General features: G+C 41.9%; 1 protein-coding gene across 2 annotated transcripts; it reads left to right on the forward strand.

Moving 5' to 3' along the window:
- The first annotated feature begins 14,896 nt into the window (after positions 1–14,896).
- On the forward strand, positions 14,897–43,403 carry YWHAZ (tyrosine 3-monooxygenase/tryptophan 5-monooxygenase activation protein zeta). 2 transcript variants are annotated; one of them, XM_037133358.2, is made up of 6 exons: positions 14,897–15,143; positions 17,918–18,222; positions 37,257–37,380; positions 39,532–39,695; positions 39,774–39,869; positions 42,291–43,403. In XM_037133358.2, the coding sequence occupies exons 2-6, from the start codon at positions 17,929–17,931 to the stop codon at positions 42,348–42,350; spliced, it is 738 nt and encodes a 245-aa protein (XP_036989253.1). In that variant the 5' UTR covers positions 14,897–15,143; positions 17,918–17,928; the 3' UTR covers positions 42,351–43,403. The 2 variants fall into 2 exon arrangements, with proteins under 2 accessions (XP_036989253.1, XP_036989254.1); XM_037133359.2 differs by lacking the exon at positions 14,897–15,143 and adding an exon at positions 15,393–15,613.
- Positions 43,404–72,089: the final 28,686 nt, after the last annotated feature.

Consider the following 72,089-nt stretch of genomic DNA (forward strand, 5'->3'; position numbering starts at 1 on the left):
CACAGAGTTCACTACAATATCACCCACACCCAGAACACAGCCCAGGACAGAGCAGGGCACTGTCGTAGACAGTTGTCACAATGGCTTCCGGTGATTTATACCTTCCAGTGTGCAGTCCCCTCTGACACTGAGAAGAGCTGCCCTGTATAACCAATAAATACTGCAGAAGTAACCATGTGTGACATCCACAATTACTGGATAAAACAAGTGGTTTTTGCTTGGCTCTTTCTTGGATCACCTGCTGGGATGAAAGCTATACTGTGGGGACATTCATGCAGCCTGTGGAAAGTTCCATGTAGCAAGGAATTGAGGTCTTTGGCCAACAGCCTGCATCAACTTACCAGCCTTGTGGGAGGCAAGCACCACCTCCAGCCCCGGTCAAGCTTTCAGATGACTACATCTCAGCTGACATCTGGACTGCAGCCTCCTAAAAGACCTTGAACCAGAGACACCCAGCTGAAGAAGCACTTTCAAATTTCTGACCCACAGAAACTGTCAAGCTATTCACGTTTGTTGTGATTTTACACTGCTAACTTTTGAAGTAATTTGTACACAGCAATATTTAACAAGTACCAGCATTCAGTAGATATTTGTTCAATGAATGAGTGAGTGAACTGGATTAAGAGCAATAGAAAACACAACCTCACACCCTCGGCTCTAAGCTGATCGGGATGCAAGTGCCTGTTTCTCTTCTCATCTCTCTTCTCTAGGTTTTAGCTGAAGCTCATGATCCTAGAGCAGGGTTCTCGACCTTGGCACTGTTATTATTTGGCGCCAGGTAATTTTTTGCTGGGGGGGGGGGGCGGGGCAGTCCTGTTCTTTGCTGTAGGATGTTTAGCTGAATCCCTAGTTTCCACCCACTAGACGCCAGTGGCCATTCCTCCCTCCACTGCAGTTGTCACAACTAAAATTGCCACCAGACATTGCCAAGTGTGCCCTGGGGAACACAGTTACCCCCACTCAAGAACCACTGCTCCAAAGTTATAACTGAAGAGCGATTAGAAGACATACTCACAATACTAGTTGGGTTTTGAGCTGGTACAAAATGTTATAATATTTCAAAAATATTTGATTGACAAAAATTCAATCAACACATAATGTATTCTTTCAAAACAGTACTTAAACAAAGGACACGTAAACAAACGACCTTTTCTTATAAGTAAATGGCTCAATTAATATATTTTGTCACTGTGTGGAAAAAAAAAACATCACCCTGATCAACAGAAGTTCAAACTTTAGATTTATTTGACTTATTTTAGAAAAGGATTTGTTTATTTATTATTTTAGAAAGGGGGGAAGGAAGGAAGACAAGGAGAGAAACATTGATATGAGAGAGAAACATCAATTGGCTGCCTCATCAGGGACTGAACCAGCAACCCAGGCATGTGCCCTGGCTGGGAATTGAACTGGTGACCTTTCTCTTTATGGGACAATGCCCAACCAACTGAGCCACGCCTGAGCCATACCAGTCACGGTTCAACCTTTAGATTTATCTATCTATCTATCTATCTATCTATCTATCTATCTATCTATCTATCTATCTATCTATCATCTATCATCTATCATCTATCTATTTTTAAACAAATCTTTTTTTAAAGGCTTTATTTATTCATTATTAGACAGAGGGGAAGAGAGGGAGAAAGTAAGGTAGAGAAACATCAGTGTATGATTTCTTCTCACATGCTCCCTTCTGTGGACCTGGCCCACAAACCAGGCATGTGCCCTGACTGGGAATCAAACCGGCAACCCTTCAGTTCGCAGGCTGGTGCTCAATCCACTGAGCCACACCAGCCAGGGCCTCAGTCTTTAGATTTAAATAAAATATCAAGAAGGTGATTTCTCCAGAGTCTCCCTTTAAAAGAAGAACAAAAGTTACTCTATAATAGATCAGTCCAAGAAACGAATCTTTTTAGCCCTGGCTGGTGTGGCTCAGTGAATTGAGCACTGGCCTGTGAACCAAGGGGTTGCTGGTTTGATTCCCAGTTGGGGCACATGCCTGGGTTGTGGGCCAGGTCCCCAGTGGGGGACACTTGAGAGGCAAGCACATATTGATGGTTTTTTTTTCTCCCTCCTTTCCCCTCTGTCTAAAATAAATAAATAAATAAATAAGTAAAATCTTAAAAAAAATACAAGTCTTTTAAAAACATGCAATTTCCCATTCCCTATAACCTTGAAGCTTTCTCAAGAGAGCCATGTGGCCTGCTTGCTTATTTTGTTCAGGTATCTGCTTAACTATCCCATCAGAAAAGCCTTCCAGAACCAACCTTTAAAAATATCACCCTTCCCGATCAGGCTCTCCTTATACTGAGCAGCAACCGTCAGATACACTGTATATTCTGTTTTTCCTTGTTGTCTGCCTCTGCACCACTAAAATGTCAGTTCCAGAGGGCAGGGATTTTGTTTTATTCTCTGCTGTCTTGTCTCCCTGCCCTGAGAGTGGTGCCTTGCACTAGGTAGATGTTAATAAATATTTGTTGAATGAACACATGAATGGAAGTGGTGGGTGATGGCCAAGGAGGGGTCAAGTGCTTGGGGTGGGGTGTCACACTCAAAAGGTTTTCACACCGAGTCTCATTTACCTTTAGCTACAACTGGCTGGATTGTTGTTATTGTTTGCAAAAACATAAAAAGACAGATTGTTTTGGCCACATTCTTCATTTTGAAAACCTCTTAGCTTCTTTTAAGTCTTGCTACTGCATTTCTTCAGTTTTTTTCCCAGTATTTCCGGTCGTATATAAGCAAAAAAAAAAAAAGCAAAGCTACCACTGTGTTCTCTACAATTATAAAGAGCAGTCATGTCAAGCATATTATATCTACTTACCTTCATTGCTGCTTCTGAGGAAAGTGAAGTATAAATTCAAATTTTGCAAATCAGAGTTTAAATGCATCATGAAGACATTCTAAGATGATCTTGTGGTTAACATTTTTATTAGAAAAATAAAAGAATCCTTCTGCAAAGCAAGTAATTATCCCTCAGTTATTGTGATTTATAATAATAAATACATAGTTGGTCTTCCTCCCATTTTTGGCATAAAACTCCTAAAACCTTTGGAATTTCCTAAGTGATCAGAGTGACCAAGGTGTCTTCGTTATGTTAATGAGGTGACTTTTGGAAAGCACCTAAGGATGGGGGCTGGTTGCCAAGAGAAACAACCATGTAATTAGAAAGTTGGAACTTTTCGTCCCACCCCGGAGTGGAGAGGGGTTGGAGGTTGACTCAACCACCAATGGCCAATGATTTAATCCATATGCCTACGCAACGAGGTTTCCATGAAAACCCTGAAGGAAGGGTTTCAGAGAGCCTCTGGGTCGATGGACACGTGGAGATCTGAGGAGCGGCACACCTGGAACGGGTATGGAAGCTCTCTGCACCCTTTCCCCCATACCCTGCTCTACGCCTATCTTTTACCTGGCTATTGCTGAGTTATATCCTTTTATAATAAAGCAGTATCTAGTACGTAAAACGTCTCTCCATCTATAGTGAGAAGCACAGGTGACAACCCGGGCTTGCAATGGAAGTCTGAAGTGTGTGTCAGAGGGGAGAGGGGACAGTTTTGCAGGGCTTCATCCTTAACCAGTGGGATCTGATGCTATCTCTGTGTGGATAGTATCTGAACTGAATTAAATTGTAGGACCCCCAGCGGGTGTCAGGGTATTGCTTGGTGGTGTGTGGGGGCAACCTGCACACATTGGAATAGGGTAAAGAAGTGTAGTGCCTCACTCTATTCTGGCCTATCCTTATCCGATCCAAGCTGAACACAGTCGTCACATCTAGCTTCACAAGTGACTTTGTTACGGGTGGAAGTGGGGTTCTTGTGGTGTGTTAAGGGAAAGAATTTCCTGAGACCTGAACAGGAGGATGCGGCTTTGTGGGATGATTTATTGATGATGTACAATTAAGGAGGTTCTCCTCCTGACTTCCAAATGTCCCATTTTCATCCGTCTTGCCATGGAAAAAGTCCAATCTTGTCTCCAGGAGGGCCAGGGTGAAGGCCACTGCCCAGAGTTCGTGTTCCATATTAAAGTCCAGTCCAGTCCAGTATCTGGCTAGCTTAGCGTATGATCACAGCTGTCGTCATTGCTATGCTTTGGGATTCAGGCTCCCTCCCTCCTGGAGGCCATGGCTGTGAAGGCCATGTGGCCACAAAGAGAACAGGTATGTGCACCGTTCAAGTGCAGGTCATGAGCAAGCGAGAGAGAATTTTTTTTCCCCCTGGGGTTATAACCAGGAACTTGGGTTTGGGATGGACCAGGTACTCTCTCAAAATGACCAACTTCCCAAGCTTTTTTGGGCTTTGAATAGGTTTACACTCCCTACTTAGACTGACAAGCCTCTTTCCTTCAGTACCTCCCCCTGGGACCCCCGACAACTAGGTACAGGAGAGGTGAAGGGAGGACTATTAATCCCCTTGGCTGAGCACCGCTGTAATCCTATGGGTTGTGAAGCTACCAGACTAGCAAGCAGGCTTATATTTCCCTGTTTATTAACTTCAATATCTAAGTTCTCTTTTGCTCCCCTTCTCAATATCTAGCTAAACACTGACAGTAACAACTTGATTAAAAATACAAAGAGCAGCCCTGGCTGGTATGGCTCAGTGATTGAGTGCTGGCCTGCAAATCAAAGGGTCGCTGGTTCGATTCCCAGTCTAGGGCACATGCCTGGGTTGCAGGCCAGGTTCCCAGTAAGGGGCAGCAAGAGGCAACTGCACATTGATGTTTATCTCCCTTTTTTTCTCCCTCCCTTCTACTCTCTAAAATAAAAATAAATAAATAAAATCTTTAAAAAATACAAAAAGCAGGCTGCAATCACAAAGGTTGTAAAATACATCTGCCCATTCACTGCATTTGAACTCTGTTGGGCACGATACATGCATGCCATGGTGGAGAAGGGGGACAAAGATGGATAAACAAATAAATGAATAAATGAGTGAAAGAACAAGACAGTAGGACGGCTTTATGGCAGAGCGGAAGCAGAAGTTCATTGCACAAGTCACTTCATCCTTTTGGAATTCAATACAAGGGAGCAAAATGATGCAGAAAATAATAACTTTAGTTGACTTTGGGTAGCCTGATAGTTTTTTGGAATGTCATAAAAGTGCAGCAGACTAATTAGCCTGACATTTAAAATTAAGAGATGTGACAGCTCTTGCTGTGGGAAAAATAATTATGGGAGGTGAAGAAGCAAGCTAAATATGCCCAAGGTTTACTGAAATTGCCCAAACCAAGAATAAAAGGACAGTTCTTTGAGATTCAGGGTCCAGCTTATCTTTACTCAGTTTTACAAAGAAGAAATAACCACCAGCACTGTCATCTTGACATTCAAAGGACAGGCTCTTTAAAGAATGAACATACCCAGGTCATCTGTGGTAACTGGATTTCCTGCAAGGATATTGGGTAGCAAAGGACACATTGCCTCTTCAGGCAGCAACAGGGATTCTAGGTCCCATTGCTCTCTGGGCAGCTCAGTGCAGCAGAAGAGAAAAATAACAATAGCTCAGTGTCCTTTAGGATATAGCCTGAGCACATGCTTTAATATCTCCTGTGGATTTAATGTTTGAGTCTTCCAAAACGGGAGTACTGAGTTGGTTTGTCCCTGTTCAAAATGGCACAGTGTTACATCAAGCCCTCTGTGTATGGCTGCCTGGGGCTGTGGGGATCCCCTGGCCCCTCCTGTCAGCTGCAGCCAAGGAGCATGGTTGGCCACTCAACATGGAGGGCACAAGCCATGGCAACTTGCACAGGAAATAATTAGCCTATTGGAAGTCAGCTGTGGGTCTTGAGTCTGTCTCCTGAATCAAGTAAAATATTTCAAAAATGGCAATGTCCTACTTATTGTCAGTATTTATGTATAACTGGACTATTTAGGGTACTGTTCTTTTCCTTTTATTTCCCACCTCATTTCATCACTAACCAAAGCTATACCGGGGTCCTTTGCAAAGATATGAACACAAAGAATATTTACTCAGTTTTTCTTAATAAAATATTTCTGGGTTTAAATAAATACTGAGAATGTGTTTATCAGTAAATTTTATTTATTCATGTTATTCATAAGTAGCAGTATTAGTAATCTCTAAAATGCTATTCTCTTCTTTTAAAAAATCCATTTATTTATTCATTATTCTTCCATCAACCAGTCTCTACCAATTAGCTACAAAGAAGGGGCTAATATACTTGTCTTTCCCACCAAAATATGGCTTTACTGTGCTCCAGAAGTATCTTTTTTTGTTTCCATCCTTCCATCTTTATATGTGGTATATAAACAGCTATTCAATAGACCTCTGCTCAAGAATTAATGAAAGAATAAATGTGGTCTGTCTAGAACCCAGATCCACTGATGGTGATGTTTTCCTAAAGACAATAAAAACCATACATGGTGATGTTGAACATTTCACTGACATTCCTGAATCCCTGGTCCTGATATGATTTATTTGATCTTCTAGAAAGGCCCTTGAGATGTTTCAGTGAAGAACAAAAGGGTATCATACCCAAGGAATTGTCATAGAATGTGCTGTCCATTCTCTGTCTCTGTATAGCAGACATTAGGTGCTTTTCCTACACTTAGCGTCCCCTTCACCATAGGTTAAATGCAACCCACACTGACCTCTGACTCTCAACACTGTCCAATAAAACAATTAAGTCTTTTTTGTCAGCCACTCAGGGTTAATTGTTCTTTCTAAAGCTTGAACTTTGTACTGTTTCTAATTTCTCATATCTACACTCTCATATCTACAGATGCTGGCTACCTGATATATTTTATCTATGCCACTTGTGTGCATAAGCTACTTTGAGCTACACTGCATGGACAGGAAAGTCACAAAAGGAAAGTGACCTCATCTTATAAGTTGCTTAGAAAGATCTTTTGACAAATGGTGGTTTAGTGTAACAGTTCAACACATGTGTCCTTCCCTTCTATTGGTCATTTGCCAATTGAAAATATTCCTACAGTTGTTATTTTCTTAATTGTCCAAGCTTGAACCCTACTGACTATATTAGCTTGACTGAAAAATCAATGTTTAACAAAGAAGTGAGGCATTAACTGTATGAAAGTTAATCATGTCAAAACACACATCTGACTTACCCAGAATAACTATCTCGTCCTATGGAGTGGGTTTGGTTTCAATTTCCTATCACATTGCTGAAATATTGAAATATTCCAGAGATTCCTGAGGATTTCATGGCTAAAAATGTGTGTGAACTCTTCCTAAAAGTAAGTTCAAGTAGAGAGCAATTGTGGCTGAGGAAGGACAAAGAAAACTGGAATACAGAGATTCTGCTCCTAAGTCCAGGAAAAGTTTTATATTGGGTTCCAGGAAAACTGCCAGAAATCCACATTGCCCTTAATTCCTTTTCCAGAGGCCTGTTTTGCTAGGGGGGAATTTTTAAAAATGTCTTCAGATACATATGCATTCTTATTGTATTTTAAACCCTTAATTAATTCCAAATGTTCCTTTTGCTTATTTGTGGGTACTCATGACTGAAACACAGGCCAGAAAGGGACAGATTCTTCATCTGACCTTTCCACTCCCTTGCCTCTAATCACTTTTGAATTGTAAATGATGTACTTTTGAAACTGTGAGCTCCCAGCCGCCTTTATCTGCCTCGAGCCACTGTCATGTGGTAGCCAGTTCCACTGAATGAGCAGACACAGTAGTACCCCTGCACCTCACTTTTCTTTGTGCATATAAGTATTTCTCATATGAAATGATTCCTAAATTCAGACAATTTTTGTCTGAATTTCTGGTATTATAAGCCAGAACCTTCATCTCTGTGCCACTAATCTCAATTTTAACTTCTGTTGACCTTCAACAAACAGTCGAATATTTTTTTCTAGCAAAATGGGTTTATTCAGGAGCAACAAAGAACTGCAATTCAGGACGCGTGGTCTAATGGCAAATCCGAGCAATCGTGGAGTAACAAAGGAGGGAAAGGCTCTTTTATGAACTTGGGAGGGGCTCTTGTAAAGGAAGAGTCCATTGGAGGAAACAGACAGTTCAAGGTATAACGACTTCTCATTGGCTGAGTTATGGCCGTCGCCCACAAGCTAAGCTGGTACTGGGCAAGGAGGAATCTTTTCTTCCTCCAGCTGAGGTAGTAAAGCAGTATCATTTCCTGTGGGAGATGCAAGATATGTCTCTTCCTGTCCTGGTCGGGAGTGTGTGTCCAGTGATGCTGAGAGGTAAGAGCTTGAGAGTTCTCTCTTCTAGCCTCCCAAATCAATTAAATTAGGTTTCCATTCATTAATTTTCACACTTTCAAAAGCTATTTTAAGGCTTAACACCAAATTAGAGTCTTTACCTTTGCTTACAGAATGTAAAAATACAATACATTAAAATAAAATGGGTTAAGAAAATGAGAAGACAGGCTACAGACTGGGAGCAAATATTTTCATAAGTCACATCTGATAAAGGACTGTTAACCAAACATATACAAACAACTATAAAAACTCAACAATGAGAAACAAACAACCAGATTAACGTCTTTGTCTCTACGTTAAGAGACACTTCACCAGAGAAGATACCAAGAGAAGATGGCAAGCACATGAAGAGATGCTTCATATCATGTCATCAGGGAAATACAAACTCAAACAACAAAGAGATTCCTATTACCTACACACCTATTAGAATGGCCAAAATCCAGAACACTACCAACACCAAATGCCAGCGAGGATATGAAGCAACAGGAAGTCTTAAAGTGCACAATGGTACAGTTACTGTGGAAGACAATTGGGCAGTTTCTTACAAAAGTAAACATAGTCTTAACATACAATCAAGCAATCTCGCTCCTTGGATTTACCAAAGGAGTTGAAAACCTATCACACAAAAAAAATCTCACACAAATGTTTATCGCAGCCAAAACCTGGAATTGCCAAAACCTGGAAGCAACTGGAATGTCCTTTAGTAGGTAAATGGATAAATGAACTGTGATATATCCAGATAATAAATATTATTCAGCACTAAAAAGAAATGGAAAATCATGGAGAAAAATCATAAAAAATATGGAGGAACCTCAGATGCACATTACTAAGTAAAAGAAGCCAATGTGAAAAGGCTACATACTGAATGATTTCAACTATGTGACTTTCTGGAAAAGGCAAAATGATGGAGAGGGTAAAAAGATCAGTGGTGCCACAGGCTCAGCGGGGAGAGACAAAGAGTGGGACAGAAGATGTTTAGAGCAGTGAATCTACTCTGTACAATGGTGGACATATGTTATCACATATTTGTTCAAACCCATGGAATGTACGACACCAACAGTAAAACCCAATGTACACTTTGGACTTTGGGTGATAATGATTTGTGAAAGTATTTTAATAAAATGTACCAGTCAATTTTTTAAAAATACTTTGAACAGTTTTAACATATATATCACTCTAGTGGTAGATTTTTGAAATAGGGGAGGGTGTGCATGAATGGGGTTAAGTAGGGGCAAGAGGTATGTAGAAATTTCCGTCTTCTCCTTAATTTTGCTGTGAACCTTAAACTACTCTAAAAAAGAAATACTATGCATATATATGTATAGAACTTATAAGTAGAATTCATATATAGAGAACTACCAGAGACTCAAAGGTTAAGACATTAAAATGGTGCCAAACTAAGATTCCTGTTACAACCTTTCTCATCTTCCCATTGTAATGAGTTTTTGAAAAATAAGGATCAACCACTTGCAAGAAAAATTTCCACTGAGTATAATGCAGAGGTTAAACCAAGAAATGTATCACAAACATTTTGGCCTCTGAGAAAGAGCAAAGTTGGTAAAAATAAGCTGAACTTTCAAAGTGTTATTCGATCAAATCTACAAATCCCAGAAGGCCAACAGGAAGTACAGAGGACCAGAGAGCCAGGGGTGGCTGGCTACAAAATACGATTGCTAGGCCTGGAATAAGAAGCCACAGATAAAGCAGTATGTGGAAGCATGCTGACAACCGCATGGTGTTCAAGTTTGTAGTTTTTTTTCCATTTATCACAGCTTATTCAAGATGAACCACAGAGAGCCTCTGCTTCTTGACAACATAAATTCTCTTCATAGCAGGCACCTGGACAATAGGTCAGGGCAAGCTCTGGTCATGGAGGCTGCCCAGCAGGCGATAGATGTAAATGTCTGCTGGATTCCAGAATTGAGGCGAGGCACCGTGCACTTGAACACTCCCAAATCTTTAGACATATCATTTTTCAAGAGGATGGTAGAGAAGCAGAGGAAATTTCATCTGTCAGTTGGCCAACTCTGAGATTGGAAGGAACTTACTTCACTGACATGCAATAGGAAAATTATCACTACCAGAGCATAAGATCTGCCAAAATTTCTATAGTACAAGGAAACAAAATACTATTTGAAGACTCCAAGGAAGAGCATATATTTGAAGATGCTTCGCTACAGGAAAAGAAAGCATTAGAAAATGTCTGTTGGGTACTCAAAAGCATGTGAGGAGATCTGGTTATCTATCAAACAGTGACCCATAAGTTAAGAATGTAAAGAAACTACAAAATTTCACTGTGGAGGCCAGAAAACAAAATTGAGTCGCTGATAATCAAATCAGTAACTTACAGGATGAGTGTGAGTTTTTTCAGGGAGTCTTCCTCACTTGTTCATGGACAGTTACTGCTCACAGGTCACATTTCCCAAAACACAATTCTCTCACCTTCATTAGCTCTTACTTCACTGTGCTGCTCTGTAACTGCATTTGGTGTCTGTCTCTGCCCTTACAATGTGGGCTCCTCCAGGCAGGGACCATGACCTACACAGGTGTTTACATCCCTCCCAGCAGCATAATCTGGCCAGTGGGCCCTCATTAAGGGCTTCATAAATGTACAAAATGGGAGTTCTCAGTCAGTTGGGCTTTCATGTTGGTTTACGTTTTTGTTTTTTCAATCAACATGCAGAGAACCCAGTCTGTGACCAAAGTATCATAGAACATAGACTAGAGTCTGGGGTGTGGGAACAGAGTTGGAAGATATGGACTGAAAACAAAAAATTGTTTTGGTTTTTTTAGAAAAACAAGGTAAAGTAGTAGGCAAAGGAATAAAGATGGCATCCAGTAAATAGCACATTTTAAAAGTGAATTTAAATTTTAGAAATAAGTGAGGGAAAAAATTATTTTCCTAAGGTCATTCTAGAAGTCAACAGATTAACTAAGAGATTTTAAACTGCCTTTTATCACAAGATCAGATTTCCTTTTCTTTCTCGCTTTTTTTTTCTCTCATTTTCTTCCTAAAAAAAAAAATCTTTACCACACATTGGACTTGCCAGTGATGTCTACAGACATCACAGTGCTTGGTGTCACAACAGATAAACTCTAAATCTCAGTGACAAAAATAGAAGTTATCCCTCAATAAAGTCTAAAATGATTGGGACTGGCTGGCATGGACTTTCAGGGGCTTGGGCTCCTCTTCTTTATGGGCCTACCTCCTGGAAAGCCTTGGAATTCTCTCCATTCAGCTGGCAGGTAGAGTTCCATTCAGGGACCACATAGAGGTACAGAGAGGTTTTTATGGACCAGGACCATAAGTGGGGCACATCATTTTATTATATCCCAGCAGTGTAGCGCTCAGTCACATAATCACGCCTAATTGAGAGGGAGACTAGATGATAGAATCTAGCTGTAGCTCTGATAGAGAAAAAATGGCTTTGGTGAATACTAGCCTGCCTCTACCACAAAGTCCAAATTGTTCCGACAACAGATCATCATGACCCATGACACCATGCACAGCCCTCTTACTTTCTCAGTTAATCCTTGCAATAATCTGATGGAATTGGCTGTTAGGGTAGTATGTTCAATTTAGTAACCTATAGCTCTGAATAACAGTCTAGGATATGTACCTCATTCTGACTCCAAAAGTCATATGTACCATGCTGCATTCTTCATTTACATCAGGAAGTCTAAGGGAGATTATAACCTGACTGCATTGTGATTAAACTTAAATGATCATGTAACTGCACATCATCAGTAGATTCCATTCTCTGTGTTTTTCCAATTAAAATGACGGGCTTACGCCAATTCACCAAAACACACTCCCATTTTAATGTATAGCATAGATCTGAGGTCATCCTGGCAGTCCCTAGCATAGGCATGGAGTGATATGCACTGTCTCATCATTTATATCTGATTAGTGCTAACAGACCAACACAAATTTACATTTTCAGAGTGAACATTTTTATACCTCACACTTTTAAAATACATTTTATCATTACATTAAAAAAGTAGACATTCAATATGTTTATAAGTGAATAACAGCTAATTTGTAAATTGTCATATCTATAAATATGTAATATGTAGGTATATATATATACCTACATATTACATATGTAATATACCTACATATTACATATTTATAGATATGACAATAAAGTAATACGTATATATATTACTTCATTTAATTCTCAATATCACTTAATGAATTGAGTGTTTTTATTACCAGAATTTTATTGATGTGGAAATGAAGGCACAGGTTAAGCAACTTGACTGAGGCACAAGAGATGAACGATGAAGAAAATAAAACAGGGCAGCCTACTAGTCTAAGTCTCCTGTAATTTTCCCACAGTTCAAGTTTACATGTTTTATTTTGTGTTTTGCCATTATCCTTGTCATATATTATTCCTACTCTTCAAAATACTTACCACTTGGCATTCTCTATTTTTACTTCTCAGCAACCCCATTCACTGCACCTTTACTCCATGAACGTGTTCATTTGAATATGTAAAATCTAATAAAAATTAGGTTTTACATCATTTGAGTATGTAAAACCTTTAAAAAATGCATTTTTTAACTTGTTTCATTTTAAAAAGTGCCTTGCTATGCAAAGCACAAAGCAAAAAATGCAACTTAGCTGTTTCTTAAGGTAAATCCACAACTTCCGGGGAGAAATCCTTTCATTTCCTCTAAAACAAAAAGGATCTATACACATATTTGAGGTCCTGAAGGAACATCAATTTCAGTTTTAAGACATATTTAACGTAATATCTTCTGTCAAATTTTTGGTGCCTAGCATAAAACTGGAGACTTTAGAAAGCTTTTGAAATATTAGTCATTAAAATGACTCACTTTCTAAAAGAAATTACTTGGGAGTCAAAGAAGGATGACTTTACTATCTCAGAAATTAAACGCTGATTAATTTGTTCATCCATTCAGTCCACTATGAATGCACTGATGCGGAAACTTGGGGGGGGGATGAAAAACACTGAAATTGAAATGACCACTAAAAATGTTCTTCCTCGTTTACTTTGCTACCTAAATGCCAGTTGGAACGTCAGACAAAATGTAATTTGTAGAACAGCCTTGTGGCACATTGTATCCATCAAACAAAATCGACGAGGTGCTAGAAGACACATTTTGTGTCTGCTGGTGATAAAAATCCTCGGCAGAGCTTGCTAAACTCTCTTGTGAGGCATCTTTGTCAGTTGTGCCTAAAGCAGGCCCCTAGTAGGTACTCAGAAAACATGTGTTGTTGAATAAATCAGTGAGGCCAAGATGGAGTTTACTCAAAGGTAGTAGGAGTTTTGCATTCTCTCATTGCTCACGATAAGCTCTTAACGACTTTTGCAACTGGTTTTGCAGGTCATCCAAGCCACTGACCTTTCCTTAGCTCTAATACAATTAGAAGAAGGAGCAGAGACATTTTACACTGTGAATGTAGCTCTTTGAACTTCCCTAAGTAGCCTGGGTGGAGGCCCCACCGTTTTAGGTTGGCAGGTTTGTAAGGCACCAGCAATATCCGCCCTTCTACCCGCCCCGCCCGCCGCTTCCTGGATCTTGGTCCCTGTCCTCGCCCGAGGATCTTTCCCCGCCCCCCACCCGCCCCGCCCGAGGGCTGGGTCAGCAGGAGCCCTGGGAACTACCACTTGTCTCAAACTTTGTTTCCAGAAGAAAATAGGTACTGATCTGTATATTTTAAATCACTACAGCATAAGGTCTTCAAGTGAATGTCTTATTTGAGTATTAAAATTTAAATTACGATAAATGAGCTAGTACAAAAGACCTCCATGATCGCCCCAAACCCTCCATGTGAGGTGGTCTTTTGCACTCAGAAGTTGTAGGGTTTCTGAAAGCAGCCGCATCTCCTTCCAGACCTCACCTCCCGTAACCTCCGTCCGCTCTATGGAGGCACCTCACCCCCACTTCACGCCCACCCATTGTCCCTTCGCAGCTGTCAATGCGCGCAGATCCCGAACTGCAGATTGGAAAACCTTCCCGTCACTCAGTTCACACTCAGACCGGACGCTACACTCCCTATTCCCTGCCTTTCAAGGTCTAAGACAGCGTTCCCGGAGTCAGCAGGTAAAGCCGAAGCAGCGGAAGGGAGGAAAGGAGCGCGGAAGGAAGGGAGGGAGAAAGGAAGGGAGGGGCCCGCTGGGTGCCGAGTGGGTGGGCGGAGCGGCGGCCTGGGGGGCGCGCTACGTAACCCCGCGGGGCCAGACCGCGCCCTGTCCCTACATCGCCCCCCGCCCCGTCCTGCTCACAATGCCTAAACCACGGAGCCACTCTTGTAATCCAGCCCCCTGACATCCTTGGGGACAGTTGCCGCTGCGAAGCACCGAGGGAGGGGCCGGGTGGGCCGCGGCGATGGGGTGGAGGGGTATGTGAAAGGTCCCGGATGTTGCTGAACTAGAGCCCCTTCGAAAGGGAGTAACTGGCGCAGGCGCAGGCTCGCAAGGCAAGCTAAGGTGGGGGTGGGGAGGGATTTTCTCTCTGGTTTAGACCGAGTTGCTGAAGCTGGAGGGGAAGACTTGGGATGTAGTGGTGTGGAGAGGAAAAAAAGGAGCTTCCTGCCTAGGTGCACTTGGGAGTAGAGAAGTTGGAGGCTGAGCAGGTCGGGAAGGAGGATTGATGGCGGGAGGGGACACGCGCGCTCCACTGCTCGCCCTCTAGCGCGGGCGGACGGGACGCGCGCGCTAGGGAGCGGCGGTTGTGCTGGCCCCCAGAGCTGTGGGCACCAATCAACGGTTGCCATAGCAGCGTTTGACGTCACCGTGCGTGTGGTGCCCCTGCTGCCGGGGCTGGTGATTGGAGGAAACCCCGTGTCTGCGGAGCGTCTGTAGCCTGTGAGCAGTAAGATCGAGAGACAGAGTCTCAGCCTCGCCGCCACTGCTGCCGCCGCCGCCCAGAGACTACTGAGCCCCGGTCGCTCCGCCGCCACCCACTCGGGACACAGGTAAGAAACCCGGCCGCCGCCGCCTCGCTCCACTCTTTCCTGTTCCAGACCAGTCTAATGAAAGCGTGGGGACCACCCCCGCTCCACGTCCCTTCAGCCTCGCTCGCCCGGCGGTAGCGGCGCTAGGCTGAGGCGGAGTCTCCGCAAGCGGAGACGGGCGGCGGCTTTCCTTCCGCTGGACTCGGGCGGGCGGCTCGCGCCTGCCTCGGGCTACTTGCTTCCGGATCGGCGCCTTAGCCCGGATAAGCGCCCGTTCCTGGCTCCCCTCCCCGGGGGTGGAAGAGGCGGCCGCACGAGAGATCCCCGGGGACCTGCTCGTCGCCTGTTCTCGGGGTGGCTGAGGCACCACGGTCCGAGATCCGTTCCAGTCGTCGCTCCCGTGCCCCCAGAGTCCCTTCCCTCTCCCCACCTCGCTCCCGTTTTCCGCCCGAGATAGTGACTCGGCGGCTGCGGGCATTGCAGTGGCGCAGGTGAGGCCGCCCCCTCCCCGCGGCTCTCCCTACCCCCCGCCCGTTCCTCGCCTCTGCGCCCAGCGCTGCGGCTGCGGCGGCACCCAGCGCCACCCCCAGCTCGGGCGGCGGCGCAGCGGGAGGGCCGGGCTTGAGGACCGGGTCCTTAGCGGAGGCCCGCCCGGGGGCGCCCGCCAGGTAGACTAGGGCGAGGCAGCGCTTCGCGCGGTAGGGGGAGGAGGTCACCTGAGACGGCCGAATTTCCTTGATTCCGCGGGGAAGGGGGGCTCGAATATTCTGGGGTGGGGGAGGGGGCTCCGAGCCCAGGTGGGCTAGAAGAGATGGGCTAGGCTATAATAGGGCCGCGTATCTCGCTCGCTTACTGGAGCGAGCTAAACTGAAGGGTCCCTGCGCTCTGTTTCAGGGTGCGTATCCTGCTCTGCGGGCCCGGGAAGCCTGAGTTTAACAGCCGGTGGTGGCCCGGCTGGCCAGGGTGTGGCTCTTGTCCCCTCCCCCACCTGCTGCAGCTGTCGGGCCGATACAGACTAAAGGAGCACCCGGGGTGTCGGGTGGCGGAGGGGACGCCGGTGGGACAGTGGGGTGTGTCTAGCGCCCGGCGGGCCTCGGTGCTGCTTCTGTGGGCGGTGTTGGCCTCGCGGGCCTCTTTGCCCCCGGGGCAGGCGGCGGCTCCCCGGTACCCCAACTCGGGCGGGGGCGCGCTGCTCCTCCCTCCAGCTCTGGTGAGGGAAAATTAACACTCGGCAGAAGGTTGGGCTCCTTGACACAGATCCGCCATGACAAAGGGAGAGTCGGGGACTTACGCTGAGGCACAAGCTTGGGCGGAGCCAAGCAGTGGGGGTTGCAGATAGCGCGGACCCAAGGATTTGCGCTTTTAAGCCTGGTCGGCCGGTTTTTGGTTCACTCACCCACGTCTTAACGTCGGTTAAGGGTTAAGTGGGTGCGGCGAGGTCTTGGAGGACTAGTTATTATGTGAGAAACCCAATCCACTTCCCCTTGCAGTCTAGGGGTTGGGGAGAAAAACCTTTATACTAGTTTCAGATGATTCCGTATTAGAAGCAACATTAATCTGAGAGCATTTTCTGAGTTCTGGGGGGGCGGAATTTGTTAGTTTCGAGAAGTGGGGGTGGGGAATTACTCGGTCACAAATTTTAAATAGTTTTAGCACTGAAACACTGCCTTGTACTCAACGTAACTGATTACTTGTTTAAATACTGGGATCTGTTCCGGTTTTTCTTTTTAAGTTTTGTGGGATTTCCCTGGGAAGATAAATGATACAGTGTTGGTGAATCAATTTCCACAGTGACAGTGCTTCCTCTGTTCACCTTTAATTAGTGTACTTCAGACAGTATAGTTTTATTTAAAGTCGTTTCTTATGTGGGGTCTCTGTATGTTTTAGTATCTGTGTTTTACCACTTTTCAATTAATTTTGACTTCTAGAAACAATTCTGTGTTTATCGGAAGCACTGGTGACACTGACAGCACTTAATGTATAAATTTAGTGCTCACGGATGGTAAGAGTTGAAGTTCCAGGACTCGGGTAAATTTTGTTAAGCGGGTGTGTATATAACAAGATACAGCTAAATGAGGCCTTAGGGTCAGTTAGCGATTTTTGGTGGTGGTTTCGTATTCAGAATATCTTTAAAACAAGACATTTGGTCATTCTTTCCAGAAAATTATTCTGTGATCAGCTGGGAAATGTTACAGTGATCCGTGGATTTGGAGTGGGGGTAATAGCAACTAAAACTTAAAACACTCCTGAAAAAAGTAGGTTTTATGAAAGTAAAAAGACATGAATTACACATTAAACTGACATGAGTCATGATTCTGGAAGTATGATAGAAATGCATTGTTCTTCGTAGGCAGTGTTTTTACTAAAGAAAAGCTGCTTAATTTTTGATTACGTGGTGGTATTGGAAACTGGAGTTGAAATTTTGGCCAAGTAAGATAAGGGTTAGTTTTTAAGGTGGCCTTTGTGCTTTGACTACATGTGAAATTAGGATGTTCTGAACAAAGAAAAGGTAATGTTTAAATTTTGCTAAACTGATGTTAATGGCTTTAAATTTTAGCCTTTCAAAGCTGATGTGCTTTTTTCCTTTGTTCTGATAAATTATGTGTGAGGTTGCATTAAATTCCTCCTGTGAAGAATGTTCCATAGGCAGCCAGTCTTCCCTGTTGGGTTTGAGGTGTTAAATACAGCATTTTAATTTTTTAACAGAAGGTATAATTTTGAGTCTGTTTGTTTTGGTGAGAAAACTATCTAAATACTTCTTTTTTGTTGTTGTTTTGTTTTGTTTTTTCCTGCAGAACATCCAGTCATGGATAAAAATGAGCTGGTGCAGAAGGCCAAGCTGGCTGAGCAGGCTGAGCGATATGATGACATGGCAGCCTGCATGAAGTCTGTAACTGAGCAAGGAGCCGAATTATCCAATGAGGAGAGGAATCTCCTCTCAGTTGCTTATAAAAATGTTGTAGGAGCCCGTAGGTCATCTTGGAGGGTCGTCTCGAGTATTGAGCAAAAGACAGAAGGTGCTGAGAAGAAACAGCAGATGGCTCGGGAATACAGAGAGAAGATTGAGACTGAGCTAAGAGATATCTGCAATGATGTCCTGGTGAGAATCCCAACATTCATTTTAGCCTCGCTGTACTGTAGGGTTCTTATAATGAAATCAGTTTCGATACTGTTGTTTTTTTACCTTTGGTTTTTCTTTTTGTTTTAAACTTTGTTCTAAATCAGTCCCGAGCGACTATAAAATAGACTGTAGTGATGTTTTTGTGTACTGATTGAAAAGATTAGTAGTGTTGCCATTTCAGTTAGTGGTTGGCGTATTTGTGGAGTTAATTTTTTTTTAATGTACATATGTGGATATAGTAACTTTACATATCTTGGTTTTATGTAAAAGGTATAATAGGAGACTCTTTGTAGACATAGTACCTATCCTTCCCTGGGTTAGCCACTGTAATGATAATGTAATGAGTCAGTCATGCGCAAAGCACTGGCATCATCAGTTACTCTGGCCTCCTCTCAAGTTTTAAGTGTTCGAAGTTAACTTTGTACACAGTATTCACAATAAAGGTTATGAGTAACTCAAGCTTGATTATCCAGGTTTAGTCAAAGTATTTTAGGTATTCAGTATCTACTCTGTTGACCCACTGCTTCTCATAAAGCCTTAAAGAATTAAACAGAACCTTTTTTTTTTTTAGCAAGTGATGACTTTCTGACTCAGAAAAGTTTAATCTGAGGACAAATTGGTGGAAGATCCAACCATTTAGCATATAATGTCATACATATACACACACACTATATATATAGCCTATTTAATGAACCAGGAGTTTGGGGGATAATATTTAAAGTGCTGTTACTAACATAATTCCCCTTATATTGCAGGACCTTAGGTTACACATTGGGTAGGATTCGGGTATATAGGGAGAGATAGTACCAGTTTCTCTGGATGGGTTACTGAATCTGGGACTCAGTATGGAAATCCAGGTGCACTATTTATTTGAATCTTGTTCAAGGAAGAACTACTATAATGAACAAATATATAGGCTTTTGTCTAAGTTGTGATGGTATTATGATTCATTTAACTAGTCTTTAATTACTAATAGAATAGCTTTAGTTTCTAAATTATGAGTACTTTTCTCAAATGGTATGAGTACTTTCTCAAAAAATACTCAAATGAGTACTTTTCTTCAGGCTTTATTTTTTTCCTAAACGATTTTATTTATTTTTAGAAAGAGGCTAAATGACAATGCTTGTCTTTTATTTATTTATTTTATTCCTTTTTAATTTTTTTTAATTTTTTTTTTTTTTTTAGAGAGAGGAAAAGGGAGGGGGAAAGAGAGGGAGGGAAACATCAATGTGTGATTGCCTCTCACATGGCCCCCACTGGGGACCTGGCCCGAAACCCATTTAGTTGCAAAGGTAATAATATTTAAAATTTTAAAGTGATCATGTTTTTCACAATAAAAAACATGAGGGTCCAAAGTGTTGGACCCTCCCAGGGTGGTTCTGTTTGTTGGTTGGAGCATTGTCCTGTGCACCAAAAGGCTGCAGGTTTGATTCCTGGTCAGGGTTGCAGGTTTTGGTTGGGGCACATACAGGGTGCAGCTGACATCACCCCCCCTTCCCTTCTCCCCCACCAAATAAGTAAACATACCCTCAAGTGAGGATTTAAAAATAAATAGAAATTAAAAATAATTACTACTACGCTCCTTAACAATTAATAAACATAACAAGTATATATAAGTTAGGATTTTGCAACATTTTAAAAAAATGTGTTGGTTTTTTTTTTTTCTCTCTTGCTCTCTTTATTAACTGGTCCCTGTGTACATGTTATTGAATTTTGTTCACTGTGGTGGTTTTCCCCCAATTATTACACCTGATCAAATAATTTTTATTTTGGCTTCAAAGGGTTTGTTATACGTTATAATTTTCCTAAAGGCAAGTCAATTTTAGGATTAAGGGGGACAAAGTAACATTTACCCTCTACTAACAAGTTTATTTGTTATTCCAGGTAGGTATTTGCATGTTTTCCACACTGAAAGTATAAAAGCTCCTGAGAATTTTCCTAGGAAAAGCCTTATAGCAGTTTTAGTTTTGCTTCCCTTTGGTTTTCTTATCAAGAAAAAAAAACACTGCATGGGATCAGTGGGTGATAATAACAAGATAATCTCTGAATAGCTCTTTGTGATAAAATTATTAAGAGGGTTTGATACTGGTCGCTACCCTTGTTCAGAATAGCACTGGCTTATCACCAAGTTTGACTGAAATTTGAATTTTGAAAGTTGATAAATGAAAGTTTAATTTCTTTACTATACAAAAGGCTCAGAATTCTAAACAAGCTTTTGCTTCCACCCTCTGTGTTTTCAAGAGTAAAACTGTTAGTGATCTTTGGCTCATGCCTCCTAATGCATACACAGGTGGCACACACAAGGCCTGCGGGCCCCCACCATGTTTTATGTGGCCTTGTTTCTTCGTGGTGGCAGCACTAAGCTCTCCCTTAACTCTTAAGGAGTGGTTACATTTATTTATACAGTCCTAAAATTACATTCAGCCTTTTTAAGGCAGTGGTGAAGCCACTGTGGCCCCTGGTGAAAGTGAGTTTGACACCCAAGTAGATAGATACTCAAGTATCGATTGAGTAAATGAGCAAAAGAGCCTCTGTTGGAAAAGAGGATAATAGAACTAGGTCAGCAACGCTGCTGTTTTCCAAGGCTTTTTTTTGTTTCAACTTGGGAAAATCTGATATTTACAGATAACGTGGCTTTTTACAAGCAAGCCTCTTGTCCCTGTCATGTTTTCAAACAGGTCATGTTGACTCTGGAGATATCTTGTGTAAAATTCCTTTCCCCCTTTCTAGTAAAATATAGCAGAACTGATATGTTGGCTTCTAGAGAAAAACATCTTTGAACTGATACTTTATGGTTAGTAAAAATGATCTTTTAATTATGTTTTAAGATCTTACATATAATCAATTATAATTGTATTGCTCAATTTTTCTGAACTTTGATTTGAGGAAAAATGCTCAGGTAATCATGTTTCAGAATTAATGTTACTGGCTGGTGGTGTCAGCAATGAACTAGACTTCATTGTACTGTTCAACACCTGGCCAAAAAATACCTTCTTTCTATAAGTTTTAGTTAATACCACCTACCAGGCAAACAAAGTAGGAATCATGTTACTTTGTAAGAGTTGAAGAGCATTTACTGTGGGAAATGATCATTGGCATATTCTTTCAATATGGATTTCTCTTTATGAGCAAAAACTTGGGGTTCTTCTCTTGCATGTTAATTTGAAATAGCAATATAAGAACTAATGCAATCTGCCTTTCCTGCCAGATCATAAACCAAAAAAGCTCTCTTGGTAGTAGTGGGGAGAGACTTAAGCTCCCCCCATCAAGTTAGTTAGGGATCACTGACACCTCTTCTGCATAAATCCACAAGAAGCAACCAGAAATTATAGACTTTTCTCTTGACTGATGAAACGGAAAACAAAATGAGGAAATATGTATTAGAAAACTTAATTCACATTCAAAGAAGAATTAGTAATGTAAAAAGAGCTCCAGATTTTGAGTCAGACAACTTTTTACCATTTAATACCTTCTTGAACTAAAGAAATCACTCAGTCCTCTGAGAGAACTGAGCTCAATTAAGTGGAAATAATATCCACCTCATAGGATTGTTGCAGAGAATAAAAATCTGGTAAAGCCCTTGATTACCTTCGGTGCCATTTATGTCAGGTCTGGGGTTCTGTTTAAAAGCAGTGATAACAGGACATGCCTGCTAATAACAGTGGGAGGTCTCTTAACTTGAGTCCAAGGATGGGATTCAAAAGAACCAAGAAACCTTAAAAACTATATTTTCTGGGCAGAGGATTTGTTACTCTAACCAACATATTTTCAAAGTTTCATTTAAATAATTGAAAAACACCTGTATAAGGCAAAAAATGGCTTCCTTTTCCAGCAGGTAAAGGAACAAAATTGTGAGTCTTAACATTCAGTAACAGTAGTTTAGTAATAGTGATTCAGTTAACTTGACTGAATCCCACTTTGTTATGCTTCTCTGAATTTTTATCTGCCCAGGGCAGGTTTAAGGTGTGTGTTTCCCAGGCACTCATTTTCATTTCATGCCCACAGAACTGCCATTGTTAAGGTGCAAGCTAGGGAACCAGGCAGCTTTTAGGTCCTTCCTAGTTTGAATATGTTAATATGTCTTGGACTTTAGAAACAAGTATAGAATTGTAAGCTGAAAATCATTAGACAGCCCACTTACTGGAATAAGGGCTTCTTGAAATAATTCTGCAGTGTTATACTCATCTGCATAACTGAAGAGTTTTCACAGTATTAAGTATTCCACTGATGAGATATTTTGTATAGTTGGGAAGTCTGAGGTATATAAAGTAGAAATGAAAGAAAATAAAAGAGAGTGGAAAGGCAGATATTTGCTCTTGGTGGGAAGGGGGAGAATAACCAACAAGTTGATCAAGAAAGATAGATTATTTACCCTTTTATCAGTGAAACAATTAAATAAGAATGGAATTCTTCCTATTTGTTCTAGTAAGAGATATAGGTGACCTGGAGATGTTTGGTGATTAGATGAGCTATGAAGATAGTTAAAAGCTAACTAAGAGGAAGAGATTAAAGGATTTGACACATTAGAATTAGAGTGAAAAATATGACTCAAATATAGAAAAAAATGCACACTTTGATCTAACTCTTTTAATCTACCCCCCAAAAAAGAGGAAGAAATTGTAAGGCTTCCCTGGCTGGTGTGGCTCTGTAGAGTGAGTGCTGGCCTGCTCACCAAAAGGTCACGGGTTTGATTCCCAGGCAGAGCACCTGCCCAGGGTTGCTGGCCAGGTCACCAGTTGCAGGCATGTGAGAGGCAACCAACTGATGGATCTCATACATTGATGTTTCACTGCCTCTTTCCCTTTCTTCCCTTCTCTCTAAAAATAAATTTTTAAAGAGAATTCATGTCCAGAATTTGATCATTTGCCACCACCTCCAACCTACATCCTGGTCTCACCAGCATTCTCTCACATCTGGATTATTGGGGTAAGGGGGGTTGTAAACCCATTTTTAAAGATTTTCTTTGAATATGTATAGACCCACAGTTTGGAAATATTTGTTAAAACACCGTAAGTGCATCTTTTATAAAATTTTATGAAAGGCAGTTTGAACAATTCAACCTAGTTTCCATAGGAACACATCTTTTCATATTTATCCATAGCATTTAAGTAGCATCTGGTTTTAGTTTATTAGAGTCAGTATAATGGCATAGCCTTGGAGACAAAATAATCAGGCTCTTAAATAAGGCTGTAACTGCTGATAGAAGCTGAAGGGAATTTAGAGGGTAGCTGGAAAACTATCCTCAAGCATTTAGGCCAAGTAAAGGGCATTATCAGTGTTTATGCAGGAATGAAGAACCTAGTGTAAAGCTAGGTTCTCAATTAAGTGAAATTTGGTTATTCCAACAAATTAGTGAACATTTTGTAAAAGAATTGTTGCATTCTGCATCCATAGTATCAGAACATTAGAAGGACACAATATTGCTCAGTTTAAAAGCCTTTTTATACATTAATCTTGTTTCTTGGAATTTGGGCATTAACCTATGAAAGACTTAGGGATTTTTTACCCTATGAGTATAATACCTGTTTTTAAATGTGGTAAGTGGTCCTAGCACATAAAGGGAGCCCAATATAATTTAGAATTAAATGTTATTGGACTATTGAGATAATACATTTTTTTTTCCCAAAATAGATGGCCTTTGGCACATTTATATTGGAGAGAAATGGTTTTTTAAAAGTCAATGTGTTTTCTGATCAATAAGTTAAAAATCTTGTCCATTAAAATTCTAATATGCCTTGGGGTGATTTTCTTCCTAGAGTTTCTGAGATTCCTGTTGAGGTTTCATCCTAGTTCCTGTAGTGCTTGTTTACTTATGGTGGTTTTACATTGAGAATAAACACTGCTCTTTCGTGATTTAGAATTGTGGTCAATTTTAATATGCTGAAAGTCAAGATTTATCTTTCATTTGAAAGTACCTATTCTTTGTAACTGTTTAATTTTAGCATGTTTTCTAGACTTAATTAAAATGACACCTTGTTCCCAACTTGGACTTCATTTTCTGACTCAAGTTATTGCTATGTTGACTAGGTTGTTCTTAACTTTTTACATTCATGGTGATAACTCTTTTATTGTACCAGTAGTAGTTCTGCTCCTTACTCTCCCACTCAAGCATATTGGCAAGAAAGTGATATTGTAAGGCTAAACATGATTTATTGGGCAAAAGCTCCATTATAAACTTTTTACTGTGTCTGGTGCTAATTCATTCAGACTTTCTACCTTAATTTTCTGTTCCAGTTCTGTGCTGCATACAGCTCTTATTCTTACTTTTGTGTTAAGTGACTATTCCATCTGCTCTGTTTTTCCCCAGACCCCCCTCAAAGCCTTTGGCTTGTTTGTTGTTCTCCGCTGTACCTGATACAAGCCATTGCTAGTTCCCATCTTCGTGGCCTGAGAGTTTTATTACTCTGATTCAGAAATTTTAAACTTGATATCTAAGTTGTTTTCGATTCAGAGGATTGGCATCAATCCCTTCATTTTACTTGAAAAACAGGACCATTAACATTTTTGATAATTAACTTGTAAAGTACACTAAAGGAGTAGGAATGCTTAATATTTTTTAGGTGATACAAGTTTGAATTAGGCTTATGGGGAACAGTGTGTTTAGCCACTGTGTCATTAGTTCCCATTGTACTTGGTACATTTCTGTGTAGTGGGTGTTGTCCATTTGTTCTCTAGTGAATAATTCCCTGCAATGATGGACTGGTACCTTTGTAAAAATTGTTATGCAGTAGCAGTTGTCATTTGTCACTGACTTAGTTCTGCATTTTCTGTTAAAGTATGTGACATGAGTTAGTAACTTGGTATAAAATAGTCATATCTTGGCAGAATTCACTCATTTCTTTCTATTGGTATGCTTTTGGTATAGTGGATTATGGGGGCAGCAAAGCATGGCTGAGTATAGCTGATTTGTTATCAGTATGATCTTACGTGAGTTGAGCAGTGTTTACTTTGGAATACATAAGTAAAAATACACTACCGTGGTGTTAGCCATGGGTGGCAGGATGGCAAGTTAATGATGTAAGTACAGCCCTGGTTTGGTGTAGCTCAGTGGATTGAGTGCCAGCCTGTGAATTGAAGGGTCACTGGTTTGATTCCCAGTCAGGGCACATGTCAGGGTTGCAGGCCAGGTCCCCAGTAGGGGACACATGAGAGACAAGATGTACTTACAAATAAAAACACAAAGTAAGTACAGTCACTCAAATGTTAACCCTAGAGTTAAGTAGACCAAAATAAGACTTTGTCCACTGGGTTGACAAACCTGTATATGCATGTTTGTTCTCCTAAAACCTAGGAAAGATCCTATTGCGTTTAATTTGCAAGGTATGCCCAGTTTTTGTTGTTTGTTGAAATTTTATTTGCTTGAATTGTTTAATGACTTGGATATCATTAGAAAAGTTAGAGTGCAGGTTAGTTTCCATCTTGCAAACGAGTTTTGAGATCCAGAAGTTTATAAAATTAGCAATATTACTAAGGAGAACTCAATGGTAAATTGAATGTTTCTCATCTAAGCAATTGTGTTTTTCTGAGAAAGACCCACTTTGTTGATCCAAGACTCATAAGCTGTTAGCTCATAATTTTTGGCCCAAGGGACATACTTGGACCTCATTCATCCCAGGGATGCTTGATGAAAATTCTACCCCAAACACATTACTTTTAAAATGTTATTCTTTGGAATTGACAGTGTTATATAGACAGGCTATACAGTATACTTAGAACAAACAAGTTCTCAATTCAGTAAATTATTGGATACTTTTCTACCATGTTTGGAAATAAAATATCCCAAAGTGATCGTGCTCTTTATTAAGAGTAACGACTTTTGCTTCCAGTTTCACCTTTGGTTGTTTCCATTTGATAAGGGGGGGTTATCATCATAAGACTTAATTTTATCAATTTTGAGATTTAATTTAATAGAACTTTAATAAGCTTAAAATCTTTATTTTTAATATTTATTGATTACTTGCTATTTCATGGGCTCTATTATAAAATATTAACTTAATATATATTTTATTTTTGAAAACCCTGCTATTTAAAGAAATCTCCAATCTAGATGAACTGAAGGGGGGAATGTGGGTGGGGGGGCAGTGTGGAGGGGAGTGAGGGAGGGGAAATGGGACAACTGTAATAACAATCAATAAAATATATTTTAAAAAGAAAGAAAGAAATCTCCAATCTAGAGAGGAAAGTGGGCATGGACACAAACAGTACAACAGAATGAGAGGGAAAATAACTTATGTTAGTTGGATATGGAAGAGCTAGTCTTCAACCATTTTTTTTAAGACAGCTGATAAAATCTAGGCCCACTAGGGAGTTTATACATAATATACAGTATGCAAGTTACAAAACAATGAAAATTATGTTTTAAACCAAAAAAATGATTTGTGATGGAAATAGTGAGAAATGGGGCCTTGGTTGGGCCCCAGGGTCAAGGTTGATGCCAACTGTAAAGGGGGCTCTTGGGGGGGGGAATAGAAGGAAAATCCTCAGGGGTGTCAGAACAGTTTTAACAATTGTCACCTGATACTCAGTATATTGTTGGCTGTATTTTGGGGTGCTTTTACCATTTGACTTTTAATCTTTAGGAGTGATGTTTTGAATATGAAGTAAAACACTGATTTTCCAGGGATTATTTTGCTAGCATTAAGTATACAGAAGCAGGTGATTCCCTGAACTTGATTTAATTCAACAGTTTTTAGACCTACTTAGAGTTAGCCCTTTTACTCTGTTGATTTTTCAAGAAACAAACAAAACATTTTAGAACATTGCTGGTCTTCTGTCAGCACTAAGTTTTGTGCAAAAAGTTAAATGGTAAAGACTTATCTGTCATTAATGGGAAATGCATTCAATTAAGTGATGATGGGTCAGTCTTCTGTGATTCCATTCATGAAGTTAATTAAGCAGCTCTGTTCCTTCATACGTGTGTGACCTTATTCATAGAACACTTAAAATTTTACTTTCCTAGGCCAACATTGCACAAGATAGTGAGTTTAAAGTCAAAATGTCTGCTAATACTTACTAGTTAGCTCTTTACATTACCTGAGTTTTAGCATTTTTGATGGAGCACTTTCTAATTGGTTGGAAGCAAAGGATGGTTGCTATTGAAGGAAATGAAGCCATTCCAGCCACAAGAGGGAGTAAGAGACTAGTTTCCAAATTAACATCCCTATTGTAACAAAAACAGCCTGCATTTGTTCTAGAAATTTTTAGAAATCTAGGGAAGATAAAGGCTTGGTGGCTTTACAGAATAAAGCGAAAGTTCTGGGAAATTCCTCTTTGTGCACAAGGGAATTGTGCAAGACTAGAAATTTGAATTTTCTTTGATTTTTACAGGTCAAGGAACTGAAGCTTAGAGGTTCAGTGACTTCCCATTAGGTCATGCTATAAGCATTGATAATTTATGCCCCCTATGATAGTATTTACTTAATTATAGATTGAAACATTTACTCTGCTTATCATGTACAGTTATAGGAATGATGGGTCGGGGTTGTCAGAATAACTGGACTTTGTTTAATTTCATTAAAAGGGGTGATGACTACAGTTTCAGGCTATATTTTAGGGTTCTATATTTAAATGAAAATACCAAGAATTACATTTGAGGGCCCTTATGTGTTTTGTCACCATTTCCTTTTTAAGGACTGGATATATTTTTGTGCGTGATTTGTATGAAAGTGGAATATCTGTTTCTCCTAACCTCTCTCCCCATCTCTGTTCATGGGAGAGGGGCCATGGTAGTATAGTCAAGGACAGAAATAGATTATAGAGGCTTTAGTCTTTCCCACTCATATTTGGTGAGGTCAAGTTAAAGGAGACTGTTATCTCAGCTATATATTCAAATTACAGTCCATAAATGTTTCATTAGTGGTTGATTGCTTTGCTTTGATATTATGGGGCTATTTACTATTTGTTAATGACATTTTATATACACCTATCAAGTGTTGATCAAAATCAGTAAATTAATAAATAGTTGATAACATAAACTATGTAACCTCTGAATTTATTCACAAATTTATACCACTTTAATCTAATTCTGGTTCAGAATTCAATCCAGGATGACACTTTGCATTTCATTGTCATGTCTCCTTATTCTCTTTTATTCTGCACCTTTTTTTTTTTTTTCCAGTCTTTGCCTTTCATGATTTTGACACATTTCAACAGTGCTGGTCAGTTATTTTGTACAATGTTCCTCAATTTGTATTTGGTGATTCCTCATGATTAAATTTAGATCGTGCCTTTTGGGGAAAATTTTCTGGAATTGATATTGTGCCCTCCTTGGTGCATCATATTGGGAGACACACAATATATTCTTGTTACTTATCCAGATAGGACTTTAGATATCCCAGCTCTATAACTTGTAATTTTCCTCTGAAATACATTTTTCATTAGTTGGCTTCATGTATATTCTAGTTGGCAGGCCCAAATGATGACAGCACATAGTGCAATGATTTGAGTGCAAAGTGGCAAATGGCCATTAATTAAATTAATAGACAGTCCCTGATGTAACAGTAGTCTGAGTTAGGGATTTTTGACTTTACAATGGTGTAAAAGCAATATACATTTAGTAGAAACCATAGTTCGAATTTTGAATTTTGATCTTAAGACTAGTGGTGTGTGTGGTACAATACTCTAATGATGCTGGGCTTCAGCAGTGAGCCACAGCTTCTAATCAGGGATGCGATCATGAGGGTAACCAACACAGTACAAGGTGTACTGTGTCAGCAGTATTTTTTGGATATTGTGTTCTGAGCACATGTAGCATAGGCTAGGCTAAACTGGGATGTTCAGTAGGTTAGGCGTATTAAATGTATTTTCATCTTAACTTTTTTCAGCTTACAGTGGATTTATTTGGTATATGACCCCATTGTGTTGAGCGTCTGAGCAATAGTGGTAGGGTGGCAAGTGTTTAGTGTATTAGAGACAGTTTCCTGGAATAAAATTGGAAGGGAGATTTTGGAATTAATGCTATAGTGAAAAGAAGATTGAATGAGAGGGCAGGTTGCGATTTTGTATTTGAAACTCATACCAAAATCCAGGCCTTCTAAGTTGCAAATTTACTCTGCGTTGCTGCCTCAGACCTGTCCTCCCACCCTATCGCTGATGCCTGTTTGTCTCCCTTTGCCGCCTCCTTCAGGGTTACTACGTGGGATCCTGGGGCTTATCCAAGCATTCTGGAAGCATGTCAGGATACACCTAGTCTGCTGCTTGGCTGCTTTTTCTGAATATATGTGCTTACTATAGTATATGTAATTTTTGAGCAATTTCTTAAGTTTTATGAGAAGCAGAACTTCGAGTGTTTTTGTTCTCTAACATACAATATCAGCTTCAGTAATTTTTGTGTTTTATCTTAACCATTTAGAAGTTTGGTAGGATGATAACCCCTTGATAGTTTTCAGCAGGCTGACCTGAGATTTTTCTCTTTTACTCTCTTAAGATAGCTTTAAGTTTCCTGTTATATTTAAATGAAGCTGTTTAAATTATGCATGCATGTTATAGTTCAGCCTTGGGTTTAACATTTGAGTGCCTAACATGCAAAATGTATCTTTAAGGGGCCAATAAGTAGGGTAAGAATGCATATGTATGTGACAAGTTAGGGGCAAAATCCTAATTTTATTTTAAATTATACTTGTTTTGAATAATGATTTACATGTTAAAGAGAATAGGATATTAAGTAAAAAATTAAAACTCTGGACATTCCATCACCTGAGAGGTAATCTTGAATAGGCATTTTCATGTTTCGGAAATTTGCACTCTCTCCTTGAAGAACATATGAGTGGGATCATAACAAACTATCCTGTCATATCACTTTAAGGAAAAGAAATAGTATTTAATGATAAAATTCAAGCTTGAAACAAAAATGAGGATTTTAGAAAACTTGTATGTACCACCTTGATCTTGACAGATTTCTAAAAAAAAATTTATGAATATGAAGTGATCTTGAGACCAAAAAGTTATAAACCATGAATAGGGGGTATTCATTGTTACTACTAGGGTGTTTGTTGTTGTTTGTTTGTTTGTTTTGTAGAAAGGGTACTGTAGCTATTTATTTGATTAGTTTGGTGCTTGCAGGGGAAAAAATGGTTAGGTAGTGTGGTTCAGATTGGACTGTTGTACCCTCCAAAAGGATAACAAAGAACTTCTGTTCTCAATGCTTTCTGTATATTAACTCATTTAATCTTTACAACAATCTTGTGTTTCATATCTATTACTGTTACCTCCCTTTTACAAATGAGAAACTTGGGCCCAGAGAGATTCCAGAATTTAGTCAAAGTGACACAGCTAGTAAGCAGTGACTAGGATTTGAATTTGGGCAGTAAAGCAGTCTGTCTCCATAGTCTGTGCCCTTTACAAATATGTAAAAAGAATAAAGTATCTTTTTCCTTTGATACAGCTTAATCCTGTGTCTTTAAAAGAAAACCTTGTGTTGCAGTATTTCACTGCTCTTACTTAATCCAAAGTAAAGTATTACTGTTCAGAATCCTCTGTCTTATTGTATTCACATATACATAGAATACCAACTCTGTCAAGAGCTGTGATTGATGCTTTCTTGTTTATACTCTTAACTTAGACTTAATAGCTTTTGAAGTAGTTTTTATTTTAATCATTTTATAGATGAGAAAATTAAGGCTCTGAGTGATTAGCTTGCCTGAGATCTCAGAATTGATGAGAATGAAATTCAAAGTCTGCCTAATTTTAGAGTTTATACTGTTTTTCTTACACCAAGCTATTGCTCCAAGAAGTGCCACTGGTTCAGACAGCATTTTGGTGTTTCACATGATTTTTAGTCTAATTGTTACCTAAAGATTTGATGTTTTACGTTTCCTAATTTAGACTGTGATTGTACTAGAAAACCAGAGAAAGGTATTATTACTAGAATAGAGACAGATTTTCAGTTTATAAACCGTTCATTAGAAATAATTTGTTCATAATCAGGATTGGATGTTTAATTTCCTATCAGTGGAAATTAAACAGGCGGAGCCCATCCCTGGAAGGGCTGTCAAAACTAGATGGCCTGTCAGTTTATGTGGTGGTTTTTTCATTTTTATACACCCCAAGGCAAAGCATTGATGTTACATAGACCATCTTTGGATCAAGGCGTGTTTATAAAAATTATGGTTAATGTAGTCTGCCCTGGGTATTTTGACTGGCTTGAGGGTGAGAGGGAATCACTACTTGACCCCGAATATCTATTGTAGTGGATTGGCCAAAAAGTTTGTTACATTTTTTTCTGTAAAATAAGACATTTTTCATTTTCACCAATAACTTCATTCATTTGGTTATATTGAGTATGTTGGCTGTCTCCTGCTATTCCATCTATCTTTTGTGTTTGAGTTTCATTTTTACCTTTCTTGAAATTGTATGGCATAATACGCCAAAAATGTTGCTGCCTTCCATCTTCAGTGATAGAAATGAAGGTGGTTAAAATGGCTGTGCAGAAATCCACCAATTTTGATGTTTGTTAATTAAATTTTTTTGATTATTTATTTTTAGAGAGAGGGGAAGGGAAAGAAAGAGAGGGAGAGAAGCATCAATGTGTGGTTGCCTCCTATGTGCCCCCCCCCCCCCCCCCCCACTGGGGACCCAACTTACAACCCAGATATATGCCCTGACTAGGAATTGAATCAGTGACCTTCTGGTTCACAGGCTGGCAATCCACTGAGCCACACCAGCCAGGGCTGATTAAGTACTTTTTCAAATGCACACTGATACAACAGCTGTCACAATACAGTCTAACAAAATCGTTTCTAATAATTTAAAGACAGCTAAGCACTATTACAGCCATAGGAAAATGTTAAGGGACTTTTTGGCCAACCCATTATCAGTGTGGCAGAGGAAAATCTATTATCACTAATACCCATTATCTCAAGCATCACATAATTTTCTTTTACCTGTTGATTAGACTAAGGTTCAGTGCCCTATCTTCCAAATCATGTGTTTAGCTCTATGTTATGAACCATTTACAGAGAGGAATTGGATATGGGCTTTGAAATATGTATCAACTCTAATTCAACAAATTAATCTTAAGTAGTTTTGAAAATGTTAGCCACTATATCTTTGAAAGACAGTGACTGTGTTTTGTTTTGTTTTGTTTAGTTTTTTAATATTTTATTTATTTTTAGAGAGAGGGGAAGGGAAGGAGAAAGAGTGGGAGAGAAACATCAATGTATGGTTGCCCCCTATGTGTCCCCCGCTGGGAACTGGTCCGCAACCCAGGCATGTGCCCTGACTGGGAATTGAACCTCGATACTTTGGTTCACAGGCCCACACTCAATCCACTGAGCTATGCCAGCCAGGGTGTGACTGTGTTTTTTAAAAAAAAAAAGTTTAAATTGCTTTAGAAAATACTGTGAGGTTTTAAGTCAAATTACATTTCAGCAAGATTAATACTGATAAACTTTGTAGTTTCAGTTCCTGATGAAGTTTGTAGCTTCAGATGAATCTTTGTAGATTCATACTGATGTAGCTTTGTAGCTTCTGCGTGAGTGTAAGATGTGTATAAATACTCTTTGACTTAACCTTTTCCATTGTAAATTAACATTTGGATTAGAAAGTTAATGTACAATATTAAATGAATAATCTTACAAATGGAAGGGACATCAGTAGTCAGCCTAGCCTTTTTTGAAGTTGTGACAGGCCTTATCCACATTCCTTACAGAAACTCTGTCCCTTTTAAATTCAGATTTTTAGTGTCCCAGAGTCAACATTGCATTCGTTGTGCATCTTGAAAATAGCTATTAGTCCTTCCTCTCTCTTCCATTTTCTATTTTGTTTGCTTCCAGTTTTTGTTCTCATCACTGCTGCTTTCTGATAAGTAGTGTTTTCTTTTTTTCCCCTTTCTTTTTATTCTGCCTATATTTGCCTCTTCTTTTTTTCTGGCTTCCAAATCCAGAGAATTGAACTTTTATTTTTTCTTTGGTCAGTTTGACAAATTAACATACTCAGCTACCTGTTTAGTGTTACAATTATCTTAATTCAATGAGCTCTTTATCTTCCATATCTTTCATTACAGTTTAATGAGGCCATCTGGTTTATGAATATTCTCTACAGAATATTCAAGTGATTCTTTTCATTTTCTCATTAAAATCTCTATGAGAAGAGTGGAACTCACTATTCACCTGGGTGGCACCTATTCCAAGCTTGGACCATTTATACAAGTTTTCTCATCATATCTGCCTGCCTCTTGCTGAACTTAACTAATCTTGTCTTCTGGAGTCATTCATGCACAGTTTTTCTATCCTTGTGACAGTTTATAATTTTCTTATCATTCTTGCTTTTTTTCCTGGATACTCTCCAGTTTGAAAGTATCCTATCTTGACTGTCTTGGTACATTTAAAAAACAACAACAATACACTGTAGATTTGGTGTCTTATGCCCAGTGTAGAACAGAATCATTTTCTTTAACTTCCTTCCTAATTTTATTAATATCTTGAGATCACATCCTTTTTAGTAGATGTATGACTCAGAGAAAATGTAAGAAGGGTAGTACAGGTCAGATTGTCTAGTTGGAATTGTATCTTCACAAGTTAACTGTGGTTTTAAATGGTGCATTATACTGCCTTTTATATGATAGAGATCATTGTAGTTTCTGCCTCATAGGTAAAGTTATGGAAGGGTCAAATTAAATCCATTAAAATGCTTAATTAAAGTGTCAAAAAATGTCGTGTTTGTTATTGAAATAATGTTATGATTATTTTCCTGATTCGTGTTTTGCATTACAAACCAATCCAAACATAGTGACTAAAACAGTGATGTATTCTTGTGATTCTGGGCTTGCCTAGAATCTGTTGGCCGTTCTTCACATAGTATTGGTTGTGGTCACTCATTGCTCTGCATTCACCTGGGGCTGAAACAACCAAGTGGCTTTACTTGATAACATCTACCATGACTGGAACTGACTTTGGTCTCTCTCTCCGGCAGAGTACCAGTAATTTGATTTTTTGTATGCTGGCTCAGCTGTCCCAAAGAGGGGAAGTTGCCAGTCCTCTTAAGGGTTAGGCCCAGAACTGGAACTGCAGTCACTTTTGTTTGTCAAAGCAAGTCAACAAAGTAAGCCCCCATCTCTGGGGAAAAGAAATAAATTCTACCTCTTGACAGGAGGAGGCATGGCATTATTACAAGTACGTGACCAGGTCGACAAGGGAAGTGGTGGATGCCATCTTTGGAGACAGCCTACCACAATTCTTTTTTCATACTTAGCCCTCTGAACCAACGTGTTAGTCCCTTCAATCTTGAATCCAGTCTTTATTGTTTTTATTTCTCAAGCCGTAATAGTTCTTAGCTTTATGTAATTGGAAGATTTGATTGATAGAAGTATGCCGTTTACCCTCTCTCAACTTCTTTTATTTTTAACAGTTTAATTGATGTATAATTGATATACAAGAACTATACACATTTAATATATACAATTCGATGAGTTTATTGTCTCAGTTTTTTTAAGAAAAGTATTTTCCACTTACAGTTTGCATTGAGTATTATTTTGTATTGGTTTCGGGTGTATGGGGTAGTGATTTGGAAGTCTCACTCTACAAAGTGACATCCCCTCCCTCCAGCCTCCCCATCCCTGGTCAACTTACTACAGTGAGCATTTCAACCAGAAACATTTGCCATGATTGATACTTGGTCCTTTTGCCCATAATTAGGCCAGTGTGCAGCCTAACTATTGTTACCTCAACCTTCTGGGTTAATAGATTTAAAGTTGTTTTTGTTGCCATTATTCTTCTAATCAGATGTAATAGCTAATTTAGTGTTCACCTAAGGGGGGGAGATGTACTTAACTGCTATTTTAAAAATACTCTGTGTGAGTTTACCTTTATATAAAACAACATTTTTAGGGGTACAACATTTACTACTCATAAAAGATGGATTGCTAATTCTCATAACATTAATTGGCACCATTTCTAAATACCTTTACAAGTTTTCTGATGTACACTTTAAAGTTTTACATCTTTTAAATGATTTGACCCTTAACCACCTGCATGTTTGGTGGCCTGCATCTTTACACATACAGGGTGGGTTGATGTAATTGAAAAGTGAAGGACATGACTAAGTAGTATTATTCTTAGTTTCGGTTGTCTTCCCTGCTAGACCACTTATCCACAAACTAGAGACTACCTTGCTCACCATTATTTTCTCAGTGCCTAGCACAGTGGCATTTAGTATTTGGAGAATAAATGAATATACAAAATGTTGAAGCTGTAAAATACGAATAGGAATGCCTGGGTAGAGAATGGATTTCATGGCTGGGCTTAGCTATTATTAGTTGTTTTATTTGAAAATATAACCACTATTGTAATATCTTAAATATTTGTACTGAGCCAGAGAGCAGTTCACAATCGAAATGTATATGAAGACTTCTTTAAATTTCTGTATCTTTTCCCATTACTTAATTTGAAGTTATTTTTGGATTCTAATGAATCACATTACATTGTTTCTTTGTTACACTTTATAATTGAATTTTTAGCTTAGCCAATCAAAAAAGAATTTGCCCTTAAAAGTGTGGAGTTGCCACAGTTTAAAGTTAGAGTGATTCCAAAACCACTGTGCTATACCACTCCCATAGTCGAGTGAATAATGTTAGTTACCTTTAAAGGGCCTGCTAGTTTGTTTAAGTGAAAAAAATCTGCTTATTGTATTAAATGGAACTATCTTCTGTTGTTCAAGGCAGATCCCCAAAGAGCATGTTCAGAGGTCAAAATACTCTTCAGCTAAGAGGTCTTTGAATATGAAGGCACTAGTCAGAGTGCTTGTCTGGTTTCAGACCAGTAGTTTTAAATACTGGTTAATCACAGGAGACATTTCAGGTTGACCTTTGTCACCTTCGTTTTCTTTTTTATAATACACTGCAGCTTAGTCCTACTGCCAGCTTGGCCACTACTCACTTCGTCTGGGTGTCTGTAGCTTACTTACCTTATACACAGGAGGGAGAAGGTGAATTAAAGCCTATTCACGCACTCACCACTGCAACAAAGCAATGGGCTAAACACAAAGTTAGAGTTATTTAAAAAGCATTTTATATTATATTGCATATTAAGAGTAAGTACCAGAAAAACAGAAGCCAAGAATTTTCAGTACCTTTTTTCCTTGTAAAATTGACTTGTTTGGTCTGAGCCCAGTTGAGGATTGACTTTCACCTCGATTCTGAAAGCATAGTTAGTAAGGGGGAATGAGTGGTGAGAGTCTTCTGTTTTGTTTAAACATTTTTCTAATTCTACAAATGGAATTATATTTTCCCTTTAAGAGAAAAGAATCGCTATTTTATTATTTCTCACCCTAATATGATTATCTCATTATCCTTAAATCAATTATAGAATATACCTACTGGTATGTTAGGATTAAAATTAGTTTAGATTGTTTTTCAGTTAGAAGTTTTATCTGTTAGAATTGATTCATAAACATGTATCTTATAGCTAAGAATCCCTTAAATGAAATTAAAGGTTTACTCTTCAGAACTATAATTTTCAAAATTCGGCTGTCGTCTTAGTTAAGAAAAGTAAAACTTTTACTTTGAAGATCTTTACCTGTTGTGAGGTGTTCCTTGAATTGTGTTACAAATGAAGTTAATTTTATTGTTTTCTCTGTAATGGATTTTGGTGGTTTCTGTTAGTTTCTGCTTAAGTCATACTCCTCTAGAGTCCCAAGAGATTAATCTCATGTTTTTTCCTTTCTAACGTTATGACAACTTTGAAAATGGAGAGCTTGTCAGCTTGTTAGAAAATATGAACTATTATTGAAGCATGAAGTCTATATTGGCATGTAAATACATTGCACTATGGGAGGGGGGTAATACTCAAATGTTTGAAACTTGAGTAATAAACTGAATACACCTCAAATTTTAGGTGTTGCTGTCTAAAGCATTCTGCTTTTAAGCCACAAATTCATGAGTCTGCTGCATTCAACTACTGTATTACTGGCGATGACTATATTAAAAATATATGACTTTAGCTATTATACTCTTACGAAATGCAGGTTCTTTTCGTTTGGTGAGTGTTTTATTCTTATTATGACTTTCTTTTCTTCCCAAGTCTCTCTTGGAAAAGTTCTTGATTCCCAATGCTTCACAAGCAGAGAGCAAAGTCTTCTATTTGAAAATGAAAGGAGACTACTACCGCTACTTGGCTGAGGTTGCTGCTGGGGACGACAAGAAAGGTATGCTGTGTTTCTAACCTGTTTGTTGAACTTGTATAATAACATTATGGAGGTGGTCTCTTTCTGAAGTATATGCAGGGGTTTTTTGTTGTGGCTTTTTTATTTTTAAAGATATTGTTTATATTTTTTAGAGAGGGGAAAGGATAGAGAAGGACAGGGAGAGAAACATCAGTGTGCGAGAGACACATCAATTGGTTGCTGCTTACATGCCCCCCACTGGGGACCTGGCCTGAGACCCAGGCATGTGCCCTGGCTGGGAAGTGAATGAGCAAATTTTTGGTTCACAGGCATGTACTCAATCCACTGAGTCACATCAGGCAGGGCTTTTTTGTTGCTTTTTAATTGCTCAGAGCACTAAATGAAGAACAGTATGCACTTTCTCTCTCTCCCCCCTCTTTTTTTTTTAAGTCCTGAGGCTGTATATTTGCTGCCTAATATTGGTATCCTAAAGTATATGCTTGCAGAAAAGCCAATTGTGTATATGAATGTTTTATCATAATTTTAAGAATCAACGGTCAGTGTACAGCAGTGCAAATTGATAAAAGATAATACTGAGATGATTATAGAGTCATCTTTTTTCAAATATGTCTTATTATGTTATTACAGTTCCATTTTCCCCCTTTACTCCCCTCTGCCCTGTACATTCCCTCCCACCCACATTCTCCCCCCACCTTTATTTCATGTCCATGGGTTTGTACATATAAATTCTTTGGCTTCTACATTTCCTATACTATTCTTACCCTCCTCTTTTCTATTTTCCACCTACCATCTATGCTACTACTCTCTACCTTCCCCCCCCCCCCCCCCCAAGTTCCCCTGTTGCTAACCCTCCATGTGATCTCCATTTCTGTTCCTGTTCTAGCTGTCTGCTTGGTTTGCTTTTGTTTTAGGTGTGGTTCTTAATAACTGTGAGTTTGCTGTCATCTTACTGTTCATCTTTTTTATCTTCTTTTTCTTAGATAAATCCCTTTAACATTTCATATAATAAGGGCTTGGTGACAGTGAACTCCTTGAACTTGACCTTATCTGAGAAGCACTTTATCTGCCCTTCCATTCTAAATGTAAGCTTTGATGGATAGAGCAATCTTGAATGTAGGTCCTTCCCTATCGTGACTTGGAATATTTTTTCCAGCCCCTTGTTGCCTGTAAGGTCTCTTTTGAGAAATCAGCTGATAGTCTTATGGGAACTCTTTTGTAGGTAACTGTCTCCTTTTCTCTTGCTGCTTCTAGGATTCTCTCCTTAATTTTAATTTTGGGTGTTGTAATTATGATGTGCCTTGGTATGTCCAACACCAAGGTCCTTGGGTCCAACTTCTTTGGGACTTTCTGAGGTTCCTGGACTTCCAGGAAGTCTATTTCCTTTGCCAGATTGGGGAAGTTTTCCTTTATTATTTGTTCAAATAACTTTTCCACTTGGTGCTCTTCCTCTTCTTCTGATACCCCTATAATTCAGATGTTCGAACATTTAAAGATGTCCTGGAGGTTCCTAAGCCTCTCTTCGTTTTTTAAAAATTAGTGTTTCTTCATTCTTTTCTGGTTGAATATTTCTTTTTTCCTTCTGGTGGTCCATACCTTTGATTTGAGTCCCAGTTTCCTTCCTGTCACTATTGGTTCCCTGTACATTTTCCTTTATTTCACTTAGCGGCGTGGCCTTCATTTTTTCATCTAATATGCAACCAAATTCGAACCAATTCTGTGAGCATTCTGTTTACCAGTGTTTTGAACTGTGCATCTGACAGGTTGGCTCTCTCTTTATTGCTTAGTTGTATTTTTTCTGGAGCTTTGATCTGTTCTTATATTTGGGCCATTCTTTTTTGTCTCCACATGCCTTTTACGTAGTGAGAGGGAAGGAGCCTTAGGTATTATTCACCTGGGCGGGGTAACCCATGTTGCTTTGTTGTGACACTGGGGAAGGGGTCCAAGAAGGAACAATGATAGATTCCCTTTTTCCTTGACATTGACCAATAGCTAGTATGGTGGTCTGAAAGAAACTTATTTTTTAAATTTTTAAATTAAAGAACTTCATTCAGTTAAGGTTGCTAAAGCTTAATATTTTGTAGGAGGATATCACTGGATGTTAAAGGTTTGGCTTGAGAGATGAAAGTGAAGTGCACGTTTTATCAGTACATTTTGATGTGTTTTATTATCCAGGGATTGTGGATCAGTCACAACAAGCGTACCAAGAAGCTTTTGAAATCAGCAAAAAGGAAATGCAGCCAACACATCCTATCAGATTGGGTCTGGCCCTTAACTTCTCTGTGTTCTATTATGAGATTCTGAACTCCCCGGAGAAAGCCTGCTCTCTTGCAAAGACAGTATGTATTTTACCTGTTATATGGAAATATAGTGATCTTCATTATTTGGGCACTGAAATGTACTTTTTTCAATCATAGGCTTTTGATGAAGCCATTGCTGAACTTGATACATTAAGTGAAGAGTCATACAAAGACAGCACGCTAATAATGCAATTACTGAGAGACAACTTGACAGTAAGTACATAATAGCATCACTAATGGTTAATCTGGTTGAAGAGGTGTTACTGTATAGATTACTACAAGGAATATTGTTGGTCTTTTTGTTTCTTTGTTTAAATTAAATATCCTATCTGCTATTAAGACTGGCGGGGAAAAAAAAAACAACTTACATACAGAAACTGAAATATTAGACCAAGAACTAAAAATTTACAGTTTCATTAAATTTACAGTTTCAGTAACTTAAATATATATTGTTAAAATAATTTTGTATGGGTTTGATTCCCAGTAAGGGTACATACCTAAGTGCAGATTTGATCCCTGGTACAGGAAATAGCCAGTCGGTGTTTCTCTTTAAAAATTAATAAACATGCCCGCAAGTGAAGACTAATAATAATAAATAAAAATAATTTTGTAATTCATGGTTTTCAACTTTTAAACCTGTAGGCCATTTTATTTTCTGTTCCAGTCTAGGTGGTTCTTCTCCCCACCCCACCCCCATTTTAGTCACAGAAGAGTTTGACTTTTAGCATCAGTAAATGTACTGAAGTTCTAGTTTTCTTGACTGTAAATAACCTCCATATTTATATAGCTATGGTAGGGGGTTAATAACTTCACTTTCAAAATTTAAGGTACTCTGAAGAATCCAGATAGAAATCTATTTTGTCTAGTCTCTTTAAAAAAGGTCTTAATTGTCTGTGGTATACTCCAGATGAAAAAAGGACCACATTGCTATTATCTCACTGAATTGACAGTAGTTCCTTAATTACGTCAAATGTCTCAATAGTGTTCAAATTGAAGTTATCTCTATTTTTCATAAAGTCTACACATCGCAGTTTGTTGATGGATTTCTTTGGTCCCATGGGTTTTCCCATTCTCCTTCAGATAAATATTAAATTTAAATTAAAGTTTGGTGGAAAAGTTATCAAGTATCTGCTGTGTGCCAGGTGTAAATGGCTAGGAACGGAGATTATATCGTGTAGGGCTACTGGTTTGTATTCGCTTTTTTAATAGTTTTTGGTATTTTCCTTGTTTGAAGTGGTAAGATAATTGTCATTCTAAAAGAAAAGTTAGAACCTGAGACCTGGTTACTATGTTGTATTATCATCACTTTTTGAGAGGGCCTGATCTGAAGTATACTTTCAGTTGACTTTAGGAATCAGTATAGCATAAAGAACATTTTGTAACAAATGAGTGAGAAGAAGACTTAAGGTTCTGAGTCTGTCTGTACTTACTGTGTGTCTTCTGTGAGCGATGGCAGTACCATCTCTTACCACCACAGGTTGATTTGATCTGTCATCTGTCAAGTAAGGAATTTTTTCCGAAACCCCCTAGTACTTGAGTTGGGATCTGATTGACCAGATATTGTCAACATGAACTCTAGGAAGAATATCTTGCATCAGATTTTTTCGTGCTCATAGATAAAAATAATCTCCTTGAAGGTTATACCTGGAAAGATACTAGAAGACAATTTCATTTTATCTTACAAAAATTCCCTCTTTAATGGGAGCACACAGGTTTTCAGAAGTCAGTTAACTAACTGAGTGACCTTGGAAGAAGTTTCATTCTCAGGCCAGACATACATTTAATTAATAAAACCAATGAGTGATTTGGGAGCTAGAAGAATATTGAGATTTTTCCCCACTTAGTTTTTCAGTGTATAAGCAATATAAAATTTAAAGTCATCTTGAATTAATTTTTATAATTACCTCTAAAATTATATAATGACAAGGCTTATAAAACATTAATATTTGAAGCAGCTTAAATAATTTTTTACCCTGCTGGAAAATCTGTAACATTAATGAAAAATTAATCAAATCCATAATTCTACCACTATGAGACCAGTTTTTACCTCTTAGAAGATTTGGTTCTGATCATACTGGTTTGTGTTCAACTTTATTTTAAATCAAATTCATAAAATATATTTTTCTAAGTGTAAATTATTAGAAAAGCTAAATTTGTATTTTAGTTCATTATCCTGGTTCTTGAATTTCATGAAGTGTGGGACTCGCTTTGGAGTGGGAGTCTGCATTCTCCAGGGGAAGCATTCTGGTTTCATTGCACTAGGCTCTTACATCCGTCTCTCAGGACGGTCGTCTGTTCTGATAACTCCTGTTTTCTCTTTACTTTCTATGAATAACCAAGAGTTTCCCATATTTGATTTTGTTATTTGAAGACATCTCTGCTTACCATACTTACAAAATAATTAGGGAGCAAATAAACGTATTATATTGAGGTATTTGTATCTTGAAATTATCTTAAATACTGCTTTTTTTTTTTTTTTTTTAAATTTAAAGAAACCTAAACAAAAACCATGATTGCATTCTGGTACCTTGGCATAATTATTCCGGTGGGTTCCCCCCCGCCAAAAAAAAACTGAAAACATGCTGAAAAATTATTTCTTCTTCTCTCCCCCCCCCCTTCCTTTTTTTTAACCAGTTGTGGACATCGGATACCCAAGGAGATGAAGCTGAAGCAGGAGAAGGAGGAGAAAATTAACCGGCCTTCAGACTTTTGTCTGCCTCATTTTCAATTTACACAGTAGACCATTGTCATCCATGCTGTCCCACAAATAGTTCTTTGTTTACGATTTATGACAGGTTTATGTTACTTCTATTTGAATTTCTATATTTCCCATGTGGTTTTTATGTTTAATATTAGGGGAGTAGAGCCAGTTAATATTTAGGGAGTTATGTTTTCATCTTGAGGTGGCCAATATGGGGATGTGGAATTTTTATACAAGTTATAAATGTTTGGCGTAGTACTTTTGGTACATTGTGGCTTCACAAGAGCCAGTGCTAAAATTGCTTCCATGTTATCTAAGCAAAGAAAACTGCCTACATATTGGTTTGTCCTGGTGGGGAATAAAAGGGATCATTGGTTCCAGTCACAGGTGTAGTTGTTGTGGGTACTTCAAAGTTCTGGAGCACTTAGAGGGCTGTAGTAGAAATGGCTGCCCCACAGGTGATGCGTGTGGACCATGTGCGTACCTGTGGGGTACTCGGTCTCTGTGTGCACGCCTTCAACTACAGCTGCAGGACTGTTCCTTAGTTGTGACCCAGCTTACTCTGGATAAGGGCAGAAACGGTTCACATTCCATTGTTTGTAAAGTTACCTGCTGTTTGCTTTCATTATTTTTGCTACACTCATTTTATTTGTATTTAAATGTTTTAGGCAACCGAAGAACAAATGTACAAGTAAAGATGCAGTAAAATTAATTGCTTGGTATTCATTACTGTGTGTGTATCAAGCATAGCAGTAAAACAAACAAAAACCCATGTATTTAACTTTTTTTAGGTTTTTTTGTTTTGTTGGTTTTTTTTCTTTTTTGGGGGGGTGTTTGTTTTTTTGTTTTGTTTTGTTTTTTGGTTTTTTGATACTTGCCTAACATGCATGTGCTGTAAAAATAGTTAACAGGGAAATAACTTGAGATGATGGCTAGCTTTGTTAATGTCTTATGAAATTTTCATGAACAATCTAAGCATAATTGTTAAGAACACGTGTATTAAGTTCATGTAAGTGGAATAAAAGTTTTATGAATGGACTTTTCAACTACTTCTCTACAGCTTTTCATGTAAATTAGTCTTTTGGTTCTAAAACTTCTCTCAAGGAAATTGTACATTTTTGGAAATTTATTCCTTATTCCCTCTTGGCAGCTAGTGGGCTTTACCAAGTTTGAGTACAAAGTTTATCGTGACAACAAAATACTACTAGAACTACTGTCCCCAACCATGTCCCGTGCTCCCTTCCCCCGCCCCACAACCCCCTGAGGGAAAAGAGAGTTTTGGGGTTTTTGTTTTGTTTTTAAGAGGCGGGGTTGACTGGGGGAAAAAGGTAATGTGTTTGTTCCATTTAAAATTTTAGTACATGGCTTTTTGTAGCTTTGGAAGTCACAATGTTCTTGGCCCATCGTGACATTGGGTAGTGTTAACTGTAAGTTTTGTGCTTCCAAATCACTTTTGTTTCTAAGAAGTTCTTGATACTCTTACAGCCCGCCTTTCTATTTGTTGGGTGCACAGGATTACCTTTTTTTAGCCTTTTGTCTCGTCAGCACCCATCCCTACATGGTGGCTGTGTACTTGGGGGAAAGGCCGCATGATCTTTCTGGCTCCGCTCAGTGTCCAAGGACACCCTGCTTCCTTCGCTTGCACCCCACGCACTATTTCCCTCGCCCTCCTCACTGCAGCAGGTCTCCTTCGTTGATGAGGTGGTTTTACCTCCTTGTAAAACTGCCACCCTGAAAGGTCTGTCATTGGCTGCTTTAAAATCCTCCTCCTTCCTCTCTTCTTTTAATAACGGCGCTAAGTTATACTCAAAGCTCACCCTACAGACTATTTCTTCAGTACCGTGGAAAACACCAAACAAAAATACCATTTTAAAAGAGGTGTATTTTTTGTTTGTTTTAGAATGTAAGCTCCTCAAGAGCAGGGACAATGTTTTCTTGTATGTTCTATTGTGCCTAGTACACTGTAAATGCTCAATAAATCATTGATGATGGGAGGCAGTGAGTCTTGGTAATAAGGGTGAGAAACCAAAATCCCAAATATTATTCTATTGCTTGTTTTATTACAACCTCAGATTAACTGGGAAATATCAGCCCTTTAGGACAATTGTCTCAAATATTACATTCAAATAAAAGTGCAATGGAAGCCTTGGGGCCCTCCTTTTCAAGGAGAAAATAACTCGTGCATTTGGGACAACATCATAATACATCTTCACTTGCAGCTCTTTTTTCTTACTGATTTCTTCTGACCCCCAAGGACATGAAATAACCCATAGTTTAGGAGAAGTAAGCGAAACTGAGGAGATGGATCTTGTTAAGTAAATGATAAGTAAAATCCGAACCTTGTCACGTTCGCCTATTTTATGTGTGTCAGTCATCTATTAAACTAGTTTGATTCTGAAATAAATTGTGATAATGCTTCATAATAGGTGTTCACATGTTTCTACGTAGTAGTTCCCAATAGATGATTCCAACCTGGGATTTTTTTTTTGCCTTGGATTTGAAAAATAAAATTTTTGTAATTTATTTCTTTAATTGTCCCAAATTCAGGCTTCATGTCTGTTTTTGTCAATATAACATGTAGCTTTAGGAGTTTGGGGGATTTGACAATATGTATGTGTGTGTGTAGTATTGGAATTGTTAAGAAGTGCACATGTATACTCACTTGAGAGTTGTCCTTTGAGAGTAGAGCAGCAGTGTGATCAGCTGAAAGTATTGCTTTGCTGCAGCCCTAGTCTAGGTCTTGGCTTTTTAAATGGCTGTTACTTTGTGCTGTAAAGATCATGGAAATGGGGGGGGGGGGGAATGGGATGGTAAAATAGGATTAAAAGTTGTCAAGTGGTTTATTTAACTCTAGGGGCTCAACTTTTTTTTCTGTCTTCCCTCCAAAATAGTCGTCAGTCCTGCCATGGCCCAAAGCATATTTTAAAATTAGTCAAAGCCAAGTTGGAGCCTACAATCTTAGATTATTTGTGGTATATCTCAACTTGAGAGTGAAATCTTGGTTGAATAAATTGGAAACTATACGGTAGTGAGATGTTTAAAAATGTACTTTCACAGACTTAATGCAGATCCAAGGAGTTGGGAGGTTTTTCCAGCAGCAGCAGCAGCAGTATTTAAATGGTTTATATTATCTCCCTTAGGGGAGAATGGTGCTTTATTTGGATGCAAGTGTGTCATAGAGTCACTGCGTGAGAGCCTACAATATGTTAGGGGCTCTCTGACTGGTGCTGTGTGCCCAGAGATAAGTCTTACATGTTTCTGAGGGTGACCCACCTTTTGGCATCTCTGGGCCACACATTAAATACATTGCGACATGTAATCACAAAAGAAATTTCAAATGTTTTAAGTTTACAGTTTTGTGTTGGGCCGCATTTACAGGCATCCTGGGCCCATGGGGTGGACACCTCTGCTGGGAAAAGGTCAGATCTCACATGGTCTGTGACATTCTGTCGTGCCACACGGAATTACTGTGGTGGGATGGAAATATTTACACTTAAGTTGGTGGCTGAGACTGGGGACCCATTAAATAGCTGGGTTTGATCCTTTTCTAAAAGTGAAATTACGTAAGTAATTTTGTTATCTTCAGTGTGTCTTATAGCAGTCAAAATCGAATTGGTTAACTCCAGCTCTCCTTTTAAAAGAAGACTAGTAACCAAAAATTAAGATACTTCTGGGTCTAGGTAGGTGTATACAGAAACTTCACAACAGGCTTCTAAGGATGGTGGTGTACTCTTGGGTGACAAAATGGTGTTCAAGAATCCATCACAACAGATCTGCTTTTAAAACCTGAAAACTACTGACCTTAAAAGATGTGTGTATATCCAAATCTGCTTACACTAACCTGGATCCTTGGAAGTCTCTGTTATATACGACTGTCAACCCCCATATGCTTCAGAACTTAAAAAAATGCTATTAGGTTAAACAAGGAATAAATCATACCCTAAGCTAAGGTATAATGGCCATTTGGGTAAAATTATAATGTATGGGAAGGATTTCTTTCTGCTTTTCCTCAAGTTTATATTAGATGTCAGAAGACTGCCATCTGGTTTTAGACTAGCTGGAAAGCTAAAACATTCAAAATGGGAAATGAGTCTGAACAGTCAATCCAAAAATACAGGTCCAAAAGTGGAAGTTGGCAAAGATCAAAAGGTTTAAAACACCGTGCTGAGGAGGAGAAAGCAGCTTTGGACACTACTGGTGAGGAATCATTACCTTGCAGGATAGCTGGACAGTACCTTTGATTTCAAAAGTACGTGGCCCGGAGTCCAACTTTCAGCAGGCATCCTACATTATACAAGTACTAGGTGTAGCATTGTTAAGTAATGCGCGCCTGTAGAGCCCCTGCAGCTCCACCAGTACGTCGAACACTACACAGCCATAAAAAGAGGAAGCTCTTTAATAAAAAACCTACAAAATGTTAAGTAAAAGAATCTAATCAAACCGATGGTATGCTGATTATCTCTGAAAGGATATACAAGAGACATTTGGTTGCCTCTTTGAAGAACTTGGGTGGTTGGGGATAGAAGTGGGAGGCAGATCCTTTTGAATTTCAGCCTAAGTTTATAAATTTTAAGTAGAAGGGGATAAACAAGTTTTGGAAAAATGTGGTATCGAGCATTTGCTGTGATTCTTCAAAGAGGAAAGTCATTACTTAAGTCATCACTCTAGCACTTCAGAATCCTGTCTCATTTCACAGACTTAGCCTAAAGAAAGAAAAGGTCATTGGGGATTTAGCCAGTCAGGTCTCAAATGACTAATAGTGGGTTTTCATGGTAAACACAATGAAATAACCAAAGACAACTTCTCACACTGAGTACACACCCTCTAGCCACACTTAGACAATTAGCTAGCAACCCCATGGATCAAATCCTTTCTAAAGCATCTTGGTGACAGACTGAAAAACCAACTTTACCCTTTGTGCCTGTGTTTGCTGGTCCTTTGAGAGCAGTAGTATGAAAATCTCGCATTTGGGTAGCACCTGGAAGTTTTAAGCCAGGAACTTAGCACAACCATTCCATGGGGTTAATGACGCTAGTATTAGTCTCCCATTTTGTTGACATTGAAGAAACTAGGCAAGGTAATGACTGGTGTGTCCCAAATTTGACATCCAGACTGGCCAAGCAAAGCTGGACCCTAGATTGAAAGGGGGCGAGCAGGCCAGATGACAGGAAGGGCTTGAACAGAGAGGGTCAGGCGTGGGAACTTGGAAGGCAAGTCTGGAGAAACCCAAGGTTTGTACGTGGAAGCAGAGAACGATGGGCATGGAGAGGACTGGGAGCAGACCCAGAAGACGAGTGGATTGTTCCAACAGGAGTGACAAATGTTGAACTCCAGGGAGGGAAGGGCCCACGTTCTGCAGTGTAACTAACTGCAGAGCATTTCAGGCAGTTCTATCATAAAGGGCCTCGAGGCATGAGCTGCTTCCATGAACAAACTAAGGCCAAGGATGCCTGTTCTCCCTTTTATACTCGTACACAGAGGCGGACCTTAAAGATCAAGGGTTTGGTTCCAGACCATCATAATCAAGTGGGTATCGTAACAAGGTGAGTCATAATCAATTGCCTTCAATTTGTTAAAATTCTGAGGCACAACAAAACGAGGTCTGCCAGCATTAGAACTATAATTAGACTGCTATCAAGACACAGAAATTACTAATTCTCCCCACTCGGGGATTTCAGGCAATGGTTGGGGAGATGTTTTGTACCCTTCCTAGGACCTCGCGAATTATGCCACTGGTGGTTCTCTGCTGCCCTCATCTTTCAGCCACAAGGGTGTGGCTTGATGGGACAAATTGAACTGGCCTGAAGGGAAGAGTTCCAGTGCGACAGAAGATCTCAGCCCCGGTTCCTCTCCCACTCCCCTTTATGGCAGAAGGTTCCAGTAAGGGTGAGTGACCAGGAGGAGAGGGAGCCCTGCTTCACAAGGCCCTGGCCATTCTGCTCTGAGGAAATGTCAGGAAAAAGCAGAATTCTAGAAAATCCTTGGGTGGCCTTTTACACGCTATGATATTGAGAGAATATTCTGTCCACCTTACTTGCCTTAATTTTAAGGGCTGGATGATTGTTTTTCTGACAGTACCTGGAGTTTCATATAAAATAGCTGGGCGCTGGGGATGTTTGGAATGGAAAATGCATGGAGTGGATTCGAATGTGGGCCATGCAGCCAGAGCATCAGGGCCAAACACGAGGTATTCAGATGATTGAGTAAGATGTACATGACAGCAGCACTCTGGCACATAGGAAATGCTCCGTATCAGTTCCTCTCCCCCACCCACCTTCCCACGATGCAGTTAGGCCAGCTCCTCCCAAGGAGAGAGTCACTCTGGTGACTCATCTGTACACACAGAACGGCAGTGACTCGCCCCAGCCAGGCTAAAGTATCACCAGCTGAGAAACACTTTTCAGAAACTTCCCACGTTTCTACTGCTTACTCATCTGCAGACTCAGCCTTCAGTGGAGCTCAAACACTCTGCCACCTCCTTATTCGCAGAAAGGCTGGGAAAGGGAAGAAGAGCAGCCTCTAAACACCTCAGGCAGATCAAGTCCCCTCCCCAAGCAGCCACCAGAAGGGGAGATGAAACCCAACCCTGGCCAACCCCTACAGAACCTGCACTTCCCACCAGTCTTGGTTCATTTGGTGAAGGATGAAGTGACATCACAGAAGGCTGTTAAGCAAGGGTCACACCCTTAAGTAAAAACACACGTGCGCACACACACACACAAACACACAAGAGCTTTTACAATAAAGGCAGGCCTGACATCCAGGCATTTCTGCCACTCCAGCTGTTGACACCTTTTGCCTGTTCTGATTGCCTGGTGCCCGCGCCATACCAGTTCAATGTTGTTACTTAAATAAGTACCTCTGGAGGAGGCTGGCTTTACCCGGCCTCTCAAGGTGCCTCCATTGCGCCATGAACTTTTACATTTCCAAGTTACTCTCTTGCTGAGAGGGTCCTGATCCCTTTCCATTGCTCTTCCTCTTTCTTCACCAACAGATTAAAAACCAGTAACTTAAATACAAATAAATTAAGTAATAAAAACCAACCAACCAACCACTCCCCTGTAACTTGCCTGGCCCACACAGCCTGGAAGAAGGAGCTGTAAATATTCTATCACTCTGCTGATTGGGCCAGAGAGGGTCACCTGAACCCCAAACAGCTTGGGGGACCTGGACTGAAGAACTGAGCTGGGCCAATCAGATTGCTGTTTCTTTTTAGCATTTGAACTAATTCTATAAATTGTGGCCAGGTAGTGATAAAACAATGTAAAACAAAAATGCTACTAGAAGTCCACCTGGATTCTAGGCCTGGGGTCCATGACAGCATTTTGAGGTCTTTCACGAGCTGATGAGCAAGCGGAAGAAGGCGATCTATGGAGGACAAGGAAGAGACACATATCGGGAATCAGAGATGAGAGAGACAGTGACAGCAAGGAGGGCAGGGAAGAGAGTGAGGGCAGAGGAAGGGGCGGAAGGGACCAAGAGCCGCTGTGGCTTCTCTAGTCTCCAGTCAGTCACCGATGTCCTGTTCAATTCGATGCCCCTGGGCTACATCACTCATTTCCTGAGCTTCAGTCCCATGACGGTTCTCAATTTTTACAGTAAAAACTTCTTTTCACTTTAACTAGTCTGAAAACATTTCTTGAAGCCAAAGATGCCTTGCCTAGAATATTTTTCTTTGAGACTCAGGTTGTACCTTTTTTTGAGAGAAAGACCCTCGCCCTGCCCCATGCTGCACGTGGGCCCCTTTAATCCTGGTATTGGGTTGGCTGGAACGTCCACTTGGTTTTTTTTTCAAAATAAAAGACACATTTTTCTTTTCCATCAATAACTTCATTGATTTGGATATTTTGAGTATGTTGGCTCTCTCCCGCTATTGGCTTCTAGTGGGTAGAGGCCAGGGGTGCTGCTAAACATCTACCAGTGCCTAAGGCGGCCCCACAGCAGAGAATAATTTGGCCAAAATGTCAATTTTGCAAGCCACTTTTGACATATTCGATCAGTCACAGCATCTTCTCCATACACTGCACACATCTTTTGTTGTGTTTGAGTTGCATTTTTTACCTTTCTTGAAATAATAAAGCATAATATGCTGAAAATGTCACATCTTTTCTTCCATCTTCAATATTAAAGTGCACAGAAATTCGTGAATTTTGACAAGTTTTTAAAAATGCACACTGATATGATAGCTGTCACAATACAATGACAAAATTGTTTTTGAATAAAGTTAAAGACAACTAAGCACTACTAGAGCCGTCGTAAGGAAAAAAGTAAATGCACTTTCTGTCCCGCCCAGTACAACCCCCACCACAGCCCTCACTCTCACTACAATTGGCTGTCTCTCTGTCCTGGTTCTAGGCTCCCTGGTTCAGGACAGGGGCTCACTAAGTATTGTTGCCTCATATATGATTGATGATTGAGAGAATTAAGTGCACCTAGTGTTTCCAACCTTCAGTAAAAATTCCTTACTTTGCACGGCTTTTATAGTTTATAAAACATGCTTATCCCCATGCTGATGATCTGATGGACATAATGATGTTTGTGGTCTTGTTAGAATGATTCATATTTACAACTGGCAGCTGGGAAGGGCTTCTGGGGCTGCTCCTCACTGGAGGGAAGTGGGCATTAGTTCGGTGACTTGCCTGATGTCGCACAGTTGGTGAGGTGACCAGGACTGGAAGCCACTCCCCTGACCCTGAAATGGGGTATCTCCTGCATTCACGATCTGTATCCTTGTATCTCCATGTTCATGAAATGAATTGTGGTGATCCCCCCACCGCCAAATGCTGAGACAATCCTTGAAGATGGCTTTTAGTCCCACCTCTGAGATCCCTCACCTTGCTCCAGGGACTGATCAGCGAATCTAGGGCAAGTTTTAAAGGACATTGGCTGTCCAGGAAGTAGGGCAGCACTGCCTCCTCAAAGCTTTGCACCAGCGCTTGGCTCCCTGATGGCTCCCTTGTCCACAAAACCATGAAAGTCAGGCCTCTGCGCTTCACGGTGTCCCCATTCCCCAGAATTCCTCCTCAACCCGCCCTTCGCATTGCCAGAGCATTCCCAGTGAGTCCCACCCCACCCACCGTTTCTCAGCACGCCCGAGATGCTAGACAAAACACTGAAGCTTCAGAGCAAACTCCATTTCTTCCCTGCTCCTCTCAGCCACTTTTCTCCCCCAAAGTGTAACATGTGGGGTACCTGTTCCACAAAATGCTCCTAGTAAGTTCTCTGCAGAATTTTCAGTGGAATCCCCAAATTCTGAGTGTTCACATTAGTGCATTTTCCCCCCAACGTATAAGACATTTAGACTGCTAGGAATATATACATTTGTATATTTATAAATAGAATTTTTATGTATTGTCCAGTATTTATATATAAATATCTATTTATATACATAAAGTCTGCCCTAGCTGATGTGGCTCACTGGATTGAGTGCTGGCCTGAGAACCAAAGGGTCGCCGGTTTGATTCACAATCGAGGCACGCGTGGGTTGTGGCCAGGTCTCCAGTAGGGGGCGTGTGAGAGGCAACTGCACATTGATGTTTTTCTCCGTCTCTCCCTTCCCTTTTGTCTAAAAATAAATAAATAAAATATTTTTAAAATATAAAATAAAATCAATATTTTGGGTACATCCCCAAAATTAACATGATGAAAATTGTTTTAGCATTTTGGTAAAACCAAGAAAGATTTTGAGTTTGTTAAAGAAAATGGCTCATTCTCTTATTCTGAGCTCAGTCCTCTATGGCAGGTAGCATGCTCCATTTTTGACAAATGCAAAATGTCCTTTGAAGCCCCAGGCTTCATATATGAGGGGAGAATCCCCAAATTATGATACTTTTTCATGCTTCACAAAAGCAACTAGCTTTATTTTATTTTGATGTAAAATTCACATGATGTGAAATTAATCATTTGAAAGTGAACAATTGGTGACATTTGGTTCATTCACTGTGTTGTGAAACAGACATCTCTACATAGTTCTAAAACATTTTGATCACCGTGAAAGGAAACCCCCTACCAGTTAAGCAGTCAGTCCCTCTTTCCCATTCCTTCCAGCTCCAGCCAACCGCCAATCTCCTTTGTCTATGGGTTTACCTACTCTGCATATTCATATACACGGAATCACAAAATATGAGACCTTTCGTGTCTGGCTTTTTTCACTTAGCATTATGTTTCAAGGTTCACCCACATTGTGGCATATATCAGCACTTTACCCTTTTTACAGCTGCATAATATTCCATGATACAGATATACAGCATCTGCGTCAACTCAAAAGGAGGGGACAATGATTCCCACCTATCTATGTCAGAGAATCTGTGGCCATTCTGAAAACACCACAGTAAGTAAAATGAAATAATTTTTTTCTCTTGCACTTTTTTTGGGGGATGCTGAATATAGCTAGTTGAATTTGCACACCCTCAGTGTGACTAAGTGGCTCCCCACTCTTCTGCTGTTCATGGCTTCTGTGCATTGAGGGCATCCCATAAGCCAGGCGCCAGCATTATTTCTCATAATCACAGCACCAGGAAGTATAGATTCCATTATGCCCATTTCACAAGAGAGACACGGAGAAACTAAGGAACTTGTCCTATGGCCAGGTGCTATCTCCCACCAAGCCCCTGACCTTCACCTTGCCACGCTACTTCTAGATCTGCATTCTCTTCATGGCCCCTGTCTTAGTTCATTTGCTGTAACAAAATGCCAAAGACTGAGTAGTTTATAAATACCATATACTTATTTACCACAGTTCTGGAAGCTTGGAGTCAAGATCAGGGTGCTGGCATAGTTGGGTGAGGGCCCTCTTCTGGGTTACAGACTTCCCCTGGCATCTTCACACAGCCAAGGGGGGCTAGGGAGCCTCTTTGGCACTAACCCCAGTCACAAGGGTTCCACCCTCATGTCCCATGCACCTCCTAATGCCATTACATTAGGCATTAGAGTTTGTTAAATGCATAGGAACTGGGCGCAGTGGGCAGTAGGGATGATGTGAACATTAATACCATAGCAACTCTTACTCTTCCTGGTTGTATAATCTTGGGTAGTGCCCTATCTAGATGACAAATCTCACTGTGTCCCTTTCCTGAATGGTCATTCAGCACCTTAATAACCAACCTCAGCCTGGCTGCCTCTTCTGCTCCTTCCTATCGTGAGGTGTGCGACCCATCACTAACTAACTGCTTCTGTTTGACAGGATATCAGGGTCCCTTGGTGCCTCTGTGCCTTTGCACATGCTCTTCCCTTTCACTGGAATGCCCCCCTTAATTTTCTACTGGACGTGTACCTATTTATCCTTCAAGTGAAGGATAAATCTCTGTGAAGGCGTCCTGATTCCCCCATGTAGACGTAGGAACCCATTCCCATGGGTCTCACAGTGCCTGAGACAGTTTTGGCTGGTGGGCAGGGCCCCTGCCTTCCCATTCTTGCATCTCTAGCTCTTGGCTCCACATCTGGCCCCTAGCCTGCAGACCAGCTCCTGTAACAGATAGTCGTTACTGTCTGTTGGGGAATAACTACCCCCCCCCAGTGCCATAACCACTGCAGTCAAGTTGAGGAGTCAATAAGACTATAAGAAATTCTTTTCCTCAAGGTTTCTCAGATCAGGTAAAAAGATGAGGACTTATAGAAATATTTCATTTTTTGTGACATTCATTAATTTGTTGATTCTTCTGTCTATTCAACAAATATCAATTGAGCACCTTTCACATTCCAGGCAGTGTTGCTGACCCCTGAGTTTTCACCAATGCGGAGCACAGGCTTCATCTGCCCTGTGGAATTTCCAGGAAAAGTAGCTATCACTACATGTCACTACATGTCACATCAGGCATGCTTCCTGCCTGATTTCCACCCGCCCATCTTGAATCACAGAGCTGAGGAGCTTAGAAATACGTTGTTGAAGCACGTGTTTTATAGACGAGGGAAGAAAGTTTCATGCAATTGTTCTCAGGGATATATTGCCTTCCCCAGTTGCAGACGTGAGCTGACTTCTGAGAGTGTGCATACTGAGGGAGAATAGGCTTCTAATTAGGTAAATGCGTTTAAATCCTTGAAAATCATATTTTAACAAGACAATTCATACCACACACTCACACACAAAGCTCCAGAGAGGTTAAGTGGCTCAAAACCACTCAGAGGGTAAGTGGAGCCTGGGACTGACTGGTACCGTGGTCCCTTGAGGGCCAGTTCCGTGCTCCAGTGGTGAAGTCAGAGGCTGATAAAATCCAGGTTTTGCCCTAGTTTTAAAGATAACATGGACGTGGTGGCAAATGCTCTTCTACGGTATTGATCATTACCCTTCCAGGCCCTCGGGGTGGTGCAGCAGTTTGGCTGGCTGGTTCCCGCACACACTAGCTGAACAGAAGCAGTCTGGGCCCTCTACAAGCCGATGGGGCTGATGACAGTGACCCAGGGCACCATATTGTCCAAAGAGCCTGGGCCTTCAGGGTCAGGGGTGCCAGCCTGAGCGGGTGCTGGGAGCAAGAGCTGGACACAGATGAGGCAAGGCGCTCCAGGGGTGGGCAGGATGCTTGTGGTCTGGCTCAAGAGACAGGTCAGAAGAGTCCTCTGTATTGATGGGGCCCAGGAGTTAGTGCAGAGGAGAGAAAGCTGGGTCCCGTGTAAAGGGTGCTATTACAGATTGAATTGTGTCTCCCCACAAGATGCTGAAGTCCCAAGTTCTGGCACCTATGAACATGATCTTATTTGGTAAAAGGCTTTTTTCCCCCTGCTTCTTCATCCCCCAGCCCAGCTTTATTGATTACTTGATGTAAAACCTTATATAAATTTAAGGTACACAATGTGTTCATTTGATACACTTATATATTAAAAAATGAGGGAATAGGCCTGGCTGGTGTGGCTCAGTGGACTGAGTACCAACCTGTAAACTGACAGGTCACCAGTTTGATTCCTGGTCAGGGCACATGCCTCAGTTGTGGGCCAGGTTGCCAGTTGGGGGTGTGCGAGAGGCAGCTGATGGATGTGTCTCTCACACGTCAATGTTTCTCTCCCTCTTTTTCTCCCTTACTTCCCTTTTGTCTAAAAATAAATAAAATATTTTTTAAAATGAGGTAATAGGATCTCCTGGACACTTATTTGGAAAACTATTTGAAAATAAGGTTACCAAATAGATGATCAAGTTCAGATGAAGTTATTAGGATGGGCCGTCATGTAATATAACTGTGTCTTTATACAAAGGGAAAGTTTAGACAGAGAAATACCTGCACACAGAAAGAACGCCATGTGAAAGCGATGTAGAGATCAGGACCATTCGTCTGCAAGCCAAGGACAACCGAAGACGGTCGGCAAGGCAACGAGCAGCAGACAGAGAGAGTGCAGGACAGAGCCTCCCTCGTTACCCTTGGAAGGGACCAACCCGCTGGTACCTTGACCTCAGACTTCTAGCCTCCAGAACCGGGACCGAATAATCTCTGTCTCTCAAGCCACCCAGACTGTGGTGCTCGGTACAGCAGCCCTGGCAAACTAGTGTGCAGACTTCAACCAGAAGTCAGCAAGAGTGAGCAGGTAAGAGCGAGCAGGTTAGAGTGGGGAATGGACACTGCCAGAAAAGTGCCTGGAGCCCTGGGGATCTATCAGGGGGCCTGGGACCGCACATGTAAAGGAAGAACGACCCTGGGGAAGCCCAGACGCTTCCGGAACTGGTAAGGGAAAGCTATGGACTCCGAAGACCCAGGCCTCCTCGCCACCTCTGCCCACGGGGGCCTTGAGCATCTCCAGAGGTCAGAAAGTGGCCTTCACTTTATTGGGGGCAGAATCCATTTGAATTGCCATCGGCTTGTCTTCCGACTGGCAGAACATTATATATTTTCCATCAATAATTCAACCATCTTAGGAGCAGAGGCTCCAAGGCTTCCCCGGGGAGCTGACGAGCTCCATTCATTATTAAGCGGGCACTTAAAGCCTTGCTCCTGAGTGCCGGGGAAGCCTGCTCCAGGCTGGGCGCCTTCCCGTAACTGCTTCTCCCTTCCTCTCTCTCTGACATTTTCATCTTTTTCTGCTTTCTCTCAGGCTGCTCTCTGTCATGTGCTGCAGATCTTTCGTGACTTTGTAGCGTTTCCTGTATCTATATCCTACTGCCCAACACAAGCGGAGATGCAGGCTAAGAGGAAAGACGTTCTTCCAGTTCTCCACCACATCAAAAAAGTTTCTGTTTATGTATAGGCACTTCCATCAGTTTCTGTTTGTTGCTTATTTTTTCCAGCGAGTTGTTCAAATAGGGCATCTTGTCTGGGCAGCTGTTAGTGTTCTGTCTGATGGTCCTTTGCACCCATGGGTTGCCTGGGAACTGCTGGTTTTGTGAGTGGCCGAGGAGAGGAACAGGCGGGGGTGGGGTGGGGTGAGGGGCGCTTGTAGCAGCCCCTGGAGAACGGCAGGGCCATGAGATCAGGGATCAGTGATCACGGGATCAGCTGCGTGCTGGCTCTTTCTCACCTGCACTTTGAGCAGGATGGAAGCCTTTGTGAGCAGTAAAGACCAGAGCCGAAGGCACTGCTTTCATCAGAGATTTGGTGAGGCTCTGGGTTCATCTTGCTTTGCTCTGGTGGCCGGGACAAGGCTGTTTGGCAGTGGCTATGCTGAATCAGCTTTCGGAGACACTTCAGGCAACGGGACGAAAATGAGTAGGATTTGGAGCACAAGAAGAGTGACATGGGACACTCCATGATGACTGCCACTGACAGACGGGTTCAAGGGCACATTTGGGCTCCTGGAAGTGACTGGGAGAATTGAACAGGGTAAGGGTGGTGGCAGGGTCTATGGGTAGCAACCCAGGGGCTGGGGACTCAAAGCCACTGCATTTTGGACATTGATGTTAATATGATATTATACATAGTATATTTTAAGTACTAAAATTATCATGTAGTATAGTATATAATAATATATATTATATATATATAATATATTTCACCTCTGGAACTGATAACCAATAAAAGCCTGTGACATACAACTTATATCGTGCATACAGGACAATTAAGATAGAAGTGCTGGTCACTTTCAAATATTTATTATTCAGCGTCATAGTGACTTAGCGCTAAGAAACAAGATGTCCGAATACACACTGGCTTAAAACAAAACTTTCTTTTGCTCCTGATGTCGTAGGTCAGGAATCTGGGGATGGCTGGCGGGAAGGTCTCTCTCTGTGCTGCACAGCGTCATCGGGCAGCTAGAAGCCCACTTTAGACAGGGCTTCCCACTCACAGGTCAGGCCCCTTCGGTGCCCGCTGGTCCCCCCCTCCTGGCCGGTGTCTCATCACCCGGGGCTTGTGCTTCACCTTCTTAGAGCACAATGGCCGCAGAGCAGCTGCACTTCTCCCGTGGAACAGCTTCCCGGAGGCGGGATGTAGCAGATGCCAGGCCAAGTAAGTGCCATAAGAAGAACTGGCACTGGGTCATTGCCACCATGTATGATATTGGTTGAAGTGGGCATGGAGTCCCTCCAGGCCACAGGAGTGGAGAAGCGGACTCCACAACTTGAGAGAGGAATAGTGAGTTCACACTGAGGATGAAGATGGGGAATGATGTGGCTATTTCTGGAAAATTCAACCTCACTCAATAACTGTGTTCTGTATGACATGTAGTTGACGCCAGCTTGTAAAGAACAGTTACCTCTACAGTCTCACAAGGGCCCCGATGCCCACCTGTGTCACACGGCGCGCGTGGATCTGAGAGTCGCCCCCCTCCCAGCCTCCTTGGAGCACATCACCGCCCACGGAGGGAATGACAGCGGTGGTGCGGTCCTTCATTTTCTAAAGGCCGGGGGTGGGGGTGGGGCTGTCAGAAACAGGAAGGCCGTGGCGTTTCACCACTGGAAGAGGTAATAGCTTGTGGAAAGTTTGCAGTTATTGAATTTCCTCATATGCTAATTGTGTTGAGTCAATAAAAAGGTCAAGTTATATATAACCTGTATTTCCAGTTCCTAAACGAATGGATTGAGTTTAGAGGTGATATAGGGTATGGCAAGGAGTTTAGACTTTGGAGTCAGATGAAACTAGGTTCTCGTCCTGGTCCTGCCACTTATTAACTGTGTGACCTTGGGGGAAGATTCTTAACCTCTCCCAGCCCCAATAGTACTTACAGCTCTGGCCAGCGTGGCTCAGTTGGTTGGGCGTCATTTTGCAAACCAGGAGGTCATGGGTTCGGTTCCTGGTCAGGACACAAGCCTGGGTTGCAGGTTCAGTCCCTGGTCAGGGGCGTGTGAGAAGCAACAACTGATGTTTCTCTCCTTCTCTTTCTCCTTCCCTTTTAAAAAAATAGTACTTACAGTTTAGGGTTGTTATTAAGTGTGGCCAGTAACTATTGCTTTGCACCAACTGCCCAAAGTATTGACTTAGAATGGCAATTTCATGTCTTATAATTCTGTAGGTCAGGGATTCAGGAAAGGCTCAGCTGGGTGGTTCTTTGCTTCCCATGACATCCGCTGGGGCCACCCTCCTGGCTGCCTTTAGCTTGCCAGATGACTCAGCTGGAGGGTGCAAGAGGGCTTCACTCATATGTGGGGTGCCTCAGTGCTCCTGCCAGTGGCCTCGCTCTCCACGTGGTCTCTCCTTACTAATCTAGCCTGAGCTTTTTAACCGCATGGTTCCTGGCTTTCTCAGAGTGGAAGTGGAGCTGCCAGGTGCCTTGAGAGTTAGATTCAGAATTGACACAGTGTCACTTCTTCCTCAGTCTGTTGGTCAAAGCAGGTCACATGGCCAGCCCGGGTGCCCAGGCAGAGGACAAGGGTGGGAGGAGTGGTATGTGCACAGAAAAAAGGGCTCGATGGCAGCCACCTTTGGGGCTACCTACCACACCAGGGTCAAATGAGACCACTGATGTAAACTGCTCAGCACAGCATCTGGCATTCAATAAATATTGGTAATAAAGATTTCACTTTTCTCAAAGTGTTTGACTTCCCTTTTATGAAAATCATCAGAGAATGGGTTGTTTTGTATTTCAAAAACTAAAGCAAACATGACATTATTGGAAGTGATTCAATGACACTAATCTTCATTGAGCATCTGCTGTGTGTGAAACACGGTGATACAGTCTCTACCCTCAAAGATTTTATTCCAGTAAAATGGGGACCAATGAAAGGAACATATGCGGTATTGACAGGAGTTGGGATTTGAGAATGTTTAAAGTATATAGAAAAAAAAGAAAAAGAGGAATGACATCATAAGTTATGGGAGGCAGATATCACGGTTCTTTGAATATTAAATTTTTATCATCATAAACTCTGTAGTTTCCTTCTCTCTCAATATCTTTAATGTTTACGTGTATCGGGCTGTATAGGCTATTTTATGCTGCAGCAACAAATTCCCCCAAACCTCAGTAGCTTAATACCACTAAAATTTTCTTCTCACTTATGCAAAAAGTCCACTGTGGGTCCAGTACTTCTCCAGGGCTGCCATCCTCTATGGGCGGGTTCATCTTTTCGGGTGTTTTGGTGTTAAGTTACCTTTATATCAACATGTGCTTTCAAGATTACGGTAGGAAAAGAAGACAGAACTAAGGTACTTCCATGCAAAAGTGAAATGCGTCACTTCTACTCACATTTCATTGACCAAACCAAGTTAAGTGGCCAAGCCTAATTTCAAGGGGAGCAAGGAAGCACATGGTCCCCACCAGGAAGACAGCAGGACCTGACATGTTGGTGATGTTGCTCGCTGCTCCACTCCAGAGGGCAGATGTGATGATGGAATGAAATCCAATCATAGGTGAGAAGCACACAGCCACACTGAGAAAGGACTTCTGGGAGTCTCCTTAGCCATAATTCACACAAAGTGATTAGCTCTGGCCCACCAACCTCAGGGACACAACTTTCACTGGTGAGTCATTAGTTAATGCAAGTTTTAAAACTTTCATGTTGTCTTAGTACATGAAGGCTGCCATAACAAAATACTACAGACTGGGTGGTTTATAAACAACAGAAATTTCTTTGTCACCATTCCGGCAGCTGGGAAGTCCAAGGTCAAGGTGCTGGCAGATCCGGGGTCTTGGTAAGAGCCTGTTTGTTCCCTCACAGAATATAGACTGGCTGTATTCTCATCATAAACTCACATGGCTGAAGTGGCCAGTGAGCGCTCTGGAATCTCATTCATAAGGGCAGTAATCCCTTTCATAAGGCCTCTACCCAGGTGAGCTAATCACCTCACAAAAGCTCCACCTCCAAATCCCATAGCCAGGGGAAGTTAGGATTTCAACATATAAATTTTGTAGGGACACATCTCAATTCTTTATTCTTAAAGAATTGAGACTTTTAAGTATTAAATTTGAGAATACAAAAGTTCTGTTTGTGTCCTGGCTAGGTAGCTCAGTTGGTTAGAGTGTTGTCCTGCTACGCCAAGACTGTAGGCTTGATTTCCCAGTCAGGGCACACACAGGAGAATCGACCAATGAATATATAGGTGACTGGAACAACAAACTCATCTCTCTCTCAAAAAAAGTTCCTGTTTGTATGGAATGAACAGACATACTGACTTCAAACAACTCAAAGCATCCATTAAAATGATGCTTCTGCTTCCTTGTATTTTCAACCTCTCCAAGTGCAACCCCCAAGGCAACAATAACCCAAGCAAAGCCATAGACCCTCATAAAAAGCCCCTTCTTTGTGTTTAAGACCTTTGCGCTGCCTGCCCACCTTGCTTCAATTTTCCCCAGGAAGGATCTTGGTTGGGATGTAGGCACATTCCCATCGCGTTAAGCTGTTAGGGCTCGAGAGAGGTTGTTTCGGTTTATATAGTACATTTTCCACTCATGCTCCCCCAGGAGAGATTTGAAACTGCTCATGATTTTCCAGGCCTGCATGACCTAATGGGGAGATAGCAACATACAATTTTAACATGTCTTCAGTATTCTTGGGAAATGGCTACTTAATAATTAGCTAACTACTGATTTTCTCTTTAATCTCTATAATTACCTTTTCGTAACCAAGGCTGGAGAAGGGCTGGTAGCCAAACAAACTGAGCAGGTGAAAGTACTGGTAGGAAGAGAAAGGAAAATGAGCCACCCGGAGTGAGGCCGAGAGGCGGGGCGGACACAGGGAGCCGACTGCTGCCAACCCCCCAGGGGAGCGCAGAAGGGAGGCGGTCCGGGAGCGGGGCTGTTTTCAGTAACTGGCTTTCTGGGTGAAGGAGAATTAAAAAGGAATTTAACCCTTTTAGCAGAAAGTTCTCCAGAACATGTATATTTTCCTGCCTCAGTAGGGGAACATACAGAAAATAATGGACTCGACGATGGTTGAGTCATCCTTAGAATACCTAAAGTAGCCTGTGGTTATACTCTCTTCGTGAGCTCATTGGCATGCTGCCTCCCTGGACTGGTTGGAGGAGGGAGCAGAAAGGGAAAAGGACTAATGGACGTGGGCAAGTGTGGTGATTGTGCTGGGGGAGGGGTATAAGAAGACTAAACGGTGATGGAAAAACTATGATAAAGATTAAAATTTTTAAAAATTGGCTTTCATCATCATAGTTGCTTATGTAAGCTAGAAAGCTATGTCAGATAAATCTAATCTAAGTGTGCATTGCTTTTGCTCTTTTCAAAGAATTTAGCCTAAGCTTTACATTTCAGCTGTATTTTTGGTTAATTGAGGTCTTGCAGAAGACTGTTGGTACAATGGTGATATAGTTTAACACAATCCCTAGTAAAGCGATGCTCTTACTTATGGTTTTATATTTGTGAGGCTTATCAAGGGTTCCTATGACCTTTCCACTGAGGTTCTTTTCTGGCTATAAGAAATGTGCTCACGGAATCCTGCCAACTTTAAAAAATGACAAGGGTGCTACAGTTTCTTGGCGTCCTTTGGGTGAAAGAAAATGAATCCAGAATGGAAATATGGCAGCCAAGGAGGTACTTTCTTTCCAACTCCTTTCAAGAGAAGCTGCAGGGAACGTAGGTGACTGACTACTCGCAGCTGCGTACATTTGTCTCTACCAAGCACACACGCCAAGACCACACTTTCCCAGGACAGAGACCTGGAGCTGAGTGCGCCTGCCCCATGTGGGACTCCGTGTTGCCGGCCGGGACTTCCTCGGAGCGGCGCTTCAGTCTGAGGTTGTTCTTTCTAGCGCTCCTCCTTCCCACTGTCCTTTGCTGGGGCCAGGTCGGCACTGTGGGCCGAAGCCTCTCCCTGACCGCTCTTGACTCCAATCCTTTATTCGTTACAGATGTCCCTCGATATTTCTCTGGCACATCCAACTTCATTCTGCTCTGCTTCTTTGATTTTACTCCCATCTTCTTCGCTTCTCTTGCTGTCTGCTTCTCGGAAGACTCCAACTGACACAGAAGAGCCGGAGACAGCTCTGTGTCTCCAAGCAGCCATAAAGTCTTGGTTTTGGTGTAAGCCCTGTAATAGCTTACGAAGTATAAAATTTTAATAAAGGCATTATCGATTAGGAAGCACCCTGTCTCTACCTCCTTTAATGGAGTCTGCAGCACGCTTAGCTGATGGAGTAGATGAGGCGCTCCCAGTTCACAGTGGAGAGAGGCAGCCCAACAACTCCTAGTAGAGGAGAGCCGTAGAGATCACATACTCTGGGAAGTCCCCTCTTTTGCAGAATCCCAGTGGACGTATGCATCATTGTCCTCAAAGCCAGCTCATCCTACAAGGAAAGAACTTGGCAGAGAAGATTGGAAATTAAGACAAACTTGCCAATCAATGGCAAGTGGTAGTGACATTGATTAGTAGAACTAATCAATGATAGGATGCAAGAGGAAGGCAGGGAGGAAAAAGTGGCCACGTGCTTAGGAGGAGAATGTGCCTGGTGGACAAGATCCAAGAAAATTTCCACTAATCATCAGAAAATACTCAGTAAGCACCTAAGTGCAGGAAGTACTGCTTGGAGGGGTCGTCCAGAGTAAGTGAGAGACAGGACCACAGGACCTTGCAGCAGGGATCCTGAGAGAGCATCTTCCAGCCCAGTGGCTTTCCCATAGGACCCCTGGAGTTACCTCTGGAGGGGGAAGAGGAGGTCCCTAAGAACAGGTGTTTCCTTGTCTTCCCACCCTTCAACAAAACATCTTTAATGTAAGTGCCCTGCTTCTCAGAGTCAAATCAGGAAACAACTAATATAATCTCACTCCTAAAATCTACCAAAAAACAGAAGCCCAGAGAAGTTGCGTGACTTGCTCATGGTCATGTAGCAAGTTAACAGCAAAGGCGATAGGGCTAGAACTTCAGACCTCTAACCTTGGTCCTGTTATTTTTCTGTTTCATGATGCCCTCCCTTGGGGGAGTTATAATTTCTATGTCATTTTAGTGAGTGTGTCAGATTGGACATAATCCATCAAGCTGGATGATAAATTAAACATACCTAGCAGATGTTCAGCTAGGGTTGTACAGACATGTCAATTTCCTGTTCAAAGAATGCGGGACCAAAGAGATTTCCCTGCTTTTTCCTCAAGTTGGCCATTTAACATCTCTTACTTGTATTCATTCATGGGTATTTAAATCCATCATTCGACAAATGTTCCACTGCTGAGGCAATGTAGAATGGTAGAAAGTGCATGGGTTGAGAGACAGACGAATCAGCTTGAGCTCTCTCACTCCTATACCAGGACCTCAGGTAAGTTTACATGATCTTTTGTGGCCTTAGTATCCTCAGCTGTAAAGTGTGGAGAGCCCTCCTTTACAGGTTGCTTCAAGGATTAGAAGTGACATATGTAAAGCACCTAGCAAGTGTGTGGCACACAGCAGGTGCCCCATAATTGGTGAAAAATCAACAGATGGAAGAGGGAGAATCAGTGTGAGCAAAATCAATCTCCAAAGATGCTTTAGGGGAGAAGGGACTGGCCAGGAAAGCCAAGAGATAGGTAGTGGGTTGGAGAGTTGGAGGAAAGGGTACGTCAGGTGGGCACTGTAGCACAAGCAAAGGGGTAGAGGAAGGAATAAGAATCAGGGCCACAGAGCTCTTGGGAGTGGACTCTGCGAGCAGTGGGCATGTAGGAGGCGAATCACTGCAGTGTCAGATGCTTTAGAGACCAACATCCCCAAGTAGATTTTTAGGGCTCCAATAGGAAGGAAAGTTCTGAAGTTCAAGACTGTGGATTCTGGATATAGTTAATTGTTCTCGATGGGAACTCTCAGTTGGTTTAAGAGCTAAGGAAAGAGTTAACCCCAGGTTTTCTCATTGTCTTCTCTCTGGGCCCCAGTATTTTCGAGATGAGAAAACTGAGGACCAGATAATGAAAGCGACTTCCTCAAAGTCACACAGCTGGAAAGTGGCAGAGCTGGATTTGGAACCGCAACCTTTCAACTCCCCACGTCCTTCACTTCTTTCGGTTCCGCATTTCTTTGGTCTCTTTGTAGTGTCTAGCACAGGTTGGGGCAGATATGTAAGAAAAACTTAGGGAGATGCAATAAACCTTAACCGCTGTTTGAAAAAATAGCAAGGGCTCCATGTAGCTGTGCTCTACAACACCGAGCCCACATTGGAATCAGCCAGGGGGCTTTAAAATAAGGAATGGTGGTCCCTGGGCTTTGATGTACCACTTACATCAGAATCTCAGGGACAGGGCCTGTGGCTCCCCTGGTGGCTCTAGTGTGTGGCCAGGACTGTGAATCATTGAGTTGGACTGTTTAACACACTGGGTCCAACCCACGTTGGCGTTTCTCAAGAGAGCTCTTGAATGACACGCCATCTGTGTAATCCACAGGCCCGTCTGTGCTCGCCTCACCAGCAGACGAGTGTCTCACTCCCTCTCTCTTCCTCTGCCATATTGCCTCTTGATTTGGTCTTCATTCTCGTGGTGGTGACTAATTAATCCTCCTGGAATAATCAAAGAAGACCTAATCGTGGGTGAGCCATCTGGAGATCCTTCGCGGTTGACTTGGACTTTGGGGAGGCTGAGGGAACAGAGTGGAGAATGACTCATGCTCCAGATGAAACACAAAAATCGCACTGATTCAAGGAGGGTGGTGGAACTTGGGGCTGTACCTTTTCCTTCTGCTTCTCAATGGCTCCAGATGGTCCATCTTCTCCCTCCGCACCCCCGTGTTCACACTCCCCACCGCGCACGGCGAGGCATGGGTCTCTGGGTCACTCCTACTGCAGATCGCACAGGGAAGGTGGTGTTCCTTCCACAGCGTGTGCCTGTAGAATGCTTATGGGGCCTAGAGACTTGTATTCTTTTATGGTAGTATTTTCTTTTCTAGATGGGGCAGGCAGAAGGAGTCAGTTGATCACACATACTCATTGAACATGTGTTCTACACGAGATGGAAATAGGGTAACAGCCCTGCACAGGTCCCTTTGCCTGCCTGGGTCGGGGCACACACCCCACAGCTGCCATGCTCGATAGCTCTAGGTAGCTCACAGCTGCTACTCTGTGCAGGGTGGCCTCGGCCAGTGGACACCTCCTCCCTCAGGAAGTGGTGTCCCTTGGGGTGGTCCACAGCCCATGACTGACTGACGGCGAGTTACAAGATGCCAAAGCTTTTACTCAAGTGGGGTATGGTTTATGCTCCTCAAAAGCCTGACTAGCATGGTCCTGAACCCCATTCTTGCTTAGCATTTCCCCTCCCCTGTTTCCTGCTCCCCACATTCCCTTACAGCTTGTCCCTTGGGCTCTGCTTTGGGAAGTCACACGGTCTGAGGCCCTTTCTCAGGTTCCCTCCTCCTAGGAAACTGACAAAAGACAGGAAAGTTTGCTAGCTGATCTTGAAGACACGATTCTGATTTGTACAGTGTTTCTTGGTCCATTACAGTGGCAGCACAGTAACATGCAAAAAGTTAAAAGGCGAAGAAATAAAGAACAATGAAGATACTTTAGGACATGTCACAGGTACTACACAACATTTGGATGAGTGTTAGAGGTAGAATGGTTTGGAGAAGGGTAGCAGAGACCCATGTGCAGCATCTAGGTGGAGGAAGTAGCATGAACAAATGTATAAAGGCGAGAAAAAAAGCCAGTCGCAGGAAACAGAGCTGTAGGGCAGGGCTCTCGGGCCTCAGTGTGCACCAGAATTTCCTGGTGGGACTTCGAAAACACGGATTACTGGCCTCACCTGCTTTCTCATCTAGTACTCGCATTTCTAACCAGCTCTCAGGGGACACCAGTGCGGCCGGTGGGGGGGACCATGCTTTGAGAACCACAGCTGTGGTGAGATAAGGTCTAATCGTTATTTCCTGGTTGCATCCTTATACCAGGGGCCCTCCTGCCGCCACTTAGGTAGCAGGCGTCAGGGGATAGAGAATAGAAACTTAAAGAACAAGTCATCAATTCTTGGCTTCTGACCTTTAAGACTTTCCCAAATCCCTCCCAGAGAAGCAATAAATCCTAAAAGCCATGACTTGCTGTTGCCAGGACCTGGGCTGAAGGGAGCGAAGTGCGTCGAGGATTTTCAAGCTTGGCCTTAGGCATTGAAAGCTGAAGTCTCCGAGACCGAGATTGTAGGGTTTCTAACATCAACCAAGGGTCAAGGGTCGGGAGCAGGGCCTGGCCCCCTGTTTTTGTTAGTGAAGAGTCATTGGAACGCAGCCACACCCGGCATTGACACACTGCACAGGCTGCCTTCCTGCTAGAGCGGCAGATCCGAGCCGTTGCCACGGAGGCAGGATCTCCCACAAAACCAACAGTAGTTCATATTTATCTGCAAGAATCTGCCAGCCTCTGCCACACTGTAGAGCGAGGTACGTGGGAAGAGAAAGGGGTTGGAGGGTGGAAAGGCTGTTTTCCCACCTCCAAGAAAGGAGATGAATGTCGTACCACCTGGTGAGAAAGTAGAATCTAAGTCACCCTTAGATTATGATGAATTGATCTCTCGGCCACCAAGCGAAGGTATGAGCCAAGTTAGGTTTAGATATAGAGAAGAAAAAACTCCCATTCCTGTGTTTCTGGATTGTAAAATTCACAGCTGCTGGGGTAATGCAGCAGGATGAGAATGGAAGTGAGGGGCCAGAGGCAAGGAAGGGCCATGTGGGTCATACTGTGGAGGCTTCTGCCTCGAAGGGCAGGGACCGGGTCCACCCCTCCTGAGTGACCGTCCCTACTGCAGGGCAGTGTCCCTGGCTGAGGTGAGATGGAGAACCCTCCGGTCCCAAAGCCGTCCCCTGCGGCCGCACCCCATCCGTGCACATCGCGCTGCTCTCACTCTACCTCATCTGTGCCTCACCACGTGGTCTGGAGGCCCGCTTCTCATTCCACCCTGGAGCGGAGGCAGCCGAGGCTCTTGGAGTCTGAGTGACTCGTGCAGGGACTCAACACCCAGGTTTCTTACTCCCTCTTCAGGTTGCCCCACCGCACTGCCCGAGAGAGGGGGAGGCTGGCACCAACCGCCTGCCCCCAGCTGAGGGTGGAGACCGCCCGAACTTCCTCATGAGCCGGGTATGAGAGAAGACGGAAAGCTCAGGAGGCGGAGGACGATGCTTCCATTTGTACTACAGGGAGTAAGTTCATTCATTCATTCATTCATTCATTCACTCACTCACTCATTTTCCAGTTCCAGAGGACTGATCATCCTGGACAGATATCCAGTCACATTTGTTTGGTAAAGCTACACAGTAGAAAGAAGAAAAGATAAAGCTATAGAGTCGGAGAACTTTGGATTTAAATTTCAGTCTTGTCATTTATCAGTCAAATGACCCGGGACAAGTCTTTTAGCCTGGCCTTTCCTCAGTTCCCTCTTCTATAAATCGGGGTTAATAATGCCTGTCTTCAAGCCTTCAGTACATAATATTAATGTATGAGAAGAGACAGGACTTTCTTCTGAGTGACAAGGTGCAAACTTCACATTGCCCGGCACTGAGCTGCCTGGGATGGGGGTGGGGCTTCTCCTTCCTAACAGGAGCTGTGAGTGGCCTAACCTCCTGCAGGGGCCCTGGGCGCTGTCAGCATCAGGGCTACTCCAAGAAACTTTCTCTGCTGGCAAGACCACCCTCATGACTGCAGAGACCCGCAGTGCTCACAGGGCATGTCCCCACCAGAGTCCCTACAAGAAGAGGTGAGGTCCCCTCCTGGAGCACCTATGAATCATTCGGCCAGGCCTGGCCCTAGCAGGCCTCCTGCTCTAGTGCTAAGCAAGGTGGGTCCCCTCCTGGCCTCCACCTGTTCTACACCAGGGGTTGGATGGATTTCACAGTTCACATGACACAGAGGTTAAGGAGTATGCTTTACCGGGAAAAGGAACCACTTGCAGAGGGTGGTGAGTAAAAAGGCAAGAGGAATATATTAGGTCCCCAGATTCTCTCATCAGCGTGAGAAGTGCACTCCAGCCCAGGCTCCGTGAAGAGCCCCTTTCCCCCGGGTCTCCCTTTATGCAGGGTAGTCTTAGGAAAGCAGCTTTGTCAGTGGGGAATACCCACGCGGCTTTGGCCAGGGGCCTGTGGCCGGTGGGTGGGGGTGGGGAATGTGGAGGTGCGCAGCCAGTGCACGGCAAATGTGTTTTCTGGCTGAAGGAGCCACAGTAGGCTCCAGGCCAGCCCCTCCCTTTCCTGTGGGCCTGGAGAGCCGAGGCGAGGGGGTGGGTCTGTGACCTGGTCACTCTGAATTAAAACTGCATGTGACTACGTCTTGAACACTCCGGCCCGGACTCCAGGCTGCCTTCCCAGGGAAGGGACACTGGCAAGCTGCCTAACATCAAGTACAAACCACGCTCAGGGCTTCTGGAAACATTCACAAAGCAGAACTGGCTCTTAGCAGAATCACAAGTTTCATTTGGGGATCAAACAAGCATCTCCCTCCCTGAGAAGTGCTTTGAATTAGAAATGCTTCATTTAGACCCCTGTGCTAGGACGACAAGTCTGGGTGAGATCGGATGACTAAAGAACGGTTCACAGGAGGATTTTTATTTAATCCTTATTCTCCCTGTGGGTCTGTGCGGTCGGGGGGCCTTGTGACACCCCTGACCGGTGTCCAGGAGGAGGACGAGCAAGCCAGTGCATGAGTAAGGCCTGGCCGTGTGGGTTAGCACCCACGAGGCCTGGGGTGAGTTAAGGTGAACTATCATATCCACTTCGGAATAGAAGGACTAAACGGTGGTAAGATCCAAACTGTGTTCTGAAAGAAACAATTGATTTAAAAATAAACTTCCACCCACAAAGAAAAGGCAAGCAGCTCACATTTCCAATGACAACTTCTAGATAAAAACCCGTGTTCCGAGTCAGGGTTCCGAGACACAGAAAGGGCCACACAAGAAGGTGGTGGGTTTCCTCCTCCAGCAGTCAAGTTCTCTTCAGCCTGAGACGCTGTAAGTTCGTTCTCTGCCTGAAGCAGGGACGTCAAACTCATTTTCACTGGGGGCGACATCAGCCTCATGGTTGCCTTCAAAGGGCAGAGTGTAATTTTAGGACTGTCCAAATGTAACATCTTGACTGGGGGGCAAGGAGCTCAGTGCTGCCGCTGGGTAGAAACAAGGTGCTGGGCTGGATAAAACAAGGTGGAGGCCGGATTCAGCCTGCGGGCCTTGTGTTTGCCTCCTGTGGCTTAAAGGAAAGCAACTGAACAAAACTAACGAAAGGAAAATCCTATGGGGCAAACGATGGTGTCTTTAGCTGAGAATCTTGTTTGAAATCATCTAAATTATTTATTAAGCACCGACATCTTTCTGGATACTTATTACTAGGATTAGTAACTCCTTGACATATATATTTTCTATAATGTTCATCATTTTACCAGTGAAAAAGCTGCAGCAATGTCTTTCAATAGGGGAGAGGAAAGATAAACTGTGGTACATCCAGACAATGGAATATTATTCAGCACTAAAAAGAAATGAGCTTTCAAGCCACAGAAGGGTATGGTGGAAACTGAAATGCGTGTTATTAAATGAAGGAAGCCAGGGTGAAAAGGCGAAAGACGGTATCATTTTAACTATATGACTTTCTGAAAATGGAAAAATGATGAATACAGTAAAAAGATCAGTGGTTGCCAGGTGTTGGGGGTAAGGTTTGATGAGCAGGTGGAGCACAGAGGGTTTTTAGAGAAGGGAAACTATACTCTGTGATACTTTACTGGCGGATACATATTATGCATTTATCAAAATTCATAGAATGTGCAACTCGAGAGTCTAGGATAAATGGTAACTTTGATGAAAAACAACAACAGCTGTGGCAGTTCCTTAGACATCATCCGTGTTCCCTCTGGCACACCTCCACCATCCTTTGTCATTGCCAGCACGAAGTGCTCAGTTAGCATTGATCAAATGAACAGCAGAATGATTGCCTGCTAGCAGACTCAACTGTATTCAGCTAGCAGGCAGGCCTTTCTTTTATCCCAGAAATGAATCACGATTCGTCCAAACCAGTGATGGCAACTGTTTCCCCATGCAGTGACTGGCCAGGAGTGGGGTGCGTGACCCAGTTCGGGTCAGTGAGACGTGAGAGCAGGACTGATGTTTAGCTGTAATGTACCAGAATGGTGGTACTCGCTGTTAAATTATTGAACTACTTCTGTACCAGGTGATAAACACTCTCCTCTTGTCCCAGACTCCCTGCATCTCCCCACAATCCAGCATCTACAAGGTTACATTTGGTATGGAAGTGAGCCTCCAAGGTTTTTCTGTAGGTCTACAACCTGCTTTTGATTTGTTCTGATTATCGAAGGGATGTTTCTAAGAAAAATTTCTCCATGAATAAAAAAGCAGAGGCCCATGGCCTTTTGCTCAAACCATTCTTCCTGACTTAACACAATTGTGGGGCTCTGTGTCAGCCGTCTTGTCACCGTGAAGTGACAGGAAGATAAACAGAGTCCTTAATGGTACAATTGAGCCACGCCACATCAAACCCAGAGCTGTCCTCCTTCTGTTTTATTATATGAGACAATTAAATATCTTTCATACCTGCCTTGATTAGTTAGTTCTTCTATTACTTGCAGCTGAACACATCCTAAGCGGTATAGACTCCAGTTCAAAGGGTCAAGTAATAATAACACTGACTGACTGTGTGTCAAACACTGTGCTAAACTGTTTGTGCTCATCATCTCCTTTGTTCTTTGCAGTAACTTTTTTGATAAGAAAACTGAGGCTTGAAAATTTTTAAGAACTTATTCAAACTTGCAAAACTAGCACGTAGTAAGGCTAGGACACACCCCCAGCTCTGGACTGAACTAGAACTCAAATTGTTTCATTCTTAGCTTTGTTTTTTGTATTGATCCTGACTACACACAAAGAAAATATTGTGGGCAGGTTGTTGGGGAGGGGGAGGAATCACCCTGGAAAGGCCGTTGGCCCCCCATTAGGTCTCAGGCATGTGGCAGTTCCTTGACCTATGTCCACACTCCAAGTCTGGCCCCTGTTGTGCAGGCCGAGAAACTCAATTGTTTGTTCTGCCAGTGCTAAGTGGGTTCTAGGTATCTGCCTCACAGAGACCAGAAACTCAATGAAAAACAGTTTCAGGCAGATCCAATGCTTGTGTGCATTTTCTGGTTAGTACTTGCTCCTCTTTGAGGCTTGGGGAGGCAAGTTCACGGAAACCAGGTTATAATCAGGCACTGCCTGCTGGGCACAGAACTGGTATGGGTAGTGAGCTAGTCATCCTAACTGCAGATGTTACCAAGGTTGGAGAACAGAAGTGGAACTCATTCTGTAGACCAGGACACTCAGCCTGCACACAGTGGGGGTCACTGGGTTTCCTTGGTTGGACGTTGCCTCACTCGATTTTCACATTCTGGCTTTGGTTGTGTGATGCCTTCGGGCAGCTCACTGTGGGCTTATCATCTAAAACCAAGTCATTCCCATAAGGATGAATTTGCCCATGTCTGTGCAGTCACTATGGTTTTACTTCATTATTAAACTCTCTGGGAGCGATTTTATTTCTGAGT

This window comes from Artibeus jamaicensis, unplaced genomic scaffold (assembly GCF_021234435.1).
Source record: "Artibeus jamaicensis isolate MK-2021 breed Jamaican fruit bat unplaced genomic scaffold, CSHL_Jam_final scaffold_916, whole genome shotgun sequence".
Classification (NCBI taxonomy): domain Eukaryota; kingdom Metazoa; phylum Chordata; class Mammalia; order Chiroptera; family Phyllostomidae; genus Artibeus; species Artibeus jamaicensis.

Excerpts from the sequence above, each read along its gene's own strand:
- YWHAZ (XM_037133358.2), top strand. The coding sequence starts at position 17,929 with ATGGATAAAAATGAGCTGGTGCAGAAGGCCAAGCTGGCTGAGCAGGCT. Across the intron at positions 37,381-39,531 it reads TGCTGGGGACGACAAGAAAG|GGATTGTGGATCAGTCACAA; the intron begins GTATGCTGTGTT and ends TTTATTATCCAG. Across the intron at positions 39,696-39,773 it reads CCTGCTCTCTTGCAAAGACA|GCTTTTGATGAAGCCATTGC; the intron begins GTATGTATTTTA and ends TTTCAATCATAG.